Source organism: Bos javanicus, chromosome 1, assembly GCF_032452875.1.
Source record: "Bos javanicus breed banteng chromosome 1, ARS-OSU_banteng_1.0, whole genome shotgun sequence".
In the NCBI taxonomy this organism is placed as follows: domain Eukaryota; kingdom Metazoa; phylum Chordata; class Mammalia; order Artiodactyla; family Bovidae; genus Bos; species Bos javanicus.
Window position 1 is genome coordinate 81,867,437 of NC_083868.1, and position 56,724 is coordinate 81,924,160.

Genomic DNA, 56,724 nt, shown 5'->3' on the forward strand with positions numbered 1-56,724 from the left:
AAAAAAAAAAAAAGCCAGTATATAATGCTAAACTGGAAATAAGGAAAATTCTGATGTTCTTGAGTTGTCATTTATCAGTGTCATAGTATTGAGAAAATTGACCATTATTCATTTTTATGATGAGTAGCTGATGATAAATGAAGCAATGGTTTTCCTTAGAATACCTTAAACTAAATAGTATCATTCAAATGGTTAGGAGTTGACAGATCATTTGGAATTTTTAAAACCCTTTCATTTGGAAATAATTATCTGTTCATAAGAAGCTGCAAAATAGTACAGGGATGTCCCTTGTATACTTATCCAGTTCCTCATAATCATAGCATCTTACGTATCATGTCATCAAAACCAGAAAATTGCTTTTGGTACAGTACATAGACCTCACTTAGATTTTGGCGGGGGGGGGGGGGGGGCTGCATAGTACAGCATGTGGGATCTTAGTTTCCTGACCAGGGATCCAACCCTTGCTCCCAGCAAGGCCAGAGCCCTAACCACTGGGAAACCAGGGAAGTCCCAGATTTTACCATTTTTATATGCATTCATTTGTGCGTGTGCGTGTGTTGGGGGCGAGTGATTCTAAGCAATCTTATCACAAGTGTAGATTCCTATAATCACTACCACAATCAAGAGAAGGAAGTAATCCACCTGTCAAAGATATTCTCTGTTCTGCCTTTCCTCATTCCTCTCCCCATCCTTTGGAAATGTTTTCTTTGTTTTTTTTTTTTTCTTTTGGCTTATATTTGATGTTTCTCACTAACCCCTACAAAAGCGGATGTGTTCTCCCATTGATTCTTGTGCTATTTTGAATGCTGGAAGTAGGAGCACACAGCTAGGGAGTGAGGGGAACTTCTGTGCCCCTAGCAGGAAAATCATTAATAGTAACACAAAGAGGCCTCCCAAGAGACAAATTTCTTATTCCTATAAGTGACTAGTTTCCAGGAAAATGTACATTGGCTCCGACTATAAACACTTGGCATGGTACCAAAACTGATAGGAATTCAACAAATATTTATTAGGCAAGTTCACTGAGCCAAAAGGGGCATTGCATTCCATAAAACATTCCTAACAGAATGTGAAACAATTCCCCATTTGTTCTGGAAAGCAGTTGTTTTCAGGTTAGTAAAGCTGATTGCAAATGGAAAGCAACAACAAAGTTAGCACCCCTTATTTGGTTTTCCTATTTATGATTTTTAGTTTATATCTTCAAGCAGAAGACAAAAGCAGACTTAAGTGATGGCTAAAATTATTCACCTGAAACATCACTGCTAAAATGTCCTCTTCATTCCTGCACTCCCACAGAGCTTCTCCACATGGTCCTTCTCAGCACTGTGAGGCTCAGCTTTTGAGGGGAGGGAAAGGTGCAGAGGATAAGTAATAACAACAGTTACCAAGTGGTGAGTGCACTTACCTTGGTAGGAGCCATGGTGTTAAGAATTTTGTTTACACTATCTCATTTAATCCATAAAACAACCTGGTGAGATGTGCAGTTTTATCATCTTCATTCTACAGTTGAGAAAAGGAAGAGTTAGAGAACTTAAATGCTTTGGTTAAGGCCAGTCAACTAGTGAATAGAAGACATGGGACTTGAACCCAGATCAGTAGACCACTGGTAGGGAGTCTTGTCATTTATTAGGTCTGAGATGTGATGCAGAAAAACCTGTGACACACAATCCCCAGTGGTTCTGATGTACTGATTCCTTGGAAAGCATTGCTAGAATTTACTTCCTGCAAGGAATGGGGTGCAGACATGGAGAGCTGATATACTTACATCACAAACAATGTTAAATGACTAGTGGATTTTGCCTATGCTTTGGATGTAAATGTATTCTTAAGTAGTTTCTGCATTTGTTCATCTAGTTTTCAGCTTTTCAGACCACCGTCACAAGCCAGAGAAACTGTTGCAAACTCTTCCACCAGAGAAGAATTAAATTACCCTGTAGCTATGGAGCACAAATTTAGTTACTCCCTATTTTGAGATGCATGGATTCTGGCCCAGTTCTCTATTTAAAGCTTTTTCATCTATTTTTTTCTTGAAGAAGGACAGAAAGGAAGAGGAGAAGAACAGAAAAGAGGGGAGAGAAGGGGGAGAGGAAAAGGAACTCTGAATGGCAAAAAAATAAAAATTAAGATAGATAGAAACGTTTTAAGGTTTCTTTTAATCTGAAGCATATTTTTACAAATATAGGTACATGATTGGACTTATTAATAAAATGTTCTTAATAAAATCTAGGGCTTCCCTGGTGGTTAAGGGGTAAAAAGTCCTACTGCAATGCAAGGTTTGATCTCTGTGTCTGGAAGATCCCCTGGAGAAGGAAATGACAACCCACTCCAGTATTCTTGCCTGGAAAATCCCATGGACAGAGGAACCGGGCAGGCTACAGTCCATGGGGTCCCCGAAGAATTGGGCACAACTTGGAGACTAAACAACAGCAACAACAATAAAATCTAAAGACTGTCCTCTGAGAAATGAGTGTGTAAATAAACAGAAAAGGTAATTTGGTATACACAGGCCAACAGAAGACCCACCAGATTTCTTTCATTCACAGAAACAAAAGGGAAAAATATCTCAGATCACACCTGATTTCAACACACCAAGCCAAACGACTAATAAACCGCCCACAAGGAATGAAACTATTTTGAACTCGTCATTCTGCAAATACGTATTATAATATCTAGATCTGCATAAAATTGTGCAAGCAGAAATACACCTGACCTTTTATTGAAAGGAGGAGGAGTCACATACCCTGAAAGGGTTGGGACCTGCCTGCAGTCCCTGGGGAACTTCCTGTTGTCACCGCACATCGTCCGGGTTAGTTATCTAAGCTCTGAGTATAGAGGCTAAGACTCTGGGAAGAAAATCCTTTGTACGAATGTGACATACATGGGCTCCACTTTCCATATGCTGAGATTATACTTCCTCCTCAGTTTGATGTGCTTGGTGAGATCAGGTAAGTTATTTATTGAATAGTTTCCTTAATTTTTTTTAAAAAATTTACTACTACTTTTTATCATCCTAGTTCCTTCACTAGACTTTCCAAGTGTCATACAGTTATTTTTTTTCAGGAAAGAAGATATGGATTAACCTTTTTCTATTTCTGAAAAGACCTTCTTTTTCCTCAGTAGTAAAAGAAACTATTATTCCTTTCAATTACCTGTTCTGATGTACAAAAGTAAATATTCTGAAAAATCTAGAGTGGTGTTGCTTTCTTTCATAGTTAATTTTTCTGTGCTTTTCTACTATGAATTAAGATCATTTATTTCCTGGGGATTTAAAAATTTTACTTTAATATCCACTACAGACAGTGTAGGTTTTTATAGCTTTCATGCATCAAATGTTTATTTAAATTATTTTCATTTAAAAAAACCCATGATTTTATGTATGTAAAACCTCTTGGAATGGTGTCTGGTATATTGATAACTTAAAATTATTGCACTTACAGGCATACATATATACAAAATTATTAATCATAATGAATAAATAAAAATTAACAGAGTAATGTTTGCAACAAAGTAACAAAAATTAAATGAAAAAATTAAAAAAAAAAAAAACTCAACACTTCTCAGCTTTTTAGAAGTCCAGTACTTTTTCACATAGTTTAAGTAATGAAGATTGGTATAATTTTTCTGAAGGGAAGTATGCTATACATTAGAACCCATAAAAACGTTCATGTCCTTTGAACTAGTAAAACCATTGCTGAGAATTTGTTCTAAAGAAATATCTTATAAAAGAAAAAGAAAAAGAATCTTTTATACAAAGATGATTCTATGTCATCTGTAATCTCAAAACTAGATACAACAGAAATGTTTCTACATAAAGGATTGGAAAGTACAATGTAACAACTTTTTAAAATACGTCACCTTCAAAATAATTCTGAGGCTATGCAGAAATGTGCAAGCATGTTTATAATATAACATGTCATATTATAAAAGAAGTCAAAAAAGCAGAACTCAAATTTGTAGGTAAACTAAGATTACAACTTAGTTGTAAAATCATACCAAAATCATGTATTTATGCCTGTAAATAGTTTCAGTGGGAAATGGAAAAATTATTTGTTAGTATTTCAGGCTTATAATAAATTTTTCTTAATTTGTGCTTTTGAAGGTGATTTAATAGTAAGTTAAAATTAAAATATTGATAATATTTGGAGAGGGAGGTGGGAGGTGGGGTTCAAGATAGGTGACTGGCTGGTTCATGTCAATGTATGGCAAAAACCACTACAATATTGTAAAGTAATTAGCCTCCAATTAAAATAAATGAATTAAATTATTGTAAAGAGACATTAAAATAAATTACTTAAAATATTAGTTAAATTTTAAATTAATTAATTAAAATAAATAAATTTTCAAAAAACAAAAAATAAAATATTGATAATATTTTAAATTGAGAGGTCACCATTTTAGAGTTTGTGGTTATTATCACAATTTTTTTTTTAAGTAAAATAGATTTAGAGATAGATTTCTTTGGAAGGAATGATGCTAAAGCTGAAACTCCAGTACTTTGGCCACCTCATTCGAAGAGTTGACTCATTGGAAAAGACTCTGATGCTGGGAGGGATTGGGGGCAGGAGGAGAAGGGGACGACAGAGGATGAGATGGCTGGATGGCATCACTGACTCGATGGACGTGAATCTGAGTGAACTCCGGGAGTTGGTGATGGACAGGGAGGCCTGGCGTGCTGCGATTCATGGGGTCAGTCGTGGGACACGACTGAGCGACTGAACTGAACTGAACAAGGGCAGTGGGAACTAACCTTAACACAAGAACCTGATTGTATTTTGTGGGTACTTTCTTCAAGTCTCCTATTATATATTTCAGTTACAAAGTTGGAACTTAATTTTTTGTGACCTGCCTTTTTTAGAATATCTTTTTTAATTTTTAAAACCAAGTATAGTTCATTTACAATGAATCTACCTGCCATGCAAGAGACACAGGAGACTCGGGTTCAGTCCCTGGGTTGGGAAGATCCCCTGGAGGAGGAAATGGCTACCCACTCCAGTCTTCCTGCCTGGAAAATTCCATGGACAGAGGAGCCTGGAGGGCTACAGTCCATGGGTTCGCAAAAAGTCAAGCAGGACTAAGCGACTAAGCATGAATAAGATAAGTTATTAGAAGATAGTGAGTATAGTTCCCTGTGCTATACAGAAGGTCTCTGCATAGCAGTTAACCTCAAATTCCCAATGTGTCCCTCCCCCATCTGGTAACCATTGACCTGCCTTTTGCGTGCTAAGTCGCTTCAGTCATGTCTGCCTCTGTGCAACTCTATGGACTGCAGCCTGCCAGCCTCCTCTGTCCATGTGATTCTCCAGGCAAGAGTACTGGAGTGGGTTGTCATGCCCTCCTCCAGAGGATTTTACCAACCTAGGGTCCAAATCCATGTCTCTTACTTCTCCTGCATTGGCAGGCGGGTTCTTTACCACTAACGCCATGTGGAAAGGTTTTCCTTAACATTATCTCATCAGTAAAGTCTTGCTTTAAGTCACTCCACAAGACCCACTGCTACCTAATAGAACCCAAGCAGATCAAGATACATCACGATAAACTTCCATAGCTGGAAGGAAAATACTTAATTATTGCTGTAAGCTAAATCCAGTCTTCTTAGTATCTGCAAAACCATGATCTGAGAACTTTCATGGGGGAGGATATTAAATAATAAGCAGAAATTATCAATCACAGATACATTTACTTATTGTTTTTCCCTTCCTTGGCTTGCAGTCCAAAAATGAGCAAGTGATTAAGATGTGATTCTGAAATCCCAAGAATACAAGTCTTTTACTTTCAGAGATTTTTATTTTGTTACTCTAACCTTCATGAAATCATGATGGGAATTTTGGCCATACTCTTACTAGAGTACGGAGCAATGGCTGGCAGACTCTACCAGAATCATTTTTGGAATTTGTTGAAAATGCAGACTATCTCCAGAGATCTAGACTCAGTGGGTCTGGAGTAAGGTCCTGGAATCTGTATATTAAACAAATTCACATTGCTTTTCAGCTTGCAGGTGGTTCAAGGAACAGAGGCTGATTAATGTTATAAATTTTTAAATTTTTTTTACAATTTTATCCTGGACTGTAGTTGATGTACAATGTTGTGTTCATAAGTAATTTTTAAAGTTACCCTGCTATCAAAATTTTGACCTATAGTAACTTGTGCAAAACTAGGTAGATATTTTCCTAAAGAATACCTTTGTGCCAAATCAGAGAAAGAATTATCTCCTCAAATATTGGAAACTCCCTTCAGAATGATTTATAACTCCGTGTGTGTGTGTGTGTGTGTGTGTGTGCGTGTGCATGCACGCCACTGTGTGACTCACCTGTCTCCAGGAGAAACAAAGGTGACTAAGGGGTGGAGCATGAAGGTGCATATCTTTTGCACATGATTAAGAGATAAGAGTAAGGAAATTTGGCATCTCGTTTGTTTTCTGGGTTATATCCTAAAGAAATTCAAGCTGGTCGTTAAAAGCAGAGACATCCTTCCAATGAAGAAGGCATTCAGCCCATTTTTTTCTTGCCTGCCTCTGCCAGTATAAAAGAGAAACAAAGATATTCCATCAATTTTGGCCCTGGCCAAATGTGAACCCATCTCAGTCTGGCTCAGGATGGATTTTTAATGCCAAATTCAGTGTTGTTCTCTGCATAAAAAATATAAACTGAGTTACTTTTCAGATTAAAAAGAAAAAATCAGTAGAATTTCATTGTAGGGACATGTCACCTTCCCCTTCCACTTCTCTCTTCAAAGTAGGAGTCCAACTCATTTTCTAATTTCTCCGAGTCAAAATTTCTGGACTAAAGAGATGTTTATTTCTGAGACTTTTGGAAGTTCCTGCAGAACAATGTTTTTAAGCAAGCTTAAGAGTGTGCTCAGGTGTGGGTTTCTGGAAAGCTCCTGGCTCCATCAGTCAACATGTGGTGGGCTGTGTGTCCTGGACACTGACTTGGCATCCACTGCCCAGAAGGCAAAATATTCAACAGTGTATTCCTTCATCTACGTCTGAATCTCAGGATTTTTAGGCAGCATCGAGTCAATATACCCTGTCTGTGGACCTCTGTTCTAAAGAAGTTATTCATACACATTTGCGTCATGTTTAGAGGTGGGGGAAATGAAAGCTGGAGCCCGCCTTGGAACCCAAAATTTGACAGGAAAGAAGTGTGAGTCAGAGCCCTCCCTGTTTTACTTCCTGACTCAATATGGTGCATCAAGGTGAAATTAGGTGGAATTTCACTGCTGTCACAGGGGTTTGGAGGTTAGTGAACTGAACTTCACCAATCATGGGTCTGAGAGAAATTGACAGTTTGACTTTTGATAAGCTGACTCGGCCATATGGAGAGGTTTAATAGGAAACTGTCTTTGCTCATTGACTCTCATAGAATCTCAGAGCCTTCTGTCCTCTTGCCCCACTCACAATTGCTTTATCAGTGGGATATTTCCACCTACAGTTCCATCATCTCCCTTCACAGACACCTCTTTGGATGTGAATGAGGAGTTTCCTCTTTCTGTAGGAGTTTTCCCCAATCAGACACGTGGGAGATGAAATCGGTTCTTCCAAAGGCAGGTAGGAGCCAAAAGCCAGAACTGAGCATGACCCCAAGATAGCATGGGCATTTAGCATCAAGGCAGTGTATCCTGCGAATACAGAGCCAAAGGATCCCTTGGAAGTTTATATCAGAAAGGAAGCGAGGTTGTCAGTGATCAGTCTGAAGGAATCACACTTTTCTATCCAACTGAGACTCACTCGAAATAAGCCAATCTAGGGAAATAGATTTCTCCCTGTTTTTTTGGTTGTAGCCTAAAGAAATACAGCTGGTGGATAAAAACAAAATATATCTTTCCAATCAAGAGGACATTTTATGTAACTAACTCAACTTTCTGTGGTAAAACAAAATAATAGTTATATTTAGTCCCTAAGGCTGCAAATAAGAGTAATTTGTTGTGCACAGAAACAGCTAGCTACAATCACTCCCCAACTGCCAACAGACTGACCAAAGTCAGGGCTTTATTTAGCCTGCAGTGGTAGAAAATGGAGGTCTGTCAACCTCCGTTTCCAAGGTGAAAGAAAGCAAACTGGAAAACGAGGAGCCTGATTTGATTGTGACCGAAAAATGAAACTTCTGCCCAGTCACCTCCAAAAGACTTTTTATCTTTTTTTCACTTTTTTTTAAAAATAATTTTGTCTATTTACTGTATTTTTGGATGTACTGGGTCTTCGTTGATGCTCGGGTTTTTTTCCTTCTAGTTGCAGCAAGTGGAGGCCACTCTCTGCAGTGTGTGAACTTCTCACTGCAGTAGCTTCTCTTGTGGAGCACGAGGCTTCAGGAAGCATGGGCTTCAGTAGTGGCAGTTCCCAGGCTCTGGAGCACAGGCTCAGGAGTTGTGGTGCACAGGCTTAGTTGTTCTGAGGTATATGGGATCTTCCTGGACCAGGATTCTGTGTCTCCAGCATTGGGAGGCAGATTCTTCACCACTGAGCCACCAGGGAAGCCCCACCCTGTTTTTTTTAATTCTTTCTCTGAAAGTGTGAAATTACAGGAGCAATTTTTTAAAAATCAGTTTTATTAAGATATAATTCACATACCATACAATCCACCCATTTAAAGTGTTTTCTAATATATTCACAGATATATGCAACTGTCACCAGTCAATTTTACAGCTCTTTCATGACCTCAAAAGGGAATTGAATACCCTTTACTGTACCCCATCTCTCCATCTCCTCCCATCCCCAAGCCCTAAGCAACCACTAATCTACTTTCTATCTGTATAGATTTCCCTATTTTGGACATTTCGTATGAATAGAATCATATAACATGTGGTCTTTTGTGACTGACATCTTTCACATGTTATAGAATTTTCAAGATTCATCCGTGTTGTAGCATGTGGAACCATGTTTGTTACCTAAAAGGTATTTATTAGCCAAAAAAACCTGCTTGATATAAAGGTGAAAAAACACCTACCTGATCAACATTCTAATTACAAGAGTAAAGTATGGTTATTTTCAGGTCTTTAAAAAAAATATGTTTCTTAATTTATTTTTCTGGCTGTGTCGGATCAGGTGGTAGTTGCAGCACACAGCCTCTCTAGCTGTGGCACTCCGGCTTAGTAGTTGAGGCTCATGGGCTTAGCTGCTCTGAGGCATGTGGGGTTTTAATTCCTTGCAACTGCCCTTTCATTGCAAGGTGGATTCTTAAACACTGGACCATCAGGGAAGTCCCTGTTTTCAGATATTTTAACTAAAAGAAATGTAAACTTCTTGGTATATTAATTTTTTTAGATTAGGGTTGTCTTTGGTGAGTAAGAAAGTCCTGGAGAATTTATTTGCTCTTGTCCTTTCAAATCAGCTAGTTTGAAGATCTTAGAATTTCATTTCCTAAAGGAATGCTAGAGTGGGCTAAATGGCTAAGGAATAAGGGACCAACTTTATTTTAATATGAGCAAGTTGATGATCCAAATAGATTATTTGTTTTACCTTGTCAGGGAGAAGAACCTCACTTGTATACTGGCTAATAAAGCTTCCCTTTTCCAAATCCTTGGTTGAATTAAGGAAACTAAAATGATGGAAGGAAGGAATTTATTTAGCACTTGTTTTATGTCAAATCTCATACTAAGTGATTTACTTATTTAGTCTTCATAATCCTATGAGATCAATACTATTAACCCAATTTATCAATATCATTAACAATTACTAGTTTGGGGGACTTCTCTTGTGGTAAAAAGTGGCAGAAAGTAAAGAGGAACTAAAGAGCCTCTTGATGAAGGTAAAAGAGAGTGGGAAAAGCTGACTTAAAACTCAACATTCAAACAACTAAGATCATGTCATCCAGTCCTATCATTTCATAGCAAATATGAAAATATGGAAACAGTGTCAGATTTCATTTTCTAGGGCTCCAAAATCAATGCAGATGATGACTGCAGCCATGAAGTTAAAAGACACTTGCTCCTTGGAAGAATAGCTATGTCAAATCTAGACAGTGTTTTAAAAAGCAGAGACATCACTTTGCTGACAAAGGTCTGTATAGTCAATTCTATGGTTTTTTCTGTAGTCGTGTATGGATGTAAGAGTTGGACCATAAAGAAGGCTGAGTGCAGAAGAATTGACACTTTCAAACTGTGGTGCTGGAGAAGACTTTTGACAGTCCCTTGGACAGCAAGGAGATCAAACCAGTCCATCTTAAAGGAGATCAACCCTGAATATTCATTGGCAGGACTGATGCTGAAGCTCCAATACTCTGGCCACCTGATGCAAAGAGCTGACTCATTGGAAAAGACCCTGATGCTGGGGAAAACTGAGGGCAAGAGGAGAAGTGGGCAACAGAGGATGAGATGGTTGGATGGCATCACTGACTCAAAGGACATAAATTTGAGATATGTTAAAACTCAGGGAGATAGCAATGGACAGAGAAGCCTGGCATGCTGCAGTTCATGGGGTCGCGAAGAGTCGGACAAGATTTAGTGGCTGGAGAACAGCAATAACATCTGGTGGTCCAATGATTAAAACTCTGCACTCCCAATGTAGGGGGCCTGGGTTCAATCCCTGGTCAGGGAACTAGATCCCACATGCCACAACTAAGACCCGGCACAGCCAAATAAATAAACAGAAAAATAAATAAAATAGTTACTAGTTTTTTGGCATCTACAATGTATCATGTAACACTTTAGATACTTCACAGGCATTTTCTCTCATTCTCTCATCAGACCTGACAGCCAGGCTGGGATTAGAGTGTGGCAAGTAAGGCACTCACCAAGTGCAACATTTGGAAGGGACACCAAAATAGTAATCAAGATAAGTCAACTTATGACTTTTTTTTTAATGCAGTAAAATATTTTATTTTTGTAATATTTTAATGCAACACAAGTGATACTTTAATATCTAAATATTTTACTCTGTGATACTTTAATATCTAAATATTTTACTCTTATTTAATATTTAATGCAAATTTGGAAAACTCAGCAGTGGCCACAGGACTGGAAAAGGTCAGTTTTCATTCCAATCCCAAAGAAAGGCAATGCCAAAGAATGCTCAAACTACTGCACAATTGCACTCATCTCACATGCTAGTAAAGTAATGCTCAAAATTCTCCAAGCTAGGCTTCAGCAATATGTGAACCGTGAACTTCCTGATGTTCAGGCTGGTTTTAGAAAAGGCAGAGGAACCAGAGATCAAATTGCCAACATCTGCTGGATCATGGAAAAAGCAAGAGAGTTCCAGAAAAACATCTATTTCTGCTTTATTGACTATGCCAAAGCCTTTGACTGTGTGGATCACAATAAACTGTGGAAAATTTTTCAAGAGATGGGAATACCAGACCACCTGATCTGCCTCTTGAGAAATCTGTATGCAGGTCAGGAAGCAACAGTTAGAACTGGACATGGAACAATAGACTGGTTCCAAATAGGAAAAGGAGTTCGTCAAGGCTGTATATTGTCACCCTGTTTATTTAACTTCTATGCAGAGTACATCATGAGAAACGCTGGGCTGGAAGAAACACAAGCTGGAATCAAGATTGCCGGGAGAAATATCAATCACCTCAGATATGCAGATGACACCACCCTTATGGCAGAAAGTGAAGAGGAACTCAAAAGCCTCTTGATGAAAGTGAAAGTGGAGAGTGAAAAAGTTGGCTTAAAGCTCAACATTCAGAAAACGAAGATCATGGCATCCGGTCCCACCACTTCATTGGAAATAGATGGGGAAACAGTGGAAACAGTGTCAGACTTTATTTTTCTGGGCTCCAAAATCACTACAGATGGTGACTGCAGCCATGAAATTAAAAGACGCTTACTCCTTGGAAGGAAAGTTATAACCAATCTAGATAGCATATTCAAAAGCAGAGACATTACTTTGCCAACAAAGGTTCGTCTAGTCAAGGCTATGGTTTTTCCTGTGGTCATGTATGGATGTGAGAGTTGGACTGTGAAGAAGGCTGAGTGCCGAAGAATTGATGCTTTTGAACTGTGGTGTTGGAGAAGACTCTTAAGAGTCCCCTGGACTGCAAGGAGATCCAACCAGTCCATTCTGAAGGAGATCAGCCCTGGGATTTCTTTGGAAGGAATGATGCTACAGCTGAAACTCCAGTACTTTGGCCACCTCATGCGAAGAGTTGACTCATTGGAAAAGACTCTGATGCTGGGAGGGATTGGGGATAGGAGGAGAAGGGGACGACAGAGGATGAGATGGCTGGATGGCATCACTGACTCGATGGATGTGAGTCTGAGTGAACTCCGGCAGTTGGTGATGGACAGGGAGGCCTGGCGTGCTGCAATTCATGGGGTTGCAAAGAGTTGGACATGACTGAGCGACTGATCTCATCTAATCTGATCTGATCATGCATAGATGATATTTTAATGCAATATTTTTAAAAGATCAAAATCAACACAAATCTATGATGAACAGAATGTCAAACATTTTACTAAGATATATTACTGATCATTTTACTTGTCGGTGTTATTGTACAACAGAAAAAATCATTTCTAATTGTCCTGCATTTCTGGCTCCGTGACAACTTACTTCCTTGCTCGGTGGTTTATATTATAAGAGGTGACCACAGTGTATGAACAGATTAAATAATGAAGGGTTATTCTTCACTTGGTTCAAAATATGGGAGGATATTTTGATAAATAAATGTATACTTGTATAAATATGTATGGATTTCCCAGGTGTACTAGTGGTAAATAAGCTGCCTGCCAATGCAAAAGACATAAGAGATGCAGGTTGGATCCATGGGTTGGCAATATCCCCGGGAGAAGAGCTTGGCAATCCACTCCAGTATTCTTGCCTGGAGAATCCCCATGGACAGAGGAGCCTGGTGGGCTACAGTCCATGGGGTCGCAAAGAGTCAGACAGGACTGAAGTAACTTAGCACACACATGTAAAAGCGTACATTTACATGGTGTGTTTTTTCTTTTGCCTTGGGCTCACTATGACTCTGCAAAGCACTGCCTGACAGATTGGCATTATTACGATCATTTTACACGTGCAAAACTGAGGCCTGGAGAGGTTAGGTAATTAATTAAGAGAAATCACATAACTCATAGGCAATGGCGTTGAACTTCAAACCTAGGTCTGTCTCCAAAACCTAGGCTCTTTCCAAAATTGTGTTGTGTTTTTGTGTCAGACCTTAGACCAGAGTTGGCAAGGGCTTGCCGGGTGGTGCAGTGGTCAAGAATTTACCTGCCAGTGCAGGTGATGCAAGAGACAGGTTTGATTTCTGGGTCAAGAAGATCCCTTGTAGTAGGAAATGGCAATCACTCCAGTATTCTTGCCTGGAAAATTTGGTTAAGATATTAGACCAAAGCTGGCAAACTTCTGTAGAGAGCCAGATAGTAAATATTTTCAGCTCTGTGGGACAGTGGTCACTGTTAAACCACTCAATTTTGGTTAAACCAAGAAAACAACTAAAGACAATATGCTAATGATCATGGCTGGATTTGGCCCATGGGCAGTCATGTATTAGATTATAATAAAGTATCTCAGGCACATATAATTTATCTCTGAAGATAGCTAGCTTTTCCTGACATCCTATTTGAATATGTTTCTTTTAATTTAACAGAAGGAAGACAGTAAATGATAATCAGCCCTGCCCTACCCAAGGGTCTGAATTCATCAATGGATGGGAGACGTCACCCATCCAGCTGTTATTTTCTGATTGTAAACAGGAAATGGCATTTCAAAGGGATTGAATTTCAAAGTAGTCTGAAGAGTAAAGGCAAAGTTTCTCTCCTTTCAAATAAACTCTAATAGAAGAGGTTAAGCTTTAGAAACCCATTTAACATGTTCTGCTGAGCTGTTAATACTACCTCTGAGCAAACTTGACTTTGTAACAAAACAACGAAATAACGAGGTTTGCTTTCTGAAGGCGTGTGTGTGTGTGTGTGTGTGTGTGTGTGTGTGTGTGAGTTGCTCAGTTGTAGTGAATAGCCCTTCCCTTCTCCAGGAGATCTTCCTAACCCAGGGATCAAACCCAGGTCTCTCATATTACAGGCAGATTCTTTACAGTCTGAGCCACCAGAGAAGCCCAAAGTAAAATGTAAAGAACTATATGAGGGTGAAGCAATGTAACAAATTTGTTATTCACATGTATCTACTCCTTACATGCTCTCCAAAGTGCCTGAGAATTTCAGGCCCAACAACAAGACAAGTTCTTGAGCTTGGTGCTGGGTACACACCACTAGACTAAAAACAATGCAGTGCCTGCCCTAGAGAGGCTTAAACCAATTTGTAACATAGTCCAAAATAAGATAAATGTAATATATTCTTTTAAAAATGGTGTTAATTCTGAGAGGAAAAGGATTAATAACTTAAGCAATTTTAAACAAAGAACTTTGGGGTGGAGTGCACGACCTATTGTTGTTTGCATATGATTTTCCAGGCTGTGTCTCCTGCAGATGTATTTCTAATAATTTCAGTCACAATGCATTTCATGCTTCATTTACTTTATAAACATTATGTCATACACTATATAGTATTTATATGAATCACTCTGAATGGCTGACTGATGTGTTAATAGATTGATATCCGTCTATCCAGGAAATATTTGAAGCAGGCCCTGTTCTTGGCACTGGGAATGTAAGAATGGACAAATGGTCAAATAGATTAGTTTTCTTGGAACTTCTGTGCTAGTGGGGGAAGTTATTTCAGAAAAGGAAAAAATGTTTCAGGTTTGTGGTATGAAAAAACAGGTAAAATTTATGGGGAAAAATGGAGTGGAATTCACCACAAGGAGGAAGTAGAATATCTATAAATCCTGGGGGAAAGCATATAAAGTCAGAGCATCATTTAGGCCAAGGAGTTCACTTACAGATGAGAATAATGTAGTGAATATGTTATCCACTAGCCACCCCACACTTATCCAACTTAAAAAAAAAAAGTCAAGTTTAATTGTAACTAATCAAACTGCATCCAGGAACGTCTCGGAACAATCAAACAAAAGAAACAGGATAAAATTGTCCTATTGAAAAAATTAACAGTTTCTACCAGCCCCAGAGCCTGTGAGGGTTAGATCACGGGCAGTCCCTCATTCCTAAGGCTGGTTCTGTCCCCCATGCAAGTTTCTTATCCCTTGAGCACAGCTGGGGATGGGTGAAGGGCCATCCAGGAGCCTGTCTTGAAAGCAAGAGCGAGTCATTCAGGAGCGAATGGAGAAGGCCAGGCAAAGGACTCACTGTGAGCAATGATCTTGTACTTGCTAGAACTAAAACTACATAACCAGGGAAATACAGTTCTAGAAGATAAATTTTATATAAACTTCACCTTCATTATCCATGGCAGTTCCTGTTCTGTAAAGGCGCTCAGGCACTGAAGTAGCAGTTACTGGACCATTGCTCGGAGGGGAAATAAAGGGTTAGGTTCTGGGGAGCCTCTGGTTACAGCATTTTTTTTGACTGATCAATCAATACATAATCTGATTTTACATGTGTTTCTGTTTAAAGACACTGTATTTAATACATATCATTGACTCGCTAACATTGAACTCATGGCCAGCACTATAACTCATAGCTGAACAAAGCTTATGTAACACATTTTCTCTGGAAGGTAACATCACAGCCTTTATGAGTTTAGAAACTCCAGCCAGCAATTGAGGACTATGTTTGGGGGATTTTAAACAGAGAAATCACAAAGTAAAGGCACAAGAAGCAAAAAATGTGGCAGTAAGAGGCTAGGAAAAGGACATTTGTTGCAAGAACTGAAACAAGAAGGCAGACGTTGGTGTGTTTGACCACTGCTGAGAGTGTCGTGTGGAGCAACTCAGATTTTTCTTTTTGCCACTCAGCACGGGTCTGCGCATGATTAATTTCAGGGGTTACAAATATATTTGGGTTTTATTTTAGGTCTTTAGATAGAGTGTTTACTACTGTGCTTTATCACTTGCAAATATTCTGCATTCTTATTTTATATGCATTAAATATTATGTAATTTTTAAATTTATTAAAAATAAATTTTCTGCCCTCAAGGGCTCCCAGTCTGCTGCTGAGGTGTGGGTGGCAGTCACACTCCTCTTTCCTCTGGGTTTTAACTAACTGAGAAACTGACCCGTGGCTAAAAGTGTCAGCTTTATTGTTGACATAGCTGGATTTTGAAAAAGTGGAAGCCAAATCATTTTCTCCTTCTAATGTAAAACAGAGGTCCCCTGCTGACCTTTCCTCAAGTGGCAGGGTCTACCTGTCACCACGGAGGAGGATAGAGGAGAGAAACCATGGAAGGGAAATGGAAAGAGGGGGCCCTCCTTCCTAGGGAGTGGAGTGGGCATCCCTGGGATGAGGCACACCCAAACCACTGAGATGCAGAGCAAGGGTGAGAAATGTTTGATTTGGGGGATTACAAATAAATTTTGAGTAGGTGAATTCACAAGTATGAAATTCCTGAATGAAGAGGACTGACTGTATTTTGACAGAGGGAACCCAAAGTGTATGTTTGTGCGAGTACATTTGTGTTTGTGTTCTTAAAAAAGGGTTAAGGAGGATATACAATACAGGAGGCAATATGTGAGCAGTAGCTTTCTCAACTTTCTTGGTAGATTTGGAGGAGCTAGAATAATAACACTAAATAGAACAGAAACACTCTCTGAGTCATATACCAGTACAAAGAGGCTTAAATATTTATTTTTAAACTGAAAAAGTAATTGCCAGAAGAGCTAAAAGTAATTTTATAACTAATAAAAATCAGGAGGTAGACACTGGATCAGAGAGGAGAAGTACTGAGTATGCTAATGCCCTCATCATTCATATCAGAAAGTCATTAGACACTGTCTCGAGTTACTCAAGCAAGGACTGGAGCACAATAAGGAAAGACAACTGTTCTGACAAAGATCAGCAGCCGGATTCATGGCAGAATTTTCAAATATGCTCCACGACAGTCTGAAATACAGTTTCCAGATGCCCCAAACTCCTTGCCAGGGGTTCACAGTGGAGCATAATTAAATCTGAATAAATATACCTACGTCTGGAGCACTTCTGCATATAGTCCACTGACCTACAATCCACACACTGACATCCCGTAAAATAGAAACAAAAGGATTTCATATAAAGTTATAGAGCTCAATTTTTTCTTGCCAGAAAAATTAAAGCGGGCTATAAACTTCCCAGCATGAGAAAGAAAATACAATGGAAAAAAAAGCAAAAGAGCGACAGGCAAAATCCACATAGCCTTTTCCAGAGCGCAAAGCCATTATAAACATAACTAAGACATTTAAAAATACTTGAAGTCACAGCGGTTCTATCAAGTGAAAAATAAATATTTACGTGTTCTGCCCTTCTTGCCTTTCAGTAACTGTCAACTTTAAGGGCTTCTAGAAAGGACTCAGCAGGCCAAAAAGATCACCCATCCTGTAGACATTAAAGTTGGCAGTTGCGGCTGAAAAACAGCTTTGGCCCCAAACTTCAGGACGCATCTCTGAGCCTTGCAAGTGCTCAGATACGTGGTTTTATGACACTTTGACCTAGTATGGCTCATTTGGCTCAAAATGAACAAACACAGTAATTAAGCAATCCCCTTCTTTGGAAAGGGCACTCTATCTTCCCCAATATGATCTCATTCATAATTAATATCCACTACATAACTCTCTTGGGCAGGTAGGTAGAGAGTGAAAAATGACATGACTTCCCCAGGCCACCTGGTGAGTCAGTCACACAACCAGGAACAAAACCCAGTTTTACTGATGGCTACGTCCCACAGGCTCAGCCCTACTTCGGCACTCTTCAATAAAATGATTAACTGGACAATTATTTACTGTTGGGCTTGTTCTACAAGCACCAGATAAGTTTCAGTCCAGGTTCTCCTGGGACAAGCAATCTACAGGAAGGGAAAAATGAAAGGGGCCAACTGATGGAGAAAATGTTTACATAGATGAATAAGTCCTGGGTGTATAATACACAGCATGGTAGTTAAAAAATACTGTATTGTATGTTTAAAATTTATTGAGAGTTGATTTTAAATGTTCTCTTCTCAATATACACACAGTAACTAGGTGAGGTGATGAGTGTGTTAACTAACCTTATTGTGGTAATCATTTCTTAGTATATATAATATAAAGTGATGTCATACGCCTTAAACTTACTCAATGTTATTTGTCAGTTATGTCTCAATAAAGCTGAGAAAAAAAAGAAAAAGATAGTATTTACACTGCGAGGAGGCCTCACTGCACAATCTACTAGACAGTATAAAAGAAGGATGTGTGATTTGGGGGCTCAACTTTTTAAAATTATTCATTTATTTATTTATGTCTCCACTGGGTCTTTGTGGCTTTGCAAGAGCTTTCCTTAGTTGCTACAAGTGGGCATTACTCTTTTTGGGGGTGCACAGGCTTTTCACTGTGGTGGCTCCTCTTGTTGCAGAGCGCAGTCTCTAGGAGCATGGGCTCTGTAGTTGGTCCGCAGCATGTGAAATCTTCCCGGACCAGGGATCAAACCTGTGTCCAGGTGGATTCTTATCCACTTCACCACCAGGGAAGTCCCTGGGGCTCAATTTTTAACCATGTCTTTTCTAGGGTAAGAGATTTCAAAGCCTCCGTAATTTTCTGTGTGTGTGGCTGTGCTGGGTACTTGGGTGGCATGCGAGCAGCCTATCACTCATTAATGTTCTTAATTATTTTGCCCTCAAATTATCCCAGATCTGGTCAGTGGAAGCCCCTTCCAGTTGGTTCCTGTGTCCCTGTGACATGTTTTTAAACACTGTCTCAATTTCTGCCATTATGAGATGCTCTAGGCTCTTCTTTTTTTAAAAAAATTCTTTCTTTCTTTCTTTATGGCTGTGCTGGGTCTTCATTGTTGCATGGGCTTTTCTTTAGTTGCTGTGAGAGGGGGCTACTCTGTAGTTGTGATGCTTGGGCTTCTCATGCCAGTGGCTTCTATGTTGAGAAGCACAGGTTCTAGGGTGCATTGGTTTCACTGGTTTCAGGCTCTAGAGCATGGGTTCAATAGTTGTGATGCCCAGGCTTAGCTGCATGTGGGATCTTCCCGGACCAGTGATCAAACCTGTGTCTCCTGCATTGGCAGGCGGACTCTTTACCGCTTAGCCACCAGGGAAGCTCTCTAAGCTCTAAGCTCTCTTAAGCTGTTCTCTTTACATCCCCAGCCTTTCTTTTAAGGCCATTCTTCGAGTCCAGTCAGCAGGGTGAATGCTTAAAGATGATGCTTGAGCAAAGAAGGAAAGGCCTGAGAAAGGCCACCATGGTTAACAGTTTCAGATGCGTTTGAAAGGTGTAGAGTCAGGCACACCATGTTCTCCACCACCACTGCAGTTGGGAGCTGTGGACAAGGAAAGATGCTTTGACCCCGTAGATTCAGTTACTAAGTCCTCTACTATGTGCTGGGTACTGTGATGGATATATGAGATTAATCATAAGCCACCATTTCAAGGAGACTGTGGTCTAATGGGATAGACATCCATATAAAGAAATATCCATAGTACATCCCTGAAAATGTCTTCATTGTGCTGTCAATGTGGCACAGAGAGGAGCTGGGGAGTTCTGGGTTGAAGGACAGACGGTAACTAAGGCTGGGAGAGTTGGAGAAGGCTTCATTCACTAAGGTAACTTTGGGGTTATACCTTAAAAGAGGGTAGGATTTCAAAAGATGATTTTCTGAGTGAAAAAGAAGACACCACTTATGAACTCTAAATCAGATATGATGTTTAAACTTCATTCAACTAGATCCAGCCTCTTGCTAGGTACAGTAAGACATATGGAAAGAACTCCAGTGAGTGTAGGACAGAACTCCTGTTTGATGTCTGTCTAAGGAAAGAACTGTCATGATACCATCTAATTTTTATTTTCAGACACAGATGAAACATGTCCTTCATTTACCAAACTGAGTTTTCACAGTGCAGTGGTTGGAACAGGACTAAATGTGAAGCTGATGCTCTACACAAGGAGAAACCCAACCTGCGCACAAGCCATCAACTCCACAGTTTTGGGGAACTTGAACGTGACTAAGAAAACCACCTTTGTGGTCCATGGATTCAGGCCGACAGGCTCTGCTCCAGTATGGATAGAGGACTTAGTAGAGGGTTTGCTCTCTGTAGAAGACATGAATGTGGTTATCGTTGATTGGAATCGAGGAGCTACAACTGTAATGTACAACCATGCCTCTAGTAAGACCAGAAAAGTGGCAACAGTCTTGAAGGAATTTATCGACCTAATGTTGGTAAGGAGGCATTCTCTTAGATGGTTCAGAGCCAAATTGGAATTGGCTCATTATCTGGATATTTAAAGCCAAGAGATATCTACAGTGATCAGGAGGACTATTTTTGCAGTGTTTTGCAAATGTTATTTGAATAAGCCCCCAGGAGGGTGAAGGGAAGGCGATAGGTATGGTTGTGTGGGTTGTACACTGAACAGGGAATCCATCTAAGAGAGCACCATTGTCTCTGTAGACACTGTAGATTTATATACCTATTAGAATAAATTTCTAGTGAATGACAGCAAAGTGTCCTGGGGAAGGGACATCTTTTTCTAACTCATATAAAGTTACCTAACGGGTAGGAGAGGTTTCCTGGCTTCAATGCTCAGTTTCCTGGCTTCAATGCTCAGTTTCCTCAACTTCCATAGCTCTTCCTTTTCTTAGACCTGCCAAAAGTTTAGAGATCAGATTATCCAAAACCAAAACTGATATACCCAATCTGATAAAAAGTGATTTGACATCGGGACTATTTCAGAGAGCCACACCTGGTGGCCACTGTGGCCAGGGGTGACATAAATTTTACATGAGCTCCTCAGCTAAGCCACCGCCCTTGGGAAAGGGAATATTAAAATGACTCATGACCAGCTATCCCAGGACTAGGACAATATGCCCTGCCCCTGTCTTCCTTCTTCCCTCTCTATGGTAGTTCATTAACCAAGCCAGCATGAAGATAAAGGAGTTCATTAAAATATTTGGTTGCCCTTCTCCTCAGTGGGGAAGGCTTTAAGATGTCTCAGCTTGGTTCCTAGCAGAAGCACGAATGGAGACACCATGGCATAAAAATTAAGGCAGGTTTGTATTTGGACAGACCAGTTTGAATTCTCTCCTACTCCCTTCCAACAGCTGTTTGACCTTGGGAAAATGACTTCAGCCCAGTCAGTTAGTTTCCTCATCTGTATTATCAAAAGAATAGCATCTAGTTTGTGGGGGTGTTGTGACATTTTAATAAAGTAATGGACATAAGGCGCTTAGAAATGTTTCTCCAAAGTCAACAGTTAGGAAATTTCTCCTTGGCCCCTCACAATTTTTAACAATGGACCTTTTGAAATTCCAGGCAGAAGGAGCTTCTCTGGATGACATTTACATAATTGGAGTAAGTCTAGGAGCCCACATAGCTGGGTTTGTTGGAAAGATGTACGATGGCCAGCTGGGGAGAATTACAGGTAAGAATTACAGGTAAGGCTTCCTGTGAATGGGCTCAGGATAACCAGCCTGTGGACTGTGTTTCCTGGGGGAGCATGATACAGGCAATCCAAGTCCTTGGGTTCTAAGTCAGCTCTTCTAATTACTTAACCGCTCTGAGCAAATGTCCTCTTGTGCAAAGGGAAGACCATAGTAATAACTGACTTCAGCAGTATTAAATTTATTATTTAATAAAATATGTGCAAACACTTTATAAATTGTGTATGCTATAGAAAAGTTTGGTGGTGACTTTATTTCTCTATGGCTACAGAAACAGCCATGTCCTATGATGGGGATTTTGCCCCAAGCAGATAGCCTTCCTTTCATTTAATCCGAGATTGTTTGACCTACATATGTAATATAGCCCCAGGCATAGCCGGAGCCTTAGGGTAGGTAAATGAGATGGGAATTATGTTGTCTGGAGCTTACTCTGTGACTATCAGCTTTCAGACCAAGAAGAATAAAAACCCTCAGAAACACAGCAGGTGAAACTCCAAAGAAAGATCCCTTTGCTGGGTTCATTTGCCTGGTGCTCAGTAACTTTCCACAGTGACAGATGAAGGGCTGGGGGAGGCTTTCTCTTTTAGAGAGGCAAGGCTTCTGGCCATCCGTATCTTTTCCAGAATTGATCCTTACCCTGAGATAGCCATTCCAAATCTAGGCAATCTGGAAGGCAGAAGTGAATGGAAGGAGGGAGGGGAGAGGTAAATGATTCAGATCAGCTACAATTGAGAGGTAACCCTTTAAGAGCCACAGGACTGAATGTGGTACTTAACCTTGCATGTGGCCCTGGGCTAGTCTTCTGGCCCCACACCCCTGCCCCTTCTGTCTGTCTCTGTCTCTCATACACACATATACTCCACATTGGCTGTGTCTTCTAACCCTGGTACTTGAGGTCATATTTTTTCCTGGGCTATTTTTTTTTTCTGACTTTCACCCCAAATGCTAAGGTTGCCCTCATCTTATTCACCTGCTTTCCTAGGGAAGCAAAACATTTTTTCAGGTTTTAAAAAAGTGTTTATTTATTTGGCTGTGCTGGGTCTTAGTTGCGGCACAGGGAATCTTGGATCTTTGTTGCAGCATTCAGGATCTTTAGCTGCAACATGCAAACTCTTAGCTGTGGCAATGTGGAATGGAACCTGCGATCCCTGCATTGGAAGTGCGGAATCTTAGTCACTGGACCATCAGGGAAGTTCCTCTTTTTCAATTTTTAAAATTATTACTATAATGTTTTAGAAAGCAACATGTGTTTACTTTTTAAAAATTCATTTTCCCTTATGGGTAAAAAGGACAAATAGCTCAAATATGCTTGTTTTCTTTATCTGTTGGGAGCTTCTCCTCTGGGAGCTGGGACTTTTCCCAGTGGTGTGTTTAGAAGCTGATCAGCGCTCCACACAAACACACACACACACACACACACACACACACACACACACAAATAAATGTATAGCATTTACTGATTCCATGATGTAAATACTCCCACTGTGGCTGATTTTAAGCTACTGACCTGACGTCACTGATCACAAAGTTTGGGAAGAGATAAGCTAAATGGGCTGTCCAGTGCTAGTGTTGGGGGCTCAAGCCCATCATTGTCTTATTCTATCTACCCCCTAATTTTGCTCCTCAGCCACCCAGCCAGCCTGTTCCCACAACTGCTTTGGATGGGAATACAATGTAATCTGGCCTCTGACCATGGAAATTTCCCAAGCCAGCCTCCCTTCCCTGGGCCCACATGGCCCTGCTTTGTGACCTGGACTCAGCCCACAGTCTGCAGCTCAATTTTCTGTCTCCTCTGACTGCCCCATGTTCTCCAATTCCTCATCCTCACTGAGCTCCAACATCAAATTCACCTCTTCCCAAGTGCTTGTCTCAGGGGTAAAACGTTTCCCTTCCCCACTCACCTCCGACTGCCCTTCTTGAGTGGGATCACTGGATTGTGGGGCGGGAAAGACATACTCCACTCCCAACTCCTAAGAACTGGGCGGTTCTGCTTGCTAACTATCTAGGCCAGACTGTCTGCTTCGTCTCTTTCATTTCCCCTTTGTCTTCTGTTCTTGCTTTTCCTTTTCCTCTCCAGGCACATCTCCTAGTATTACTTTTCATTAATTTCTTCAAATGAAGATGAATGGATTTAAAAACATTTCAAGTACCTACATCACTTGATAATACATTAAATTTGAGTCTTATAAAAATCATCTTGGAGTGTTGGATACGGTGCCAACGTGCTGAATCAGGATCTCTGGTCTTGGGATCCAAAAGTCTCTACTTTTATTTATTTTTTAAAAACTAACTTAAGCCTAGCTTTCTTATCTTTTTTAAAAATAATTAATATATTTATCTGGCTGCACTGGGTCTTTGTTGTGGCATGTGGGATCTAATTCCCTGACCAAGGATAGAACCAGGGCCCCCTGCACTGGGAATGCGAAGTCTTAGCCACTGGACCACCAGGAAGTCCCAGGAGTCTGTGCTTTTCACCAGAAGATTCAGGTGGTCTGAATACCACACATTAAAAAATGACCACAGATCTGTGTTGTCCAATATAGTAGCCATGAACTGCATGTACCATTGAGTACCTGAAATGTAGCTAACACAAACTGAGATGTGCTATAAGTACAAAGCACACACTGGATTTTGAAGAAAAATATATTAAAATATTTTGAAAAATATATTAAAATATATGAAATGTCTTATTAAAAATGAAAGATATATTAGAATATATTAAAATATGGAAAAAGTGATGAAAAATATATTAAAGTTTATTGAAATTTATGAAAAAATATATTAAAAACATACCTTAAATATATTAAAATTTTGGATTTTTTTATATTCATTACATGTTGAAATGAAATTTTACTGCTATATTGGATTAAATAAACTGGGTTAAATAAAATGCATTATTAAAATCAGTTTTCTTTGTTGTTTACTTTTTAAAAGCGGTTGCTAGAAAATTTTAAACTATATATGTGGCTCACATTATATTTCTATTAGATAGCACTTCATGGTGACCTTTGAAATGGGAGTGAGGGAGGACCCTAAAGCCACCTGTAAAACATTGGACATTTGTCCTGGGAAGAGGTCAGAGGTCCAGGGCTTTCATCAGATTCTCAAGCTGGTTAATTTTGTAATCAAAGCCAGGGATCACTAGTTAGACACTTTGCTGGTGATCACAGAGCAACAAGAAAGTGCTCCATTTTTGTTGGTTTTGTTTCTGTTCTATAAAAATCTCAGTATTCTGGATTCGGATCTAGGAATGCCTTGGTAAACCTTCTGAAGTAGCAATTAATTCTACCTCTGTTTTGCAGATAAGGAAACTGAGGTTCAGAGAAGTGAAGTAAACTGCCTAAAATCACACAGCTGGTTAATGCTAGGTTTGGGGCTCATGTCACCCCTATCCGACTCCAGTGATCTCTGCTCACACAAAGTATGCAGCTTTTTAAAGATAGTTTGTGATTTCTGGCTGACAGTGTAAGCTGATCATTTTCTATGACTTTTCTCTAAGGAGAGCATATGTTTACTGTGACAGTCCTCATTTGTGTCTTCAGTCCTGGCATAATTATTAATAGCAGCTTTATCACTTATGAAATTGCCCTGGTTTGGACTTTATACGATAAGCCAGTCTTTCAGCCATGGATCTGGAGGCTGCTATAAACTGAGGCTCTTACTGTTCATTTTCTCAGATAGTAAGCGCTGCTGTTTTATGTGAGGAGGGGGAGGCTTCCGCAGCAAGGTGTTTCTGAGGTTCTGAGTTTCTCATGCTTGATAGAGTCCACATGGGGTCTCACTGGTAAGATGGCTCGTTATGTCGACCAAGCAAACAAAGAATAAATCACAGTGATCCTTGAGACTGACCAAATTGCCCAAATGGCATCCTGTTATCTCACTGGCACCTATCTTCTCAAAGCTGTGGAATCTTCTCAGATTCCAGACCTCCAGCTACGTGACCATCCCCTCAGAATTTTTCATTGGTAGGGTGTAAGAAGGACTCTGTCAGAAAGGGAGGACGCTGGTCCTCCTTAAGAGCCAGTCACCCTCTCTTTTTCCTCTAATAAATTTCCCTTTTCTTGCCTGACTGCCTGGGTCGCTCTCTTTTTCTCTGTACTCGCCTTAAAATGCTGTGCTGATATGCTATGGACTTGGGTACCTGGTTATTGATCCACCCCCTCCCACATCAGTTTCAGTTGGGAGCAGACAGAAGAGGAAGAAAAATTGGGGGAGAAAAAGACAGGGAGATAAGAAAAGGAGGCAGATAATGATATACCTCAAGGAATCTAGGGTGTTAGCTGAGGAGAAATGGAGAAACGGGCTAGAACCAGGACTGCTGAGGCAAGGATTCTCTCTCTTGAGTTTTATAGCACTGGGGATAGGAGATGTCATTTAAAATGACCTTCATAGATAAAAACTTGGGGACATCCCTTGAAACCTTTTCCACTCCAGGTAAGTTTCCAGTTAGTAGGACTGGAATGCAAAACTAGGAAGTCAGGAAACACCTGGAGTTGGAGTAACAGGCAAATTTGACCTCGGAGTACAGAATGAAGCAGGGCAAAGGCTAATAGAGTTCTGCCAAGAGAACACACTGGTCATAACAAACACCCTCTTCCAACAACACAAGAGAAGACTACATGGACATCACCAGATGGTCAACACCAAAATCAGATTGATTATATTCTTTGCAGCCAAAAATGGAGAAGCTCTATATAGTCAGCAAAAACAAGACCGGGAGCTGACTGTGGCTCAGATCATGAACTCCTTATTGCCAAATTCAGACTGAAATTGAAGAAAGTAGGGAAAACCACAAGACCATTAGGTATGACCTAAATCAAATCCCTAACGTTTATACAGTGGAAGTGAGAAATAGATTTCAGGGACTAGATCTGATACACAGAGTGCCTGATGAACTATGGACGGAGGTTCATGACACTGTACAGGAGACAGGGAGCAAGACCATCCCCACGGAAAAGAAATGCAAAAAAGCAAAATGGCTGTCTGAGGAGGTCTTACAAATAGCTGTGAAAAGAAGAGAAGCAAAAAGCAAAGGAGAAAAGGAAAGATATACTCATATGAATGCAGAGTTCCAAAGAATAGCAAGGAGAGATAAGAAAGCCTTCCTCGGCGATCAGTGAGAAGAAATAGAGGAAAACAACAGAATGGGAAAGACTAGAGATCTCTTCAAGAAAATTAGAGATACCAAGGGAACATTTCATGCAAAGATGGGCTCGATAAAGGACAGAAATGGTATGGACCTAACAGAAGCAGAAGATATTAAGAAAGGTGGCAAGAAAACACAGGATAACTGTACAAAAAAGATATTCACGACCCAGATAATCATGATGGTGTGATCACTCACACTCACCTAGAGCTGGACTTCCTGGAATGTGAAGTCAGGTGGGCCTTAGGAAGCATCACTACGAACAAAGCTAGTGGAGGTGATGGAATTCCAGTTGAGCTATTTCAAATTCTAAAAGATGATGCTGTGAAAGTGCTGCACTCAATATGTCAGCAAATTTGGAAAACTCAGCAGTGGCCACAGGACTGGAAAAGGTCAGTTTTCATTCCAATCCCAAAGAAAGGCAATGCCAAAGAATGCTCAAGCGACTGCACAATTGCACTCATCTCACACGCTAGTAAAGTGATGCTCAAAATTCTCCAAGCCAGGCTTCAGCAATATGTGAACCGTGAACTTTCAGATGTTCAGACTGTTTTTAGAAAAGGCAGAAGAACCAGAGATCAAATTGCCAACATCTGCTGGATCATGGAAAAAGCAAGAGAGTTCCAGAAAAACATCTATTTCTGCTTTATTGACTATGCCAAAGCCTTTGACTGTGTGGATCACAATAAACTGTGGAAAATCCTGAAAGAGATCGGAATACCAGACCACCTGATCTGCCTCTTGAGAAACCTATATGCAGGTCAGGAAGCAACAGTTAGAACTGGACATGGGGCTCCGGCCACATCAGCCTGAAGGCGCCCGATCTCGTCTGATCTCGGAAGCTAAGCAGGGTCGGGCCTGCTTAGTATAAAAAAAAAAAAAAGAACTGGACATGGAACAACAGACTGGTTCCAAATAGGAAAAGGAGTACGTCAAGGCTATATATTGTCACCCTGCTTACTTAACTTTTATGCAGAGTACATCATGAGAAATGCTGGGCTGGAAGAAACACAAGCTGGAATCAAGATTGCCAGGAGAAATATCAATAACCTCAGATATGCAGATGACACCATCCTTATGGCAGAAAGTGAAGAAGAACTAAAGAGCCTCTTGACGAAAGTGAAAAAAGAGAGTGAAAAAGTTGGCTTAAAGCTCAACATTCAGAAAACTAAGATCATGGCACCCGGTTCCATCACTTTATGGCAAATAGATGGGGAAACAGTGGAAACAGTGGCTTACTTTATTTTGGGGGGCTCCAAAATCACTGCAGATGGTGATTGCAGCCATGAAATTAAAAGACGCTTACTCCTTGGAAGGAAAGTTATGACCAACCTAGACAGCATATTTGGAGAAGAGTACTCCGGTACTCTTGCCTGGAAAATCCCATGGACAGAGGAGCCTGGTGGGCTGCAGTCCATGGGGTCGCTAAGAGTCGGACATGACTGAGCAACTTCACTTTCACTTCTCACTTTCATGCATTGGAGAAGGAAATGGCAACCCAGTCCAGTGTTCTTGCCTGGAGAATTCCAGGGATGGGGGAGCCTGGTGGGCTGCCGTCTATGGGGTCGCACAGAGTCGAACACGACTAAAGCGACTTAGCAGCAGCAGCAGCAGCAGACAGCATATTAAAGAGCAGAGACATTACTTTGTTAACAAAGGTTCATCTAGTCAAGACTATGGTTTTTCCAGTAGTCATGTATGGATGTGAGAGTTGGACTATAAAGAAAGCTGAGCACAGAAGAATTGATGCTTTTGAACTGTGGTGTTGGAGAAGACTCTTGAGAGTCCATTGGACTGCCAGGAGATCCAACCAGTCCATCCTAAAGGAGATCAGTCCTGGGTGTTCACCGGAGGGACTGATGTTGAAGCTGAAGCTCCAATACTTTGGCCACCGATGCGGAGAGCTGACTCATTGGAAAAGACCCTGATGCTGGCAAAGATTGGGGGCAGGAGGAGAAGGGGACGACAGAGGATGAGATGGCTGGATGGCATCACTGACTCAATGGACATGAGTCTGAGTGAACTCCAGGAGATGCTGATGGACAGGGAGGCCTGGCGTGCTGCGATTCATGGGGTCGAAAAGAGTCGGACACAACTGAGCGACTGAACTGAACTTGGGATCTTCTGGTGTTTTTAGTGTGTGGTTACATCATCATAGGAGCTGCTCTCTTGTTTTGGCAGCTGTTTCATAATGATGGTGAGAAACATCCTACTGACATTGTCCAAGAGCAAGAAATCAGTTCAGGCATTTATGGGGTGGGTTAATTGTGCCGGAACTGACACACGCAACTTTATTTCCCTCCTCCACACCTGGTCTAATGCCTGGCCTGACCAATGAGTCTCACACTTTCCCACTCAGTTTGCCAAACCCAATTAAAGGACATAAAAAGCTCAGCAGAGAGAGCTTGCTGCATTGTGAGACTGTGGCTCAGGTTAAGACACTTGAACCTCAGTTCATTCACATGTAAAATAGGAATGACAATAGCTACCTTCCCAGTCTTCTGATGTAAGCTGGTAAATGTGAATAAAAATGGAAACAATAAAGGAGTTTTTTTAATAACAAGGAAGAGAAGCAAAGTTCTAGGTTATTTAAAATGGGATAAACATAAGTGCTGTGTTTACTTTTTGTATGCACCCTTGGATGCTTTTTTTCCTGAGGAGCCAGCCTATCCCTGTCACTGGTCCCCATTTGTCTGTGCACTCCCTACTGTGGGGGCCCACACAGGTACGCCTCCAGGGAATTCCTTGGCAGGCCAGTGGTTAAGACTCCAAGCTCTCACTGCCAAGGATTTGGGTTTAATTCCTGGTTGGGGAACTAAGATTCCACAGGCAAAAAGAAAAAGGTACACTTCCGGAGAGAGTCTGGCTGCATTCTCAAGGGGGTGCTGCGAGGGTAACCACCTCCACTGTGGGAAAAGGCTATGGGGCTGTGGAAAGGAGCCTGGCACAGCAGGATGGGAATGTGAGTGCCTGGCCACCGAGGGCGCCCTGCAGCCTGTGAACCATCCTCACCGGGAGGGATCAAAAGCCCGCTGCAGGTGACTCATGGCGTGGGGCTGCCAAGCCAACTCTGTTTTCCTTGCAGGTCTGGACCCTGCGGGCCCTTTATTCAACGGGAGACGTCCAGAGGATAGATTAGATCCCAGAGACGCACAATTCGTTGACGTCATCCATTCTGACACAGACGGTAACATTCCTGTCCTAGTGGGTCAGTGACCATCCCCACCCCCACAAACTCCCAAAGAGCCTCTCCCTGTGGGGATGCTCGTGCAGAGGTGGATCAGGTTCCTCCAGATTCCTTCTTTACCTAAGGGGCAGGCTTCCAAATCCACAGGAAGATTGAAGGGAAGTGGTTTTATGCAGGCATCTAGGACCTCCTGAAAGAGTGGGGGTGCCCTTCTCATCATCTCTTATTTGTAAAGTGATCATCTTGACCCATCAAGGAGAGGCTGGTTTGCACACCATGGACATATATATATATATATATATATATATATATATATATATATTTGGCTGCTCTGGGTCTTAGTTGTGGCATGTGGGATCGTTTCCTAAAAAAAATTATATATTTATCTGGGTGCTCTGGGTCTTGGTTGTGGCATGTGGGATCTAGTTCTCTGACCAGGGAATGAACCTGGGCCCCCTGCACTGGAAGTGCAGTCTTAGCCATTGAACCACCAGGGAAGTCCCCACACAGAGCATTTGTGAACTGCCTATACCTCTCCAGCTCTCTGTAGATCTTCCTGGCTATTTCTGTCTTTCACGGTGTTGATTTCATTTCCGATACTGGGTACATAATGTGGTGGTTGGGCTGATGTTAAAGATGGGTCTTTATATCCATATGTCTGGGAGGACAGCTGGAGTAGGCACTTAGGGAGGGCAGAGGGGACAGAATGACAGAGTGGTCATTCAGTAGTACATCCCCTTTGTGATACAACCACCTGAAAAACCCTTTACTGGCTATCATGGGCACTCTGGGGTGGTACTGTGTGCCTTAGAATAAATGTCTCTGTGAAATAGCTTGTTTTACTATGTAGTGTCTGAAGTGTTATCCATTTGGATGCAGTACCTCAATGCCATTTCAATTCTGGAGGGTGCAGAGTAATTTATTTTTTGTTCTTGGAAAGAAAGTAAAAGAGGAAAAAGTATAAGTTTTGCAGTCAGGCAGAGGTGGACTCAAACCCCAGGTTTTGTTCTTTCTGGTGACGTCATATTTGTTCCGTAGGCCTCTGAGCCCCAGAATCTTCATCTGTAACTTACTTCAAATGAACTTACCAATGGTTACTCTTCAGACATTGCGAATATTAGAAGAAAACTGTATAAACCCCCTAGTATCACACCCACGGACACATGCAGTGTCTCAATACGTAATAGTGGGCTTCCCAGGTGGCGCTAGTGGTAAAGAACTTGCCTGGCAACGCAGGAGATGTAAGAGATGAGGGTTGGATCCCTGGGTTGGGAAAGTCTCCTGGAGGAGGGCATGGCAACCCACTCCAGTATTCTTCCCTGGAGAATGCCCATGGACAGAGGAGCCAGGCGGGCTCTAGTCCATAGGGTTGCAAAGAGTTAGACGTGACTGAGCATGCACGATTATTATTGCAATGATACACTATACATGTGTGTATACATATATATACATACATTCATATATATAATCTTTTAATCAAGGATTTTTTGAGATACAAGGAGATTTTTTGAGATACTTTGGAGATACAAGGTTAAACAGAATAAGCAATTATTAAATCTATCTATAATTTTCTAGGTCTCCATTTTCTAGAAGAGTTTCCAACCTTTTAACCATCCTAGATCCCCCAATTGTAAGGGTTTCTCCTACTAAGTGAAGGTTTCCTGTTTCTTATTCATTAAACACTTACACAAAAGCAATTAGAGGCTCAGGAAGCACCCAGCAATAAGAGTGTTCCAGCCAAATATAAACATGAGACTTATCATTTTATCAGCGAGGCAGTGAATGAGGGCCAAAACTCTCATTTTCAGAAATATCAGACATAAATTCTATTACCAGCTTCCTAGTCTCTTACTTGGAAATCCCTGCTTTCTAGCTATGTGGTTGCTGCGCTGCAGTTAGTCGCTCAGTTGTGTCTGACTCTGTGATCCCATGGACTGTAGCCAGCCAGGCTCCTCTGTCTATGGGGATTCTCCAGGCAAGAATGCTGGAGTGGGTTAACTATCTGACTAACTTTGAACAAAATATTTAAATACATATAATGACAACAATAGCAGCAATGACAAAAATAAGACAATCCCTGCCTATATCCTGTTATAGGCAAATAAGCTATGAGATGGGAAGAGTTCAAAGCAGTATGAAAGCATAGTATATTCTCTTTTAGCACTGGGCTACAAGAAACAATTAGGAAACATAGACTTCTACCCAAATGGAGGATTGGATCAACCTGGTTGCCCCCAAACAATATTTGGAGGTAAGTACAGATCTTTATATTGCACAAAACAGTGGTTTTTAAAGGGTGTATTTTAAAAATCTGATTATCATTCTATGTGGGTTTTTAAAAAATATTTATTTATTTATTTGGCTGCTTCAGGTCTTAGTTTCGGATCTTCCTTGCTTCATGTGGGATCTTTCTTCGTGGCACTTGGACTTTCTTTTCTTGCTGTGAAGCTCGGCTGTCTACTGAGGCACTCCCGTTCTGGAGCACACAGGCTCAGTACTTGTAGCATACAGGCCCGGCTGCCCCATGGCATGTGGGAATATTAGTTTCCCCACAAGGGATAGAAGCCTCATCCCCTGCATTGCAAGGTGGATTCTTAACTACTGGACAGACCACCAGGGAAATCCCAATGTGAAATTGTTTTTGTTTTTTTTTAAGCTTTATTTTTTGGCTGTGGCAGGTCTTCACTGCTGCACTCAGGCTTTCTCTAGTTGCAGTGCGTGGGACTTCTCATTGCAGTGGCTTCTCTTGTTGCAGAGCCCTCAGGCTTCAGTAGTTGCTGTGCGTAGGTTCAGTAGCTGCGGCTCTTGGGCTCTAGAGCTCAGGCTAAGCAGTTGTGGAGCAAGGCTTGGTTGTTCTGTTGCATGTGGAATCTTCCTGGACCAGGAATAGCACCCATGTCCCTTGGATTGCAAGGTAGATTCTCAACCACTGGACCACCAGGGAAGCCCTGTGGAATTGTTATTAATTGAAAACAAATTTTCTGAGATGATAGAGGTGGTCCAACTATGAATTTTAGATAAAACATTACTACTTAAATATACTACTTTAAACAAGCATAACCATAGGATTAAAAACTATTATGAATTATTTCTCTCTCTTGAAAAGGTATGTCTTTGACTTAGACAGTCCATATTTGACAGTCTCTCCTAGAGGAATAATGGAAAATGCAGTAAAAAATCGGAGTGCAAAGATGTTCAACACAGGATTATTTATAACAGTTTTTAGAAATAATCTAAATCTCCAACTTAGGAAAATTATTAAATAGCATGGCGCATCCTAAGCAAAGGGATATAATTCTTAAAAAACATGTTGTTAGTTTAATGAAAATATTTCCAATATGAAATATTTACAAAGTGAAAAGGAGACAAAATTAAACAGCATAATCTTAGTTTGTTTTTTAAGTGTATATTTGGACATGTGTTGCTAAGTCGCTTCAGTCGTGTACGACTCTGTGTGACCCCATAGACGCCAGTGGACATGTGTAAGTATAGGGAAAAAAGACTAAACATTAAATGCTCCAAATAATTATTAGTGGTGATTTTTGGATATTGGATTTCTAGTTGATTTTTAGGTCATAATTTCCTATTATGTTATATTTTCTGAATGAACATATGTTAGTTTTACAATGAGAAAAAACTCACAAAATAGGTAGTTAGAAGACAACATTAAAGTGTGATGAGGGTACAGAATTTTAAAAAAAAACCCTAAATGCTCTGAATCTGTATTGCACAATTTTTAGATAAAACTAAACAATCATGGAAATAATTCTAGAAAAAAAATGATCTTGGTACCAAAATAATAGCTGTTTATGGTCCCATGGAAATGCTGTAGCATTTGAAAACGATCCAGATGAAATGGCGTAAGTAGGGCAACCATATTGTACTATAAATAGTGTTTGTTCAATTGTACCATAAATGGTATGTGTTCAAATCCTGTCCCGTGTGCTGTAGTGTAACAACATCCATGAACAGCCAAGGATAATGTGCTTTGCTTCTAAAGGACATCCTCCATGGTGTTATTAACTTCATAGTTTCTGCAAGTGGAGGTTCCAGGAACGATAATTAAATGTCGATTTGTCAGATTTTACTCCAGCCAGCTTGGCTGCATGCTTCTCTCTTTTGCCCAGTTTATTTCCTTTTGTCCTTCTCTAATTCCTTCTATGGACATATGTGGACTCTGGAGGAAGAAGAAACATTGATCTGACTCTAGCACCCAGTGCCTCTTCAACTACTGGCTCATAATTACAACTCTTCTTTTGATGTGGTTCACTGTCTGTTATTTAAAAATTCTTCTTTGAGTACTCATCTTTGGGACCCAGTTCCCACTTCTACCTGACTTCTCCACCTGACCTATCGACCTGCTGACAAGCCTCTCTGTACTGTAGTCCTTCATCAGCTCCAACTCTTCTGTGCTTCATCACCCCTCTCACCATCACACCACATGGCACCCACCAAGCATTAACCTGCATTTGTCTGTCACCTCTTCTTGCCCATTTATGGCTTTCAGTGCCACATCCTATTGTTCAGCTCCTCTCACTTCACATTTCACCTTTGTAGCAGAACTGGAGCCCCTGCGCCTTATCTGCTCTCATGAGCGCCCTGCGCGCCCCCAGGCCCTTAGGTTTCTGCCAAGTGAGCCCCTGTCTTGGCTTGGGCACATTCTGGAGAAGTCATGGATTCTTCTTGATCGGGTACAAGGCCCAGGCAAACTCGCTCACTTCTCCATGGCCCTCAAGACCCTCAGAAATGCCAGAAAGGCCTCGTGCTTATCTCCTGCTGACTCCCTATGATCACTCCTTGTGCTCTATTCCAGATACCTCCCAAGCTGTAAACCCTCACCTCTCAGAGCTGAGCTAGGTTTGACTTTTGTACCTTGATCAAGGTCCCACCTGAAGGAGCCTTTGTATCTATCCTAATCTTAGATCACAAAGTTGGTCTTTACATCTGTTTCTCCATCCAACCCTGGGGGGAAGCACCCTCCATGCTTTTTCACAGCTACCTCCTCTCTTTGCCCTCCTTGGGTCTTTCTCTACCAGTTTCTCCCCAATGCCTTCTTTCTCTAATATCTTTACTGGTTTAAATGTGCTTCTTTCTGCTAAAAACCTCCAAGGGATCTCTGACTACCCTGACATTTCAGGGACAAAGGAAGGACAAAGTCAAATCCTTGAACATCTCTGAGTCTCAGTGTCCTGCCAGATAAAATGGGGATAATCATGCCTCTCTTGTCACTTACTGTTTGTCAGCATAAATCTTGATCTATCGGGTTTTGTAAGGATTAAACTGAATTAAGTACACTGGAGCTATTAGCACTGTGCCTCGTGTGTAAGAGACATAATCAATTATGTGGATGAACAATATGCGAGGGACTTCCCTCGTGGTCCAGTGTCTGGGACTCTGCACTCTCAATGTTGGGGGCTGGGATTCAATCCCTGGTTGGGGAGCTGGATCCCACATGCCCCAACTAAAGATCCCATGTGCCACAGCTAAGACTTGGTGCAGCCAAATAAATTTTACAAAGAACAAAAAACAATATGCGATACACTATTTACTACTAAATGCTACAACTATTCTTTGATTATTCCTTATACAACCAAGGAATGCAGTACTTCAAGTGTGACCACCAGAGGTCCGTGTACCTGTACCTTTCTTCCTTGAGAGAGAACTGCACCATCACCGCGTATCCCTGTGACTCCTACCGGGATTATAGGAACGGCAAGTGTATCAACTGTGGCATATCACAGACGGAGCCCTGTCCCGTTCTGGGTAAGTCCAGCCAGCAGTTTCCCACTCTGATTAACAAAGAGCTAATTTCTGGTAGAATCTCAGCACCATTTTAACCGTCTAAAAACGGGCCTGAATATCCTGTGTTCCATCTAACGATGGGCCTGAATATCCTGTGTCTTAATTTCCTTAGCTTTTTCTAGCCAATAGTTCTGTGAAGTACTCTGGAGTCTCCTGATACTAAAGAATGTTAGAAAAGCAATCTATATAGGATTTCATCCAGAACGGAGTGCCACCTCCCTGGATGCTTTATTCTAGCAAGAAAAAGGAGGTTCCACAAGAGTTTCACCTTACGCAGTCTACTCCCGTGGGGTTAGGAACACCCTTCTCCAGGCATACAACCTCTCTGTTAGGGGAGGGTCTTACAGGATGACCCCTTCTAACAAGTCATATCCGTTAATGCTCCCACATCACACTCCGGTGTTCTCTGCATGTACACAAACACAGGGTGAGCTGGAGTAATAACCATGGAGGCTATTTGGATATTTGCTAAGCGTTAGTGGAAATATCGGAGAAGGCAATGGCACCCCACTCCAGTACTCTTGCCTGGAAAATCCCATGGATGGAGGAGCCTGGTAGGCTGCAGTCCATGGGGTTGCCAAGAGTTGGACACGACTGAGCAACTTCACTTTCACTCTTCACTTTCATGCATTGGAGAAGGAAATGGCAACCCACTCCAGTGTTCTTGCCTGGAGAATCCCAGGGACGGGGGAGCCTGGTGGGCTGCCGTCTATGGGGTCGCACAGAGTCGGACACGACTGAAGTGACTTAGCAGCAGCAGCAGCAGCAGTGGAAATATTCCAGGTGATGATGACTTCGCAACTAAATGGTCGTGACAATTTTCTAATTGTTCCCAAAGGAAAAACTCAAGTTAACATCAGGTTAGGCTATAGACAAGGGGTTCTCAACCTTGACTGTATATTTGAATATGGAACTTTTAAAAAATACTGATTCCCGGGTCCCAGAATGTGGAGGCCACTCCCTAAGCAGTGGGAAAAGGGGAGAGAGAGAGGCCCCAGTGCCAGCCCTTAGCTTCATTCCTGCTGGCACAGTCACAGACAAGGATGTTCTCTTACCTCTCGACATAGTCACATGGCCATTCCAAGTTCTGTGCAGTTTAGGGGCCCAATTATAGTTCTTCAAGAAAGTGCATTGTTTTGCAAAAGTGATGCTGCTCTAGGTATAAATCTGAATCTGTTTTAAATAATCTAGAAAATGAAGGTATTACTGAAAAATATCAGTGCTGTTTTTAGTCTAGGACTTCCCTGGTGGCTCAGTCGGTAAAGAATCTGCCTGCAAAGTGGGAGACCTGGGCTCAATCCCTGGGTTGGGAAGATTTCCTGGAGAAGGGCATGGCAACCCACTCCAGTATTCTTGCCTGGAGAATTCCATGGAGAGAGGAGTCTGGTGGACTATAGTCCCTGGGGTCACAAAGAGTCGGACACGACTGAGCGACTAAGCACAGCACATTTTTAGTTTTCAGTGTGTGTCACTCCCCACACCCCTGCTCCTGAGAACCAGGGCTGGGTGATGTGATGTCAATAGAAAGAGGGAAAAGTCACTGGAGGGTCCTTTTACAAGCCCCAGCTCTTAGGGCTAGGGTTGTGAAAAAAGTAAGGGGGCTGCTGGGGCGGGGCATGCCCTGGTGGCCCTGCAGGTCCTCACCACGGGGGTGGGTATGAGGGCGATTGTCTCGGCGGTGGTGGTGGCAGTCAAACCCAATGTTCAGTCTCCCCAACTGCTTTTATGTTCGTAGAACACATGTTGACATTACACTCTTCTGACTTGTTTTATAGGCTATTATGCTGATAACTGGAAAGACTATTTAAGGGAGGGGGATCCTCCTATGATTAAAGCATTCTTTGACACAGCTGAGGAGAAACCCTTCTGCAGTGAGTGGTGAATGTGCTTGTTTGCTGTTGCCCGACTCTTATTTTTGGAATGTCTGAGTCTCAGCTTCCTGGTTACTTCTTGGCACGTGAAGGCCGTGGTGAAGCATGGACTTTGGAGCTGGAAGGACCTAGGTTGAATCTTGACTCTACCGCACAACAGCTGTATGACCAAGACATTTAACCTCTCTGAGGCTCAAAGTTCTGCTTGGTAAAATGGGGACAATCATGCCTACCTTCTGGGTTAAAAGAATTAAAATCTCAACAAGTCATAGTTGTTAACTCCACTGGATGGCCATTCTAATTACTGAGATCGTCCAGAAAATTTGCTTGAGACATGAGGTTATGACTAGGAAAAGTCAGCTGTCAGCCACATCTATAGGCCAATTCCAGCTCCAAAGTAGCCACAGTGACCTTCTAAAGACATTGAGAGGTTGGGTATTCAAGATGGAGGCTAAATAGGCCAGCAGATGATTAGATGCCCTAGAAAGCAAGTAGGAATTTCCCTGGGTAGATGTACATCTTACAATCTTATCTCCCTTTTCACTTTCCTTGGGAGTCTCCCTTGTAAAGGGGGTTGCACATCACCAGGTTTCCCTCCTCTTTTGGAGCATGTGTAGCAGCTCAGGGTTTGGAATCTGCCTGATCCAAGTGGGACAAGTTCCTGAGTAATAACAGGCCATGAAACAGCAACTCCATGGCTGACGTTATGCCCTCGTAGGACTGTCATCTCCCTGAGCCTCTTTGCCCTTCTCTGAAAGTCTGACCCAGAGATAGTAAATTTGACTATCATGGTGGGATCCCCATCTTTCCAGATCATTCTCAACCTTGGGGTAGGTAGGAAGAAAGAGTAGGTAGGAAGAAAAGTTCTCTGGACATATTATGTGCCCTCGTTCATTCAGTAGGAATTAATGGGTATCAATTGGAGACGGAAATGGCAAACCACTCCAGTATTCTTGCCTGAAGAATCCCATGGACAGCTGTCATGCTACAGTCCATGGGGTCACACAGGGTTGGACACGACTGAAGCGACTTAGCAAGCAAGCAATGGGTATCGATAGGTATTTCTGCTGGGATTACAAAGGAATCATCATCCCTTCCCAGTTATTGTTGAAGCATTAAAATATTTTAGCTTTTTTTTTTTAACCCCATAAGACATCACACAGGCAATATTTGCATGGATATACACATTCACTTACCACTTTTTTGATTATCATTTTTCTTGTATTTTGTAAATACAGTAAAGTGTGCTGACTAATGAGGGGAGAATACCAGAGCATGATAAGAACTCTGAGAGAGACCTGACTTAGTCTGAGCATCAGTGAAGGCTTCCTCGAGGAAGCACATTAAGTCAAAACCTGAAGGATGAATTGGCAAATGGGACAAAGCCCAGACACAGGAGAGAGCGTGGCAGTGCAGGTGGCATTATGGCATGACTGGGCAGAGATGACGGAGGCTGGGTAGGCTGGTGGACGTGACCCAGACTGCGAAGGCCTTGTCAGCTAGTGAGGGTCTCCACATGGCCTATTTAGTTTATTCTGAAGCGGGCAGGAATTGTGGTGAATCATTCATACTTGGCAGTAGGCCATGAGACTTCAGTCATTAACGTGGGAACGCTGATCCGAGAGTGGTGCCTGAACATGGCAACTGGATACCATTGAGTTCTGCCATCACTCAGGCCATCTTTACCAAAGAGAATAGAGAGAAATATTGGAAAATTCTGCCCTGAATCTTTGCAGAAAAACTAGAGAGGAAGGGAAAAAGAGACCTAGTTATTAGGTAGGTCAGGTTTTCAGGAACTGAACATTCAGGAAAGCATTTGGGAATATTTCTCTCACACCATGCTTTCTCCCTGTTTTGAAGTATATCATTACTTTGTGGATATTATAACCTGGAATAAGAATGTAAGAAGAGGATCCATTACAATCAAATTGAAAGACAAAGCTGGAAACACGACAGAATCCAAAATCAATCAGTAAGTTGGGCTAGGATTATTTGCAATTTGCTACTTTCTTTTTTGTTCAGGGAAGTTAAATTCCAAATATATCAACTTTTTAATCATAGAACTGTACGTGGCTTTGTCCTGTGAAAGATATAAAGGGAATATGTTGCTTTGTGGCTCTTGATCTTTCAGACTGTTTACAAATGGAACTGGTGCAGAAATTTTCTTTCCTTCTACTTTCCTTCCCCACTTCTTTCTCCCTCCCTTCCCTCCCTTCCTCCCTCTCCTCCTTCCTTCCCTTTTTTCCCCCTCCAAATTCTTCCCCCATTTAGTTTGTTATATAATACTGAGCAGAGTTCTCTGTGCTATACAGTAGGTCCTTGTTGGTTATCCATTTTATTTTCTAAATAACTTTATCTACTTATTGTCTGTGCTGGGTCTTCACCGCTATGCGCAGGTGAGTAGGAGCTACTCTCTAGCTGCGGTGTGCAAGCTTCTCGTTGCGGTGGCTTCTCTCGTTGTGGAGCACAGGTGCTAGGTATGTTGGCTTAGAGCTTAGTTGCCCCACAGCATGGGAAATTTTCCCCGACCAGGGATCGAACCCGTGTTCCTTGCATTGGCAGGTGGATTCTTATCCGTTGTACCACCAGGGAATTCCTGGTTATCCATTTTAAATATAGCAGTGTGTACATGTTGATCCCAAACTCCCTAACTTTCCCTTCCTCTCATTCCTCTCCGCTGGTGACCATCAGTTTGTTCTCTAAGTCTGTGAATCTGTTTTTTAAATAACTTCATTTGTATCATTTCTTTTTTATCATACCAGATTTCTCTTTCTCTGTGTGACTTACTTTACTCAGTATGACAGTCTCTAGGTTTGCTTAAACATTTAATTACAAAAGTCATCCCTGCTCACTGTAAACGATTTAAAGCAGTAAGGAAATATGTGACATAAAAGTCCAAACCCCTGCCACATCCCAACCATCCCATGCCCACACACATACATTTCTATTCTTTTCTGAGCTCATAATATACATATATACACAAACATATATATGTATGTCTCTGACACTCAGAAAATGTATTTTGCAATAGAAAATTGGAAAAATCCTAAAAGTCCAATGAAGGGGAAATTGTTAAATATCCCCATATAATAAAACATTATTCAAGTATTGAAGTTATTTATGAAACATTAAATGAAATGCTTATAATGCACTAAGTGGAAAAAATAAAGTTATATTTTATAAAATCATATACAGTATACAACTACAACAATGTCAAAATAATGAAAAAGAAACAAGTCAAAGTAAGTTAGATTGCCCCTTGGGTGGAAGCGATACGAGTCCCTTCTAAAGCTTCTCTTTCCTTTTCAGTTTTCTGTGCTGTTGTATATATATAGTTTTAAAAGAACTAATAATTTTTTCTTCTATTACTTCTATAATCAAGAAAAAAGGGGGCAAATCCCCAAACCTTTTAATTTAAGCAAAAGCATTTGAGACTCATTTCATTCATTTACTCAGGAGATGTTTCCTGGGTCCTTTTATCTTCTGGACGCTTGTCTTGTCTCTTGGCCTCATTCATAGAGGACCATGTAGAAGGTCACCTGAAACTGGCAATCATCTTATGGGCTGGCTCACTGTGCAGATAAATAGGGAAGGTGTGGGGGTTCTTTTTGGCCATACCATGTGGCTTATGGGGTCTTAGTTTCTTAACCAGGGATTGAATTCGAACCTTCAGCAGTGAAAGTGCAGAATCCTAACCACTGGACCTCCAGGGAATTCCCTGTAAGTGACTTTTTCAAATGCATCCTTGGAATACAATAATAACAGCCTTTGTTTATTGAACTAAGCACATTACAGATAGTGGTTAATGTAGCTCTCACTAAAACCCTGTGAGGTGGTATTACCATCCCTATTTTTATATATGAGGAAACTGAGGCTCAGGGAGGGCAAGGGATGTGGCCAATTTCACACTCTTTTCAGTATCAAGATCCCCAGTCCATATTTTCAGGGAGGGAACTGCTAGGGGCCCAATCTTGAGAAACCAGTCTCAGGTACTTTATAGGCTTCAATGAGAAAGGTGGGCAGAGCCCTCATCTGGAGAGTCTAAGAAACAGCAGGGAGACTGCAGTTCTATGAGGAGCAAAACTTGGGTTACATATTTGCTTTATATGTCTTGGAAATTTGAATTTTTTATAGTAAATTTCTCCCAAGTAGGAATTCCTATGGAGAAGGAAATGGCAACCCACTCCAGTACTCTTGCCTGGAAAGTCCCATGGACGGAGGAGCCTGGTAGGCTGCAGTCCATGGGGTCACTAGGAGTCGGACACGACTGAGCAACTTTACTTTCACTTTTCACTTTCATGCATTGGAGAAGGAAATGGCAACCCACTCCAGTGTTCTTGCCTGGAGAATCCCAGGGACAGGGGAACCTGGTGGGCTGCTGTCTATGGAGTCACACAGAGTCGGACACGACTGAAGTGACTTAGCAGCAGCAGCAGCAGGAATTCCTAAATTTGGAGGCTCCTTTCTCTCTTTTATGAAGGCTTGTTTCTTGATTAAGATAGAGAGCTTAACATCTTTTTAAAGGCATGTCCAGTCATTTCTATTTTAGTTAGTTTGTGAAAAAGTCACCACCGATCAGAGAATATATGGGAAAAAAGTAAATAATTGTTCTATTTTGTGGTAAGATTATGGCTACTTTTCTTTCTTTTGCCAGGTAAACTTTAACATTTTAGTATTCAGTATCTTTACAATTTAAGAAAAGGAAAATAATATTAGGGTATGTACCTTGAGTTTTGGGGGCTTTCTGGGTAGCTCAAATGGTAAAGAATCTACCTGCAATGCAGGAGACCTGGGTTCAGTCCCTGGGTTGGGGAGGTAACTTGGAGAAGAGCATGGCAAACCCACTTCAGTATTCTTGCCTGGACAGTTCCATGGACAGAGGAGCCTGGTGGCCTCCAGTCCATGGGGTCACAGAGTCAGACATGACTGAGCGACTAACACACACACACACACATACCGCTTGAGTTTATTCAGTCTTACCAGACAGTGGGGACATATGAAGTCACATTCAAGGATATTACTTGCCTGTTGATTCTCCCTCTACACATGATTCAAATGTATTTCTTATTTTTTTAACCTTAAAAAATTCAGATATAATTCATATACCATAAAATTCACCTTTTTAAAGTTTGTAATTCACGGGGTTTTAGTATATTTACAAAACATGAAACCATCAATACCATCTAATTTCAGAGCATTTTTGTCATCTCAAAAAGAAACCCCATACTTGTCAGTAGTAATTCCTCATTCCTTCCTCCTGGCCAGCTCCTGCCAACCACTAATCTGCTCTCTGTTTTTATAGATTCTTCTATTCTAGGCATGTCATATGAATGGAATCATACAATATGTGGGTTTTGTTTCGCTTTACATGATATTTTTAAGATTCATCTATGTTGAGGCATTCATCAGTACTTCATTCCTTTTTATGGCTGAATAATATTCTGTTTTATGGACATTCCATATTTTATTTTGATCCACTGACCTCTGGCTCAGCAAGCTTCCACTGCACAGTCTGCTCACTCATACCACATTTTATTTACCCATTCACCAGTTGAAGGATATTTGGGTTCTTTCTGCTTTTGGCTGTTATCAATAATGCTGCTATGAACATGTATGTACAGGTTTTTGTATGGACATAGGTTTTCATTTTTCTTGGGTATATACCTAGGAGTGGACTCTCTTGTTCATACAGAACTTTGTGTTTAACTTTTTGAGGAACTTCTACCAAACTGTTTTCAAAAAAGGATGCATCATGTTACGCTCCCTCCAGCAATATATGAGAGTTCCATTTCCTCCACATCCTTGCCAAGATTCTTATCGTCAGTCTTTTAAGACTTTTCTTTTAAATTATAATTAAGAAACCCATAAAATTTACCATCTTAATCGTGTTTAAGTGTACAGTTTCTTATTAAGCGCGTTTACATTGTTGTGAAACAGATCTCCAGAACTTTCACCTTGAAAAACTGAAACTATATATCCATTAAATAAAAATTTCCATTTCCGATAGCAACCACCATTGTACTATTTTTATGAATTTGATTGCTTTGGATACATTATGGGATTCCTGGTAGCTCAGTGGTAAAGAAGCCACCTGCTGGTGCAGGATACGCAGGTTTGATCCCTGCATCAGAAAGATTCCCTGGAGGAGGGCATGGCAACCCACTCCAGTGTTCTTGCCTGAAGAATCCCATGCACAGAGGAGCCTGGTGGGCTACAGTCTATGGGGTCACGAAGAGTCAGACATGACTGAAGCGACTTAGCACACAGCACAGAGACATCATATGAGTTGAATCATATAGTATTTGTCCTTTCATGATTGGCTTTTTTCACCTAGCATTATGTCCTCAAGTTTTGTCCATGTTACAGCTTGTGACCAGAATTTCCTTTCTTTTTAAGACTGAATAATATTCCATTGGGCTTCCCTGATAGCTCAGTTGGTAAAGAATCTGCCTGAAGTGCAGGAGACCCCGGTTCGATTCCTGGGTCAGGAAGATCCACTGGAGAAGGGATTGGCTATCCAGTCCAGTATTCTTGGGCTTCCCTTGTGGCTCAACTGGTAAAGAATCCGCCTGCAGTGAAGGAGACCTGGGTTCGATTCCTGGGTTGGGAAGGTCCCCTGCAGAAGGGAAAGACCACCCACTCCAGTATTCTGGCCTGGAGAATTCCATGGAGTGACTTTCACTTTCACTGTCAGTATTTCATTGTATATATGCATAACATTTGGAGAATGTTATGGCAACCCACTCCAGTATTCTTGCCTGGAAAATCCCATGGACAGAGGGGCCGGGTAGGCTACACTCCATGGGGTCGAGAAGAGTCAAACGCGACTTCACTTTCACTTTACAGTTTCATGCATTGGAGTAGGAAATGGCAACCCACTCCAATATTCTTGCCTGGAGAATCCCAGGGACAGAGGAACCTGGTGGGTTGCCGTCTATGGGGTTGCACAGAGTCGGACACGACTGAAGCGACTTAGCAGCAGCAGCATACGTCACATTTTGTTTATCCATTCATCCATGTCTGTCTTTTGTTACAGCCATTCTCATGGGCATTACATGATATCACATTGTGGTTTTGATTTGCAACTTCCTATTGACTTCCCTGGTGGCTCAGACGGTAAAGTGTCTGTCTACAATGCAGGAGACCTGGGTTCGATCCCTGGGTTGGGAAGATCCGCTGGAGAAGGAAATGGCAATCCACTCCAGGACTATTGCCTGGAAAATCCCATGGACAGAGGAACCTGGTAGGCTACAGTCCATGGGGTCGCAAAGAGCTGGACACGACTGAGCGACTTCACTTCACTCACTTAATGATTTAATGATGTTGAGTATCTTTCATGTGCTTGTGGGCCATGTGTATAGCTTTTTGGAGAAATGTCTGTTCAGATCCCTTACCCATTTTTCCTTTTGTTAGTCAGTTGTGTCTGACTCTTTGCAGCCCCATGGACTGTAGCCCTCCAGACTCCTCTGTCCTTAGAATTTTGCTTGCAAGAATACTGGAGTGGGCAATCATAAAAAGGAATGTATTTGAGTCAGTTATAATGAGGTGGATGAACCTAGAGCCTATTATACTGAGTGAAGTAAGTCAGAAAGAGAAAGATAAATATCGTATTCTAACGCATATATGCGGAATCTAGAAAAGTACTGAAGAATTTATTTACAGGGCAGCAATGGAGAAACAGACATAGAGAATACACTTATGGACATGGGGAGAGGGGAGGAGAGGGTGAGATGTATGGAGAGAGTAACATGGAAACTTACATTACCATATGTAAAATAGATAGCTAATGGGAATTTGCTGTAAGTCTCAGGAAACTCAAACAGGGGCTCTGTATCAACCTGGAGGGGTGGGATGGGGAGGAAGATGGGAGGGAGGTTGAAAAGGGAGGAAATATATGTATACCTATGGCTGATTCATGTTGAGGTTTGACAGAAAACAACAAAATTCTGTAAAGCAGTTATCCTTCAATTAAAAAATAAATTAATTAAAAAAAAAAAAGAATACTGGAGTGAGTATCCATTCCCTTCTCCAGGGGATCTTCCCAATCCAGGGATCAAACCCGGGTCTCCTGCATTGCGGGCAGATTCTTTACTGTCTGAGCCACCATAGAAGCCCATTTTTCCTTTTAAATAGACTTTATTTTTTAGAGCAATTTTAAGTACACAGCAAAACTGAGCAGAAAATACAGTGACTTCCCATATTCTTTTTGCCCCCACATAGGGGCAGCCTCCCTCAGAACCAAAGTCTGGCACCAGCATAGTGCATTTGTCACAACTGAAGAATCTACGCTGATACCTTATTCTTACCCAAAGTCCATAGTTTACATTAGGGTTCACTGCTGGTGTTGTACATTCTATGAGTTTTGTCAATTGTACAATGACATATGTCTGTCATTGTAGGATCACAGAATAGTTTCACTGCCCTAAAAATCTGTGCTCTGTCTATTCATCCCTCCTTTCCCCAGCCACTGGCAACCACTGACTTTTTTTTTTTTTTTTTTTTTTACTGTTTCCATAGTTTTGCATTTTTCAGAATGTCAAATAATTAGAATCATACAGTAGGGTAACCTTTTCAGATTAGCTTCTTCCACTTAGTAATAAGCATTTAGAGTTCCTCCTTTTTTTTTTTTTTATTACTTGACAGCTCATTTTCTTTTACCTTCATTTCCTTTTCTATTGTCTGATGTATCATGGGCTTCCCTGGTGGCTCAGTGGTAGAGAATTTGTCTGCAATGCAGGAGATTTGGTTTCTATCCCTGGGTCGCAAAGAATCCCCTGGAGAAGGGAATGGCAACCCACTCCAGTATTCTTTCCTGGGAAATCCCATGGCCAGAGGAGCCTGGCAGGCTATAGTCCATGGATGGCAAAGTGTGGTACATGACTTAGCAACTAAACAACAGCACCAATGACAAGCTGGTTTATCACATTTTATTTATCCATTCACCTACAAAAGACATCTTGGCAGCTTTTTAAAAATTAATTAATTTAAAAAAAGTTTTGGCCACACTGAGAGGTTTGCAGGATCCCAGTTCCCTAGCCAGGGATTGAACTTACGCCCTCAGCAATGAAAGCACACACAGCCCCAACCACTAGAACCCGGGGAATTCCATCTTGGCAGGTTTTTTTCCTCCAGGAAAGTCCCCGTCTTAGTAGTTTTGGATAAAGCTGTTAAAGATATCTGGGTGCAAATTTTTGTGTGCCTTACCCATTTTAAACTAGGCTAATTAGCTGTTTATTTTTGAGTTGCAAAGTTCTGTATATATTCTGGGTACAAGGCTTTTATAGTTTTATGTCTCACATTTAGGTCTTTGATCCCTTTGGAGTTTTTTTTTTTTTTTTGGAATATTTATTTATGTGGCCACTCCCAATCTTAGCTGTGGCATGGTGGCATGCAGGATCTTTAGTTGTGGCATTTGAACTCTCAGTTGCGGCACATGGGATCTAGTTCCCTGACCAGAAATCAAACCCTGGTTCCCTGCATTAGGAGTGAGGAATCTTAGCCACCCGGCCACCAGGGAAGTTCTGTCATGTCTCTTTTTAAAATTCCTTTCTTAAGAAATTTTGCTTCTGCAGCTTTTCTTGGTTGTTATTCAGTCAGGTGAATATAAGTCTTCAATGTGTGGTGTTCCCTAAAGCACTGGAAAACAGACTTTTCCTCAAGACAATTTTCAGTTTGAAACAGCAAAATACTCTTAGGCTGCAGCATGAGGGTGATATTCTGGCTCTTCTTGAGGACATTATGGGAAGTCAGGCTGCTCTGGCCACTTTCCCCGCTTCCCTAGAACAGGAGCATTCACTGGTGGACTTCCTTTGGCTCTCTTTCCTTTTATGGGACATTATTTTGGGGGTCTGTGCCTAAATGTTTTCCCATATCCCTTGGCAGTTTGAAATTCCACAGTGAAACCCTTAACTGAGACTGACAGTCACTGGCAAGTGCTTCCTTACCAGGTCGCTTGAGTGCAGTACTTCTTGCATCACATTTTCTTCATGTAAGCACATATTTGTATGCTCTTTGACAATTCTGAGAAATCTTGGTAGGTTTTAACATTCTGATCTTTTGTATTTTTTCCTGTTTCTTTTCGCAGTTAGCATTTTGGATCCATCAGGGTCTGGTGCAGAGGGGACGGGCAGGTGGGCTGCCTGCCCCCTGTCTGCAGAGCAGAGGATGCCCGGGGTCTGCCCGGTGCACACGGTTCCCCTGAGAAGATCGCTTCGGTGGTCCCAAACCCCCGCGGTCACTTCACTTCTACCGGCCTCCTCCACGGGGCCTCCTCACTCACACCCAGGCCAGGCGGAGGAGCCTCCTGCCTGCAGCTGCCGCACAGATGCCGCATGGATCAGGCGGCTGTGCCACCCCGCCGCCAGTACCTAGGGCACCCGCGCATCTTCCCGCCTGCATCCTTCTGCCTGCAGCTAGCGGTCATAAAGCCCGAAACCCGTGGCTTTCCCCGCTCCCTTTCAAATGCCTTTATCATTATTGTAATTATTTTACTATGTGTGGGAATTCTTTGAGGATCTGAGTAGAAGTAGATTGCTATAGAAGGGATTTGTGTTTGCGTCAGTCTAGTTCCTGGAGATAGCATCAATCTGGGACGGCTTTACTTTTTAAACCTGAGGTTTCTCGGACCAAGTACTTCGAAGTGAAACTGCTGACCCATGTAAGCAATCTGCATCTTAGCTTCTCATAGTGTCAAGATTTGAGGGGGGAAATTTTCTGTCCCCTGAGGTGGTAGAAGGTTATTTATTTCAAATTCATGTTTAGCTCACTCTTGCCCCTAGATGCCTCCTATTCAACTCCTGACCTTGAGGAGCCCATATTCTTTGTTTCATGTCCTACTGCCCTGCAAGGCCATGAATATTGAAGCACAAGCTTACCAAGTTCCAAAAAAGACCAACCGAGGGTGATTTCAGTATTCCCCTTATCTATTTGGATTTCTGCTTTCATGTATTTTGAGGGTTCCTCAGTATTCTTTCCTTTCTTCTTAGTTCAATGCAATTTAAAAGGTTTTTAACTTTTGTTGTTGTTGTTTGTAATTGTATTTACTCTTATGAGTTATTTACAGGGTATTTAGTGCACCATACTGCCAGAACCCATAGTTCACTGGCTCTTACTCTATTTATTCTTGTAGGAACCCAGCCTTGGTTAGTGCCTCCCTGTGTATCTCTAGACCTCGCTCTTGGTGGAAGAGGGCATCTTACCTGGGCTCACAGACAACCCTGATCAGATCCAGGTCTCCTTTTTCCTGTCCGCCTCCCTAGCACCCTCACTGGATTCTGCCATCTGCAGGTGGCATCACCTCCTCCTGGAGTCCCTACCTTTTTCTGGTTCTACAACTGCCCCTGGAGAAGTGGGAAGGATCCCTTTTTCCATTGCTATACTCTGATCAAGGAGGACTAGAGTTGAACTGTTTATAACCCTTTTTGGTTAAACCACTCCTTTCCTATTGGGTTTTTTTTTTCTCTTTATTGTGAAAAATTAAAGTTTACAGAAAAGTTGCAGTAGTACTATGAGCTTTTTCTTTTTCTGAACCATCCTATAGTTGTCACCAACATGCAGGTTCATCAACGCAAAGTACTGTAGTGTGTTTTCTACAAATAAGGACCCTCTCCTACATAACCACAATTGATCATCAGAATAAGAGAATATCATTGATCCATTGCTACCATCTGATGCTGATTCTGTTTGGAACCAACAGACTGGTTCCAAATAGGAAAAGAAGTACATCAAAGCTGTGTATTGTCACCCTGCTTATTTAACTTATATGCAGAGTACATCATGAGAAACGCTGGGCTGGATGAAGCACAAGCTGGAATCAAGGTTGCCAGGAGAAATATCAATAACCTCAGATATGCAGATAATACCACCCTTATGGCAGAAAGTGAAGAGGAACTAAATAGCCTCTTGACGAAAGTCAAAGAAGAGAGTGAAAAAGTTGGCTTAAAGCTCAACATTCAGAAAACTAAGATCATGGCATCTTGTCCCATCACTTCATGGCAAATAGGTGGGGAAACAGTGGAAACAGTGTCAGACTTTATTTTTGGAGGCTCCAAAATCACTGCAGATGGTGATTGCAGCCATGAAATGAAAAGACGCTTACTCCTTGGAAGGAAAGTTATGACCAACCTGCTGCTGCTGCTAAGTCACTTCAGTCGTGTCCAACTCTGTGTGACCCCATAGACAGCAGCCCACCAGGCTCCCCTGTCCCTGGGATTCTCCAGACAAGAACACTGGAGTGGGTTGCCATTTCCTTCTCCAATGCATGAAAGTGAAAAGTGAAAGTGAAGTCCCTCAGTCATGTCTGACTCTCAGCGACCCCATGGACTGCAGCCTATCAGGCTCCTCCATCCATGGGATTTTCCAGGCAAGACTACTAGAGTGGGGTGCCATTGCCTTCTCCGTATGACCAACCTAGACAGCATATTAAAAAGCAGAGACATTACTTTGCCAACAAAGGTCCATCTAGTCAAGGCTATGGTTTTTCTAGTAGTCATGTATGGATGTGAGAAGCTGACTGCTGAAGAATTGATGCTTTTGAACTGTGGTGTTGGAGTAGACTCTTGAGAGTCCGTTGGACTGCAAGGAGATCCAACCAGTCCATCCTAAAGGAAATCAGTCCTGAGTGTTCATTGGAAGGACTGATGTTGAATCTGAAACTCCAACAATTTGGCCACCTGATGTGAAGAGCTGACTCATTTGAAAAGACCCTGATGCTGGGAAAGATTGAGGTGGAAGGAGAAGGGGACGACAGAGGATGAGATGGTTAGATGGCATCACCGACTCAATGGACATGAGTTTGAGTAAACTCCAGGAGTTGGTGATGGACAGGGAGGCTTGGCGTGCTGCAGTCCATGGGGTCCCAAAGAGTTGGATATGACTGAGTGGCTGAACTGAACTGATCCTGAGACCCCATTTCTAGTTTTACTAATTTTCCTAATAAACATCCTTTTGTAGCAGAAGGATTCAGTTCAGGATCCCTGGCTGCATTTGGTAGTCCTGTTTCTTTAGTTTTCACTTTGGAACAGTTCTTCTGCCTTTCCTCAACTCTTTTGACCTTGACACTTTTGAGGATTACAGGTCGATTATTTTTAGGATGTCTTCAGTTTGGGTTTCCCTGATGTTTCCTCATGATTAGATTCAGGGCATTCATCTTTGACAAGGACATCACAAAGGTGAAGTCATGTGTGTCTCAGTGCATCATGTTAGGAGGCTCACAATTTTGGTTTGTTTCATTAACATGGATCAATTGATTAAGGTGATTTCTGCCAAGTTTCTCCACTGTATTTTGTGGCTGGGTACTTTGAGACTATGTAAATTGTCCATTACTCCTCAAACTTTTACCCACTAGTTTTAATGTTCTGTGGTTGAATTATTACTCTGATGGCCGTCATATGGTGATTTTTCTAAGTCAATGTTTAGGAAAGGCATTTTCTTCTTACTTATTTATTCATTTCTTAGTTTATATCAATATGGATTCATGGATTTTTATTTTATTAGTGGAGACTTATCCTCAGTTGGGGCTTTCCAGGTGGCTCAGTGGTAAAGAAAGGAGACGAGGATTCGATCCCTGGGTCAGAAAGATCCCCTGGAGAAAGAAATGGCAACACACTCCAATATTCTTGCCTGGAGAATCCCATGGACAGAGGAGCCTAGTGGGTTACGGTCCATGGGGTCCCAAAGAATCAGACATGACTTAGTGACTAAACAGCAGTAGGAGCAAAGATGAAACTCTATACCCATTAAATAACATCTATTTATCCCTTCCTCTATTCTCTGGCAACCACCATTCTACTTTCTGTTTCCATGACTTTGACTACTTTAGACACATCATATAAGTGGACTCAACAGTATTTATTTTTTTGTGACTGGTTTATTTCATTTAGCATAATGTCCTCAAGGCTCATTCATGTTGTAGCATGTGAGAGGATTTCTTTTCTTTCTAAAACTGAATTAATATTCCATTGTATGTACAAACCACATTTTAAAAATCTGTTCATCCATTGATGGACATTTGAGTTGCTTTCACCTTTTACCTATTATAACAATGCTGCTATGAACATGGGTGTGCAAATATCTGTTTGAGACCTTGCTTTCAAGTCTTTTCAGTATACAGCTAGAAGTAGAATTGTTGGATCATGTGGTAGTTCTACTTTAAATTTTTTGAGGAGCCTTCCTACTGTTTGTCATAGTGGCTGTATTATTTTACATTCCCACCAATACATACAAGGGTTCCGATTTTTCCATACTTGCATCAACACTTACTGTGGTTTTTGTTTCTTTCCTACAGTAGCCATCCTAGTGGGTTTGAAGTGATTCCATATTCTTTTGAACATCTCTAACATTCTTTGAGTATTTCTTACTTTTCGGCATACGTATCATTCTAGGATCACTTTGTGCTTTCCCTGCCCAAGCCCTGAAATCAACTGTTTCTCCCGGGAGCCCTAGTTCCTTTTTTGTGGAGATGATGTTTGGAAACCAAAATCTGGGCAACCTTTTAGATTAGCTCTATGTGTAGCACTTCAGCTTTCCACAAGACTGACAGTGAGGCTGGGGCAACAAGCACCTCCTCACCCCCATCTCCACCTCCAAACTAAGGATTCGTTTCTGGAGCAATCATTTCTCCATAGCCTACTCTCCAGCTCCCCAGGGGGACAGTACCCAGCTAAAACTCCACTGGACACACCTTAGGCTCAATTTGGGATTCCAATTGTAGGAAACATCTCCACACACTTAGCAAAAATTATTGGAACCTGTGATGTAGCTATTTTAATTTGAGGTTTCCCTTGAGAGGTAGAACTGAAAAAATACATGCTTAAGCACAACTTCTAAAGTAGTATCTAGTTTGGCTAAAAAATATACCTATGCATCTAACAATGCAGTTCAATGGAGAAGCCAGAACCTAGTTTTTCTTCTTGCACTGCTATAGATAAGCCCTGTGACCTGGGAGAGCTTAAGCTCTGTGAGCATCTGTTTCCTTGTCTGTGAAATAAAGACAGTAATACCTTGCAGAATTTTTCAGGGGACTGGAGATATGTGTCAAGAGACAAGGAGGCTGTCTGACCTATAGCAGGTAGGCAGCACACACCTTTCCAGTGTCACAGCATTTCATCAGTCCTGGGGTCAGAGCTTCACTTCTGCTGATCCTTTGGAATCCAATGGACTTTGCTCATGAAAGTCACCTAGTGCAGGCTATGGGGTCAAATGGCTACCTGCTAATGAGTGATCTGTAGGCTTCAAATGGTTTTCTTTCATTGGTAATTTAGATTCACTTAAAAATATATTCTTTCTTCCTTCCAGTGAACCTGCAACATTTCAGAAATACCACCAAGTGAGCCTGCTTGCAAGATTCAATCAAGATCTGGATAAAGTGGAAGCCATTTCCTTGGTGTTCTCTACAGGATCTGTAATCGGCCCAAGGTACAAGCTCAGGATTCTCCGAATGAAGTTAAGGTCACTTGGCCATCCAGAGAGGTAAGCTGAGGCAGGGTCTGACAGGCTCTTGTTTTCTAAAGATGTTATTGACTCCTGTCCAACTTGCTTGGTCTGATGCTTCAACAGGATTTCAGTAATCACAATGAAAGAAGTGAGGGGTTTTCCAGAACTAGATTTGATTAAATAAATTTCCTAGGGACTTCCCTAGTGGTCCATGGCTGAGGTCCACTCTTGCAATGGGGATCTGGGGGGGCCAGGTTTGATCCCTGGCCCCACATGGGGCCACATGCTGCAATGAAGACCCAGAGCAGCCAAATAAATAAAAATAAATTGAAAATAAATATTAAAAGAAAAGTTGCCCAGTAATCCAAGAAAAATTTACTGGTATGCACTTAAAGATAAATGGGCCAATACTCCAAAGAAATAATGTTGTTATATGTTTAAACAATTCTTCCCTAGCACTCCACCCATGTTTTTTGCAAGCTGATACTCTGTTGTAGAAAAGAAAGCCTCATATAATTTGGCAAACTGATAAAACACAGCCCAGCATTAAAAAAGGTACAGAAAATTTGAAATATTTTATTGCATTGATACAGGATAGAAGTACATATCAACATTAAATTTGATAACTGCACTGACAAGGTCTTTGTTCTTAGGAAAAACATGCTGAGGTGTTAAAGGGGTAAACAACCCATTCTCAGTCGGTTCAGAAAGAATAAACAGTGTGTATTTGTGTGTACAGAGAGAAAGACAAAGACAAAGGGGGAGAAAGAACAAAGCTGTGATGGTATGTATGCTTTGTGAGTAATGCCACACTTACATATAGTCCTTGCAGTCAACCTGTGGACGAAGAGACAGAAAATGATGTGAGCAGTTATTGCTTTACATTTATAAATTCCTTTTTCCTGAATGTTTAGAATACTTTAAAACATTTAATAATACAAGTCGCACCCCCTCCTACTCCCCAAGGATAGTCATGATATCTTAAAACTGGAACTTTTTTAAAAAAAGATTTTTATTTATGTATTTTTGGCTGTGCTGGGTCTTCATTGCTGCACATGGGCTTTCTCCAGTTGTGATGTTTAGGCTTCTCACTGTGGTGGCTTCTTTTGTTGTGGAGCATGGGCTTTAGGCCCATGGGCTTAATTGCTCACACAGCATGTGAGATCTTCCTGGACCAGCCATTGAACCTGTGTCCCCTGCATTGGCAGGTCGATTCTTAACCACTGGACCACCAGGGAACCTCAAACTGGGACCTTTTAATACTTCTTTTCTGGTTATCAAAGGAATACATATTCATTTTATAAATCTGAAGAGTACAAAAAGTGTTAAGAAGAATATCATAGATAATGTCATTATTCAGAGGCAACCACTGTTAAAATTTTTGCTTAATTTTTTAAATCTTCTATTTTTAAAAATCTAGTTGAAATTATGTGGTAACTAAAATTTAACACCATGATTTCTTATTTTTAATTAATTTTTATTGACATATAGTTGCTTTACAAAGTTGTGTTAGTTTATTTACTGTTGTTGCTATGACTTTGCTTATTTACTGCAAGCATTTTCCTAGAACATTAAAAATAATTGCTAAGTAATTTTATATCTGAGAGAGATTGTACAGTTTGTTCTACTAGAATAGGGTATTTTTATCATTGCATTGACAGGGATATTTCGTTTTGTTTTTACAGGCCCCAGTTGTGTCGGTATGATCTTGTACTGATGGAAAATGTTGAAACAGTCTTCCAACCTATTCTGTGCCCAAAGCTGCAAATGTAATTGTTGTCAGGACACCTAAGTACCAGTAACGTCAAGAATGCTACAACTGCAGGCTTTTTAAAGCTTCACTTCATCTTTTCCTCAAGGCACAAAAAGTATGGAATAACCAGGGTTGTTGTTTTTTTTTTTCCCTTTTACAGTAATGTCCTATGGATGTCACACTGCAAAATGTCAAACAACCTTGGATTATGAAACAGTCCTGGGAAGGGAGTCTCTAAGTAGGGCAAATCAGAAATAGCTAGGTTCCCGACGGCCCAGCACCGTGCTAGGCTGTGTCCTGGGGCCTCCTTTGTTCCGACCTGTCGACTCTGCTGCTTGTCACTCGGGAAGTTCTGCCCATCACAGTGGCCATCCAGGCATCTTAAGGGAAGGACTGGCTGGAGGCCTCACTTTGAACTTGACTCCATGCTCCCCACGCCAGATCCTTCCAGGTTTTGCACAAAGAAGGGAATGGAAACAGACCTACCTCACAGGGCTCTCGTGTAGGCTTAGGAGGCAAGACTGTGAAGGGTTCTTTGAAATCCCCTGGGTGCCACTTCTGTCAGTGGCTTGATACATGTGAATATGCTTTTATTTATTTTGATATGGCTTATCTAATGTGCAACAAGAGAGCTTCTCCTTATCAACACCAGCTTCTCTCTTAGGCTATTTGCTTTAGGAAGGCAGAAAACCATACCCCTGGCTTCCTGCCTTGTTTAAAGTGGGTTAGTGCAGGAGGAGGTAGGGACAGACCAAGAGGGCAGCTGCTTGGACTAGACAGTAAGTGGATGAGGGAAGAAGAGCAGATGAAACAGAGGGGAAGCCCTGCTCAAAGGGACAAGGAATAGGGCAGGAGGCAGGAGAGAGGACGTGGAGCTTGTTTTTCACTTAAGGTGAAGAAGCATCACTTTACATGCAACCCTCATTTTAAGCAATACTTAAGAAAGGTTTTTGTTTTTCTTTTTTATCAATGTAATCTGTAATTACTGAAGGAAATTTAGAAATGCACAAATGCAAAATAAAAATATGCTATCATAGTCCCAGGGCTTCCCTGGTGGCTCAGTAAAAAAAGAATCTGCCTGCCAATGCAGGAGACGTGGGTTCAATCCCCGGGTCAGGAAGATCCTCTGGAGAAGGAAATGGCAACCCATTCCAGTATTCTTGCCCGGGAAATCCAATGGACAGAGGAGCCTGGCAGGCTACAGTCCATGGGGTCTCAAAAGAGTTGGACACGACTTAGCCACTAAACAACAACAATCATCCATCCATTGTCCCACCTGTTAGAGGTTATTTGTGTTATTCTTTTGGAGTGATGATAAACAACCTATTTGTTAACATGTGAATTCAAAGCACTAACTTATTTGCTCTTGGAGCATCTGAATCTTCCAGTCTGAGGAATTCTCAGGTTTCTCTAGGAAGAGGCATGATATATGAATCTGGAATGACAACAGCCAAGTCAAGAGGTCCCCCAAGGGCCAAGGTCAGAGAGGTCAGAACCACAAGAGGGTGATCCTTGAGCAGATGTCCAGGATGGAGACAGGGCCAAAGGGTGGACAGCACCCCTCGCCCAGCTGTGGCCACTGCAGGAAGGTTCCTGAAAGTCACAGGTCCACTAGCCTCCTCCCCATCCAAGTGACTGCTCTTCTACTGCTTTCTGTGAGAATAGTCTTAAATGGAATCTCTGTTTCATAAATGATGGAACTCTGTAAATATACTGTGTGGCACATCTTATCTTTATTTATACATACACAGCAAATCCAGAGTCTGTTCCACTGAAGTGTGGGATGCTTGCAGTCAATGTCTGAACTCTGGAAGGAGGAAAGCTCAGCGATGCTCCTGCCCACCTGGACGTTTTATCAGCCTCCCATGTTTCCAGCAGAGGTGGACTTAGAGATCTGGGTGCTCATAGGCTCTGATTTCTTTTTAGAGTTTAACTGGTCCTGTATTCTGATTAACATAGTTACTTTTTTGTCCTCTTTGCTTTCCTTGGTAAGCGGGGGATCAAAACAGCAGAAAAATGCCAGGAACAGCATTTCCATCGATTTATAAGCTCCTCAGGCCAGTGGGTTTCTTTGAGTTTCTTCTCCTGGCATCTCCTAGCATGGTACCCACCTCACTGTGGGGTGGGAGGATGCATGAGCAAATAAATAAATGAAAGAAGTTTGGTCCCTGGAGTGGAGGTGGATTTCAGT

General features: G+C 41.5%; 1 protein-coding gene across 2 annotated transcripts; it reads left to right on the forward strand.

Moving 5' to 3' along the window:
• The first annotated feature begins 2,725 nt into the window (after positions 1 to 2,725).
• LIPH (lipase H) lies at positions 2,726 to 56,244 on the forward strand. 2 transcript variants are annotated; one of them, XM_061413670.1, is made up of 10 exons: positions 2,729 to 2,945; positions 19,757 to 20,124; positions 21,215 to 21,323; positions 29,574 to 29,675; positions 31,837 to 31,926; positions 35,271 to 35,438; positions 37,253 to 37,348; positions 39,209 to 39,320; positions 52,643 to 52,816; positions 54,466 to 56,244. In XM_061413670.1, exons 1-10 carry the CDS (start codon positions 2,879 to 2,881, stop codon positions 54,551 to 54,553), a joined length of 1,374 nt encoding a protein of 457 aa, XP_061269654.1. In that variant the 5' UTR covers positions 2,729 to 2,878; the 3' UTR covers positions 54,554 to 56,244. The 2 variants fall into 2 exon arrangements, with proteins under 2 accessions (XP_061269662.1, XP_061269654.1); XM_061413678.1 differs by lacking the exons at positions 52,643 to 52,816; positions 54,466 to 56,244 and adding an exon at positions 47,433 to 48,846 and having other exon boundaries at positions 2,726 to 2,945.
• Positions 56,245 to 56,724: the final 480 nt, after the last annotated feature.

Bases quoted from the DNA above. Each gene is read 5' to 3' on its own strand.
- LIPH (XM_061413670.1), top strand. From the start codon at position 2,879: ATGGGCTCCACTTTCCATATGCTGAGATTATACTTCCTCCTCAGTTTG. The intron at 20,125-21,214 runs GTAAGGAGGCAT...TTGAAATTCCAG, and splicing joins AATTTATCGACCTAATGTTG to GCAGAAGGAGCTTCTCTGGA. The intron at 37,349-39,208 runs GTGAGTGGTGAA...CCTGTTTTGAAG, and splicing joins TGAGGAGAAACCCTTCTGCA to TATATCATTACTTTGTGGAT.